At 38.5% G+C, this 72089-nt stretch overlaps 3 protein-coding genes and 2 long non-coding RNA genes across 10 annotated transcripts; 2 read left to right on the top strand and 3 right to left on the bottom strand.

Moving 5' to 3' along the window:
• Positions 1-8027: 8027 nt before the first annotated feature.
• LOC113319481 lies at positions 8028-11319 on the bottom strand. 6 transcript variants are annotated; one of them, XR_003345545.1, is made up of 6 exons: positions 10887-11319; positions 10658-10773; positions 9528-9554; positions 9177-9443; positions 8676-8817; positions 8028-8440 (listed from the first exon to the last, which is right to left on the bottom strand). It is a non-coding gene; the product is annotated as an uncharacterized LOC113319481 (long non-coding RNA). The 6 variants fall into 6 exon arrangements; XR_003345542.1 differs by having other exon boundaries at positions 9528-9559; XR_003345544.1 differs by having other exon boundaries at positions 9177-9299; positions 9390-9559.
• A 4446-nt stretch (positions 11320-15765) lies between these two features.
• On the top strand, positions 15766-17185 carry LOC113319076. The gene is made up of 2 exons (XR_003345057.1): positions 15766-16738; positions 16849-17185. It is a non-coding gene; the product is annotated as an uncharacterized LOC113319076 (long non-coding RNA).
• A 2937-nt stretch (positions 17186-20122) lies between these two features.
• LOC113316284 (peroxygenase-like) lies at positions 20123-39349 on the bottom strand. Its single transcript, XM_026564496.1, has 2 exons — positions 38881-39349; positions 20123-20313 (listed from the first exon to the last, which is right to left on the bottom strand). The coding sequence occupies exons 1-2, from the start codon at positions 39347-39349 to the stop codon at positions 20123-20125; spliced, it is 660 nt and encodes a 219-aa protein (XP_026420281.1).
• Positions 39350-61269: 21920 nt separating this feature from the next.
• LOC113316286 (extensin-like) lies at positions 61270-63121 on the top strand. The gene is made up of 3 exons (XM_026564498.1): positions 61270-61477; positions 61632-61767; positions 62701-63121. The coding sequence occupies exons 1-3, from the start codon at positions 61270-61272 to the stop codon at positions 63119-63121; spliced, it is 765 nt and encodes a 254-aa protein (XP_026420283.1).
• A 2902-nt stretch (positions 63122-66023) lies between these two features.
• Positions 66024-66995, bottom strand: LOC113316287 (cytochrome P450 76A2-like). Its single transcript, XM_026564499.1, has one exon. It carries the CDS (start codon positions 66993-66995, stop codon positions 66024-66026), a length of 972 nt encoding a protein of 323 aa, XP_026420284.1.
• Positions 66996-72089: the final 5094 nt, after the last annotated feature.

Below are 72089 nucleotides of genomic sequence, written 5' to 3' on the forward strand. Positions count from 1 at the left end.
TAACATTTTTCGCTCGCCTGATTTCTAGTTGTGCTTGTGATATCAAGTGCCCGATTCATCTCCTCTGTTTCTATTTTAAACAACAAACATTAAACAAATAATGCTAAAATAATTAACAAAACCGTAATTGAGAAATAATATGCACCAAGAATTCGAGAGTTGTATCTTTGTCCTTTATCCGGGGCCTCTCATCTACTCGTATCACTCGAGTATGCGAAATATCGAGGTACCACAATAAGTAACCCGGAATTGCTTCATCATCTGTTTTCAATCGACCATCCATAGCATATCCGTTGAACCTTCTGCCATTCCAATATGTACATGATGGTAAAGGGTCGTGAACAATGTCAATATCATTATCATATGACTTGGTTTTCTTCACATCGATTTTAAACTTATTGTGCTCCTTTGGGATTTTTTGTATGTATCCACATTGTCTTGCGACTCTCGTCGGTTTATACATTACATATCCTCTTGGATGAAACAACGACCCAAAATAATCAGTTTTCTCTTGGAACCCAACCATCTTTTCCTTTTTCTTTGGACAAACCACCCTTGTAAGGGTCAAAGATAACATCATTCATCCTCAAGTTGTCCAACTGGCGTGGCAACTTCAAATAAACCGCATCTTGGTACTTTTCCTTACTCTTGTAGATGTACATGTCTCCATAACACTTAATGTCCCATTCCTTGTTCTCAAAATCCCTTGCAGCAAATATTGGGAAGTGCAAATATATCCACGCCTACAGAAAAGTGATGTTCCCTCCGATTTGGTTCCTGTCATCCCTGGAAGCCTTTCTCAACTCGTTCAACGAGTGTGCAAGGATGGCAGTGCCTCAAGAGTACTTGTGGATCTTCTCAAATGGTTGCAACAGCTAAATAAAGTTGGCGTTCACATGGGCACCAGAAACGTTGGGAAAGATAACAGATCCCGGGACGTAGAGGACATACACATTGGCCGTGGAGAAGATACGTTCCTTGGTCACCTCTTTTCCCTTAGCACGAAGTTTCTGTGTTCCACTGAAGAGTTCCCTCAACTTCGAGAGATGGAATATCCTCTGCTTATATTTGCCTACTAGCATTTGTGACTTGGCCATATCCTCATCCCATTGGAACACTTCCTTGGTGAACACGTAAATCTTGTCCCACTCAATCTCTTGCGTGTACTCTTTGTGTTTCACGACTTTACCATCTATGATTAGCCCGGTAATGAACTTCTCATCATTTGGAGTCATTGTCATTTCGCCAAACCGAAGATGAAAAGTATCAATTTCCCCGTAATATCTCTCGGCAAAGGCGGAACAAAGAGGTTTGTCGTAACCAAGATCCAAATTCTCGACCGCAGGCAACAGCCCCGTAGATTGGATTAGATCGATTACTTCAACTTCTCTGATGGTTAATTCTATTGCTTGCAGTGGCCAGCTCTTCATCATAGTCCCTGACGTTCCTGGCTTCATACGACAAACGACATCCTTGTGATCCTATAAAACAAAAAAAATCTGATGGACAGTAATCAAAACACTACACGGATAATTAGTTTTATGTTAAATAACATAAGGTTTAGGTAGTTACTATGGTATGGCATACGACCGCGTTCCAACTCTCTGTGTACCCCCATAACACCCTTCCTCCATCACCGGGTAACCCTTTCACAGGATCATTTGGGCCGCGATGAAACATCTTCTCCGGGTCGGGCATGTGGTCCCCTTTCTTCTTCTTTGGAGTATCTTTCTTACCATCTGTGTTACCTTGTTCTTGAGCGTCTCCTCCTTGGACTTGTTGTTAAACTTCTCCTCCTTGGACTTGTTCTTCAACTTCTCATATTTCTCTATCACCTTCATCCTCACTTTCTTCTCCATCATCCTCATCCTCACTTTCTTCTCCATCATCCTCATCATCACTTTCTTCTCCATCACCTTCCTTGCCACCACTTTCTTTTCCATCACCTTCCTTGCCACCACTTTCTTCTTCATTGATCTCTTCCTCGCCACTTTCTTATTCAGCAACTTCTCTATAACCACCTCCTTCTTTCAGTAGGTGTATCAGAATCAGATTCTTCTTGTGATGGTTGCTCCGCTTGAGGTGGTGGGTCATTGTGGATCGCTTTGGCTTTACTCCCCGAGCCCCTGCGGTGGGAAGCATTTAAATTTTGACCACCCTCTCGATGAGTTATCAAACTCTAAGTAGAATCCAAATCATTTTTCCTTTTATATTTCTTTTTGGCTTGACGTTGTAGCTTTCCCTTATTTGACTTGTAAAATACGGAGATAAGCGACAAACAACAATGGAATTCAATGCATATTTTTGAATCCAAGGTATACAATCGGTTTACTCGATATAAATATAAAAACCGATTCCTAACATAACACATCTACAATTGATGTAATCCCGTTACAGAAACATTGAGCATTCTTTCTTATAACAATCGGTTTACTCGATACTGTTATAAAACCCGATTAAAACATTACAGTAAACAATCAGATTTTACATATGCAAATGAAATTCGATTATGACTAAGCAGTGGCTACACAATCGGGCTATGTGAACACATATATAATCCGATTTTAAACAAAAAAAGTTACAGAAAATACGGTTATCCCTACAGTTATACAATCGGACTATGTGGGTATTAACATTGACCGATTATGGTTCAAATTTCTCGAACCAGAAAACACATGCAGCACAATCGGGGTATATGGGAATGAACAACAACCGATTCCTAACATAATCTGTTCACAAATACAAGAACATGGTCCGATTCTGGTAAACCCAAAATATTTTGATTCTAAAATTTCTAATTTTTGAGCCATTTCATGTTACTAAAACCTAGTTTAGAGGATTGGGTTGATAGAAAAGTACCTCATTCAACCAATTTCCTCTTCTTGTGCAATCAAAGATGGTTCAACTTCCTCAACCGTTTTCTTCGTTTTGTTTCGAATTGCTTCAACGATTCCGGAATTATCCTTACTAGAAAATTTCATGTTAGTAGGATGCTTCATTCTTGTTTTTTTTCTCCATTTTATAGAAGAAGAAAACGATTAATGTTTTTGGATTGTCGATAATCAACGATGTTTTGGTTTCAAAAAAATAGAAAAACCACGATAAAAGGGAAAGCCACGAACAAAAGAGTGATGCTACACTGACCGGGGCTGGATAGTGGAAAAAAATTCCGTGACTCACAGTGCGATGCCCCACCACATAGATATATCATTTCTGAAGGAAAAAGCCAAAATAATCATTAATCCCCAAGCAGATTGGTATCCGTATTAGCCATGTTGCAATTTTTTGTGATAATATATGGCTGTGTCAAGGTTGACCACTTGACTATATCATACTCCACAAGTTTTCTTTCCCCAAGAATATATCAAGATTCGTCACCCCCTGGACGCCCTAGCTAGCCTGCTAGATAATATTGACTTGGGCTTTTTCTTGTATTCCATATAATTTCTTATCAAAAGATACTCCCTGCCCCTGGTGGATTACTGGATTTTAAACACCAATGATTTTAATATAGATCGAATACGAAGAAGTTATTACCAAAAAAATGGAAAGAGAGAAGACGTTAGAACAGGATCATATTCCCAACCTACGTTGGCCATTGGGATGAATAGAAGGTAAAATGGGGTATAAAATAGGGTTCTTGATGGCACAAATAGAAGATTTTGATTCTAACATATGAAATTATAAACTATGAGGTCTAAAATGAAAAAGAACAAAATGTAAAAGAAAAAGCGAAAAACAATCCAATGCCATCCAAGCCGAACAAAAGCGATATTCCTAGATGCATATTTCCTACCATTCACTCTGACAAAGTGATCTTTAGCTGATTATGGATGTAGTTTTGTTTAGGCATTTAGCGACTACACTTTTAAGGCATGACCATCTATCCTCAATGTAACCCCAGACAGATCGTACGTAGGTCCATACTTCAGCTGAAGGTAACTTTGGTAGGTAGCATAAAAAAATGCTTTGGTTAAGAACGCGATGCTATACTTTGGTCGGTAACTTTGCTACAGTTTACGCATGATGATATCTGGAATGCTGAGGCTGGTCGAGTCCCAGCTATAGCAGCACTTCCGAAGAAGGTAGAGTATAACACCAACTTAATCTGATAAGAAATCACCTGCTAATTACAAGCAAATTCTTAGAAACCCACGGGCCTAACTAACCTCGAAAACCGGCTTGCAAGGGTAGGATTGTGTAAGGATTATAAGCTTTACATTGTGCAGGATATGAGCGATGTGGAACTATTTCTAACAACCCCCAAACTCGAAAGAGTCGAGTTTGAATACACCCTTGACGTGAAGCATGGCAGACGGATTGTAGCACACGGATTGCAGACTGCCAACTGTGACTGCACGCGGATTGTGGCCTACGGATTGCTGCCCATGCCGAAACACTGAAACAACACGGAGTCCACACACCACCCGAGTCTGGCTCTGATACCATCTTAGAAATCCCCGGACCTAACTAACCTCGAAAACCGACTTGCAAGTGCAGGGTTGCCTAAGGATTATAAGCTTTATATTGTGGAGGATCTGGGCGATGTGGGACTATTTCTAAGACAAATAGTCGAGCATAAGGTTGAAGTGAAACTTGTTATGCAATTTTCGGAAGAGACAAACTGCAAGATCGGCCTTAACTGATCTCTTAAGGAGATTCTGTAGCTTCCCGATTATCTTAAAAACCCTTTATTTTCCCGTGAGAGTTTCTCTCAATTCAAAAGATGGAATGTCTGGGGCAGTTGCTCCATGAATCAAAAGACATCTACTTGTTTCCAATGTATCAACTGTCCCAGTTGATCCACTTAGTCTGTATCAATAATGACAGTTGATCCCTTTATGATGTATCAACTTTCACAGTTGATCCCTTTACGCTATATCAATTGTCACAGTTGATTCATTGCATCTACTTTGGTTTACTTGTTTTTCAAGTCTAGAACTTCTTTTTTTAGAGTTTCCTTATTTCTTCTTTTAGAATTTTACTATTTTTAGGTTCTTATCATGCCTATATAAACAGGTTTATTACGTTCTTGTAAGTTACATTAATATTATAAAGATTATAATTAAAACTACTCTTTCAGAGCAATCTATCCTTCTCATCTTTGAACCCTAATATTCTTTCTGATTTCTCATCCTTTTCTTCTCTTCTCAACACCAACAATCTCCGTATTGCTTTCTTCTTACACATGCTATACTAAAATCCAGGTAAGAATTTCATTCCTTGATAGTTTGGAAGGAGAATACACTCTCTGGTGATGGGATTTCAGATATAAGCGGTTCATATTTATGATTATTAAGGGAAAATAAATAAGAGAGAGAAAATGATATGATAAAGAATAAAGAATAAAGTTTAAAATAGGGTATATATGACTAAATATTCTTCTGTCTTTTTCACCTAGACCCATAGTTTGCTTGTCCATCATTCCCATACTTTATAGGTTTTGGTCATATGACCCATTTTCCGTAACAAAATTTCATACAATGTTCTGACACAGCACCTTTAACTAACAAGTCTGCAACAAAATTACTCTCCGATTATCTATGACACAAACTTTAGTATGGTACTTCTTTTGTCAAAGTAGAGGATTAACACAATGGAGTATGCAGGCATGGGAAGTCCTATTTGGTTTACAAAGTTACTAGAGAGTAGAGAGACAACTTGAGAATCCAAATTCAAACTTAATAAGTTTTTTTCTTAAATATGAAGGGACCAAGGTCAAGTCCCACAGGCATGTATTACTGAACAGGAAATACAAATTACGCTGTGTGGCTACATACAAAATCATGTCCTAGAAATTTATATTTTGATGTTGTACCTGTTCTGCGAGTCTGCCACAATCAATTTGTGATTCAAATTCTTTTCAATACAACCTCTCCCTACCAAAGTAATGTTCATCATAGGTCCTTTTGTAGGCAGTGTGTGAGGCTATGTTGTAAAAGGCACACTAAACGCAGGGCTAGCGCCTAGCAAAAAAAAGCGCTAAAGGCTCCAATTTATGTACATTTGTGGGGTTTTCCAATTTTTCATTGGGCGCCTAGGCGCGCCTTAGGCGCCAAAGGCGCTAGGCTTGGCGCCTCGCCTAGCGCCTATTACAACATATGTGTGAGGTACTTTGCTTGAAATATCAGAAACATAATATAAGAGTAACAACTAAAGCTAAACTCAGTGGTAATGGACAAACCAAAGCATGTTTATGGTGAAGTGGTTGTTATTCCTATCTCTTTAACTAATGAATGAAAATACTTCGAATTGATTCAGAAAAAAAAAATTCCAAGTCAAACAGTTGGTTCAGTATATGATCATCAGCAGAAAAATCACGCACTAGATCTCTCAAGGACACATTGCCAAACATTATTTATAAATAATGTGAATGAAATGTACCTGATTATTTTTAAAACCACTGAGAAAGGTCTCAGTTTTCATGGTTTTTCCTGCATATAACATTATTTTACATATGAAACCATTCTAAGTAACACATCAACATAGAAATTTAGCATAGTTCAAAGCTAATAGTAATTCAAAATTGTCAATCGAGTTATGCTCAGAGATATTCATTGTTCTCTAGTTTTTGTTTGTAAGAGCTGAAAATCTGAATGAAACTTAATTGGTTATATATATTTAGAGATCTCTTTTGTCCTTCTTTTCTATTGCCTGGTGACCAATGCCAGTCCCCTCGCTAAATTTTGCTCTTTCATCTAAGTCCATTAGTTTTGTATCTTCTTCTCCTAAAGCTTTCAAAGAAACAAAGGTGTTCTTGTGAGGGAATCCAAAAAATGTAACATTCTCACCAAAATTCACAAGCATTCTGGGAGATGAAGCTTCTGGAGCATAACGATAGACATTTTTCTAATGAAGCTAGAGAAGACTCTGAAGATCATAATGAAGACAAGAGGGATTCTAATGAAGAACAAGATATTGAAGAGCCCAAAGTAGACTCATGTGAAGATTCTAATGAAGAGTCTGAATACGATACTGACAGTGATGTCATGGATGTCGCAAAGGTAAAGTCAGTTGAGGAGGTATCTCAATGGAAACCAGTGACTAAAGAGTAAAATTTGGATAAACTTATGAAGTTTAGTTCATCAATTGGTCTTTCTCGTGGAGCTAAAGAAGTCGAAGTTGAGAAAATCTTTGGAAGCATCGTTGATACTTTCCATTCCTCAAAACCGATCAAAGAATTGGGTCCTAGCAATGATGATTTGGGTAGAGGGAAAAGAACCCCTATACCCAAGAAGAAACTATAGGGTTTCGATAGTCTGTGTAGGTTAGGCTTGCACTTAGGTTGTTAAGAAGGTGCTGCCATGTTGTTTTTCTTGCAGCTTGTGTGTTGGGTTGGGATTTTGCCTTCTCTTGTTGCGCTTAGGCGCCTCTCATCTTGTACTTCTTTTTCCATTTGAATAAACACTACAAGAAAACCCACCTTAAGCGACCAAAATCTTAGCAAGAGCCCAGAATTTTAGTCGCTTTAAGGGTTTAAGCATCCAAAGTTGCAACTGCCGGATAATTTGGCCGCTACAAATTTGTGTCCACTAATATTCAGCCACGACCAGATGTGTTTGCTCGCTGCATCACTTTTTCAAGGTATCTATAGCAGCTTGAAAAGTGCTCAAATAGTTATTCACTTCTAGGCACATACTCATAGCAACTAAAAAACGTATAGATTGGTACAACTGTTTGAGCAACCAAGTTTAAGCGGCCACCACCTGGTTAAAAGTGAAGTCTGCTTTTGAAGTAGGGAGTCTTTATTGGATATATTCAATGGAAACATGAAAACTCATTCAAATCAATGATTTGATTCACTATGATCAAATGCTTGAATGCACAAATTGTAAAAAAGTTAACATGAGAAATTGACTATAATTTAAACCAAACTCTTTTACAAATCCAACAACACATTATTCCAGTGAAAATCTGAAACTTTTAACATTGAGATCAACAATTTCAATATTACATTCCAAATTCTGTCATATCCTTTCCTTCTCTATTGTTGGCAACTTACCTAAGTTTCAACAGTTCAAAAGCTATTTGTTTGACGTTTTTCATGAATTACAACAGTTTGTACATAGATTCCTGTATAAACAAATTACAACAATTCTGTTTTTACTTTGAAACTCCACTGTTGGATTTTATATGTTGAAGCAGTTTAAAATTACATATTTTTTGTTATCATGAGAACACTTTAAGAAAATCATGTATTAAGATTATATCCTACTGAAAGGGGGAAAACAAATTGTTTGAGACTCTCTAAGAGGCCTGCACTGCATACTGTTTCAGTAACAGTTGATAAATTAGAAATGCAGAGTTTCGCGGAGGCCACTCTGCAAGCGTCGACTTCGGTAGCTTTGCGGGCTCCAAGATATCTTGTGTTTGTTCTTCTACATTTTCTCCCTCTCCCTTTTATTTTGTTGCACACAGAAAACATGATTGGCAGACCCTCCTGGAAACACAATTGACCAATTGAATGAGTAATACACTCTCAAATGTAAAAACATAATAACCCTGTTACTGGTGCAAAGAAACAAGTTAAATGTGCATTGCATCAACAAATTAGTTGGTGTCTTTTTGTAGTTGTGAAGTTCTCCCAAGTATAGAATATTTGCTCTTAGTATCATGACTGAAAAATCATTACAGCAGAATCTCATGTTCAAGAAAGACATTGATATTTTTCGTACCTCTCAATCGAAAACATCCAACTATACTACACTGGACCAACAACCTTTGCTTGTTCTGCTAGATGAATGAAAATGCGTCATCACGGAAAAAAATATGGGGAAATATCCTTCCTAACTTGCAAAATGTGATTGCAATATTGTCCTGCAGTTTGTCAAAATCAGCCATATCAAGGACCCCAACACACAACACTCTGAAAAACATATATAACTCAGTCATTTCTTCACACAGATTATCTGGAAAATTTCAACAAATTGCTATCAGTGACAAATGTTCCAACAGAACATGGGAATCATGACTTTTGGACCTACAAGCCTCCACGTCCCCACAAATCCTTCAATTCCTCTACTAATTGCAAATACACTTGTTTTCCTTAAACTACTGTAAAGTGTATGCTACAAAGGCGGCCATTACGAGAGTAGTAAGATAAAACAAGGAATCGAACATCATAGAGAGATAATCATATATCATTGACTTCAAGCTTTGAGTGAGAGATTATTCACCTTTGTGTCCACAGTAGCAATGAGGCAAAGCATGCACTCGCCAGAAAGTCCAGTAATTCCAGGCTTACTAATGGCACCACAGCTTCTAGTAATGAGCATTTCAATGACTTAATTAATTTTGTCCTGTAAATGCAAGCACTCCAATCCTCAGTCGGAATCACAATCAGAATATCTTGCATGGATTTTTTCTTCAAGATTAGTCCAAAGACATACGGTAGTAATTCATCCCAGCATCTTAATTCACCTCCAATTCCATCTCAACAATCCCTGCAGAAACAAACAGACTACAGATTAGAAAACCAAAAGACTTGAAAACCCCACTACATCAATCAGTTTTTGGCACAGTTAGACCATGACGCATCCTTTGGTTGGGAAGCCCTGCACTGGAATACAAAGAATGTTCTGTAGTTAGACTATATCACCACCCTTCTCAACAGTACTTGAAATTCTTGAGAAACTTAACTGTAACATATGTAAAATTCAGAACTCAAACCAAAGAATATAAATTAGAAGCTAATACATGATCCAACCATGTGCTCCCAACTAGCATAAACACCAGTACTACAACTACAAATATAATAAAGATTTACTCAAAACTGAAATGTAAAGTAGAGGCGGATAAAGGGGTGCACACTACCACTAGTATTTGATAGGCTTGAACTCCATAGATCACCATGACATGAAGGTGTAGAAATCATTTTGTATGTTACAGGTCCAAGCTTAAATGGATCGGAAAGTAAAGAAAGGCCCTATTTCGAGCAGACAAGGCGAAAAAGAATGACATTAACATCAGAAGTTTCAATTGACTAAACAATAACGCCTTGTAACCAGCATTCCAACCACACATGAAAATTCAGTAATACTCTCCTGCCAACAGTAAGGTCCAGCAACAACTTAGCCCCATAATTTCCAAACTCTAAGAATCACAATCAGACTATCTTGCATACAATCAGAATATCTTGCAGAGATAATTTCTTAGAAATTATCCCAAGTGCAAGATGGTTTGTAATACGAAAAGAAAAAATAAAAAGCTTGGACATTGCATTAAAAGGGGAATTCATTGAATGAAGTTGAAATTCATCAGAAATTCAATTAATCACATAGCCGATGTACGCGAATCTCCATCGATTTTAACTTTGGGAATGAAAATATCCTTGAACTCACTACATCACATATGACATATATTTCAGTTCGACAATGCTAGATATCTTGACATATAGTCTGTACCTTACAGCCTCTGTAAACCAAACCCTTTTCATATAGTTGAAAACACCAAACAGTCTGCATAAAATTGATACACATAGTTCTATAATCATTCTTAAAATCAATCCATATACCCATTCTTACAACAATTCTTTACCACTCAGTGACACTTCTGGTAGCCCTTGAACCATAACATAAAAAAAATACCCACAATCAAATATAAATAAAAAAACTGAAATCGATCCAATTACAAACTTCAACGAATAAAGTGATTATACCTTTTTCTCTCTGAGAAAGTTATTCATCTGAAACGTGAGCTTTCAGTAGTGGTGACTAAAATTCTCCAGTTCATCTTCTGATTCCCTTTCAAACAATCTCATTATCCAATTTCCATCTGAAACAAAAATCAACTAACCAAATCTGAGAGAAAATTCTCAGAGTAATTTTATCAAACAAATTACAAGCATATCCAAAGAACAAAGATTTGCCTCTATTTACAAAACCTACTTCAATCGGATTTCCCCTATTACACCAACACTCAGTTCAAAAGTATCAACCCTAATTACAGAAAATGAAACCCACTTTGCAGAAAATCATCACTTTTTATTTAATTCGAAGAAAAGGGCTAGGGGAAAAGGAGGATTTTATAGACGAATTGAGACAGAGAAAGAAAGGTGAGAAATCGAAGATGTGAAATTCGAGGAGTTCAATTCTAAAGAGTTAGGTTTCAAAACGAGAGCGGAGAAAGTTTGAGGGTTTCTGATTGATATTTCAATTTTAAAGTTTCTATCAGAATCTAGATTTCAATCAAAATTATTTTGGGCGGCAGATTCAAACTAACGCGTCCAAAATTCCCTCCAAATTTTCCACACAAGATGTTTTGGGCGGCAATTTGGCACCACCGTTGGATAAGCAACTGATCCGTGCGCTTTTGGTATTTTGAAAATATATTCGTAGGATGAAGTTCTCTGGTTTTCTATTGACACATAATTTATTATACGGATTGGATTTGGTGGAGAGACTCTTATGTGATCTATTGGGGGTACCATATTGATCCAACGCTCTGGATTTGTTTATGTAAAGTCTCTGGTTTTCCATTGGCCAAATTAAAATCATACAGATCCAGGTATGTGTGTTTTCTTCGTGCTTTTGTGTTTCCATTTTGAATTAGGACTAGTCACATAAGTCATGAAGTAATTTGGACTAGTCATACAGGTCATTAAGTAATTTGGACTAGTCATACAGGTCATGAAGTAGCTTTAGTACATTATCAAAATAGATAAATATGAAGCTTAATCTTGATACGAACTTCAATTGTGCTATAACGACATGCAAACTGGAAACCTGGACGAGAGTGGACTACTATAAGTCGAAAACTTCATAAGAACGATCAATTCATTCATTTTCAGGTAAGATTCCTTCGAAATATTCTCAAAAATCTTAAACAAACATTAATTTCGTCAACTTCGAGAAAGAAAGTGGCTCCGAGATCGAAACCTAACCGGGAGTGGACTACTATAAGTCGGAAACTCCATAAGAACAATGAATCAAACTATTTACAATTAAGATTCCATCAAAATATTCTCCAAAACCTTATTAAAGAGACGAAATAAGACCATAAAATGAAACAATAAGACCTCATGAAGGAAAAAAGAAGAAATAATATTAATTTCTTAAATATTCTCTGCAACCTTAAACATACCCTAATTTCGTCAACTTCAAGAAAGAAAATTTTTCCGAAATCAAAACTTGGCCTGGAGTTGACTACTATAAGTCGGAAACTCCGTAAGAACGATGAATCCAACCATTTATAAGTAAAATTCCATCAAAATATTCTCCAAAACCTTAAACAAACCTTAATTTCATCAACTTCGAGAAAGAAAGTGGCTTCGAGATCGAAACCTGGTCGGAAATGGACTACTATAAGTCGGAAACTCCGTAAGAACAATGAATCAAACAATCTATAATTAAGATTCCATCAAAATATTCTCCAAAACCTTATTAAAAAGGTGAAATTAGACCGTAAAATGAAACAATAAGACCTCAGGAAGGAAAAAAGAATAAATAAGATTAATTTATATTCTCTGAAACCTTAAACACACCCTAATTTCATCAACTTCGAGAAAGAAATTGGCTCTGAATCGAAACTTGGCATGGAGTTGACTACTATAAATAGGAAAATCCGTGAAAACAATTAATCCAACCATTTATAAGAAAAATTCCATCAAAATATTCTCCAAAACCTTTAACAAACCCTAATTTCATCAACTTCGAGAAAGAAAGTGGCTTCGAGATCGAAACCTCGCCAGGAGTGGACTACTATAAGTCAAAAACTTCGTAAGAACGATGAATCCAACCATCTACAATTAAGATTCCATCAAAATATTCTCCGAAACCTTATTAAAGAGATAAAATAAGATCATAAAATGAAACAATATGACCTCATGAAGGAAAAAAGAAGAGATAATATTAATTTCATCTAAATATTCTCCGCAACCTTAAAAAGACCCTAATTTCGTCAACTTCGAGAAAGGAATTGTCTAGGAAATGAAAATTGGCCTGGAGTTGACTACTATAAGTCGGAAACTCCGTAAGAACGATGAATTCAACCATTTATAAGTAAGATTCCATCAAAATATTATCCAAAACCTTAAAAAAAACCTAATTTCATCAACCTCAAGAAAGAAAGTGGCTTCGAGATCAAAACCTGACCGGGAATGGACCACTATAAGTCGAAAACTCCTTAAGAACAATGAATCAAACCATCTGCAATTAAGATTTCATCAAAATATTCTCCAAAACCTTATTAAAAAGGTGAAATTAGACCATAAAATGAAACAATAAGACCTCATGAAGGCAAAAGGAAGAAATTATATTAATTTCATAGAAATATTTTCTGAAACCTTAAACATACCTTAATCTCATCAACTTAGAGAAAGAAATTGGCTCCGAAATTGAAACCTGACCTAGAGTTGACTACTATAAGTCGGAAACTTTGTGAGAACGATGAATCCAACCATTTATAAGTAAGATTCCATCAAAATATTATCCAAAAATTTAAACAAACCCTAATTTCATCAACTTCGAGAAAGAAAGTGGCTCCGATATCGAAACTTGGCTAGTAGTGGACTACTATAAGTAGGAAACTCCGTAAGAACGATGAATCCAACCATCTAAAATTAAGATTCCATAAAAATATTCTCCAAAACCTAATTAAAGAGGCGAAATAAGACCATAAAATGAAGCAATAAGACCTCAGGAAGTCAAAAAGAAGAAATAAGTTTGTGAACTCGTGAGTCGTATTACATGTACTCAGTACACGTACCGGCGTAGCTATAGATCGAAATGACTTAGTGGTACGCATACCTGGTATCCATACATGTGAAATTGGATTGTTGTTGTTGCGTATAATTGAGCTGATGGAAAATTCAGTCGAACTAATTTATGTTTTGTGAAATTGTATTCTCTTTTCTTCCACTAATAAATCCTAGTTCAGTAAACTCTATTGTAGGTCAGTGTGGACTAAACTATGCCCCTTATGACTTCTAATTAGTCGGAATGTCTATATCGGAACACAAAATCTAACAATGAATACCCCAAAATCTGCTTAGTTCCATAGCTGGAATGTATATCGAATGTCAATATCTAGAAATGTGGAGCAAAATATCCCTCGTCCTATCTTTGATTGATCGGAATATCTGTATAAGGACTCTAAATCTAGCTGTATGAACTAAAATATACTTTTTTTTTGATCTCATCGAAATATCTATAGCAGAATTCTAAATCTAGCAATAAAATCTATGGAGTCCGAGAGAAATCGAGTAACAAAGACCAAAGTTGACCAAGGTCGATGGGCACTTGATCAAAATAGTGGATAACAAGAGAAACCGATGGAATTCGAGAGAAATTAAGTTACCAAACCAAATAATTGTACACACTTCTAAGACAATTTCAGGTTCAAACTTGTCTTGTTTAAACTCTTGAAATATATTCGAGCAATAGATATTCATATATATTTAGCAAACTCAGTTAAACCAATTTATTGTTCACAAATTATTTTCTTATTTATCTTTTAAAAAATATCCCAAGCAAACAACCAACTGCCTACCATCAGTATGCATATTCTTTTGATATGAGTTCGGGACTTCTTGACGATACTATACCTGGTATCCATACCCTTCTGATATGACTTCGCAAACTTCGAAGAGCACGTACGCACACATGTATGCATACCTTTTGGATCAGATTTCACAACTGCCAAAAGTAACCATACTCGGTATCATACCTGGTTGACCTATTGTTTACCATCAGTATTCATACCCTTTTGATCTGAGTTCGAGAGTTCTTGACGATACCATACCAGGTATCCACACCCTTTAAGAGAAAAGTAATAATACAAGAACAAGAAAGCTATTATGGTGTAGGCTTTTAATCTGGGATCTTTCTAATTTTTTTAAAGTGGAAAAAAAATCTTTTTCAGTTTCTTTTTCCCTTTTTAAAGTTAGGGTTTAAATAATTTGATTCCAAATTGAATGAAATTTTAGTTCTCAGTTTTAAACAAAAGAGTTGATAACTTTTTTGCATTGAAAATTCATTTGAAAACTAAGATTATCACAAACCTGTGAAAATTGGTTGATAGTTATGATTATCACATAGTTGTAAAAATGGGAGTTTTTAATAGTAGTGATAATTGCAACTTTTTCACAATGTAAGTGGTTGCAAAACGTGAAAATTACTATGTGAAAACTTAAAATTTCAAATTGATAACATCGGCTTTCGCATAACTTTTATTTTTTACCATAAAATATTTTTCATTGGAACAATTATCACAAAATCGTGAAAGTTGGAATTTCAATGACTCATAATTGCGATTATCACTCAATTATGAAAATTGCAGTTTTCAATGGTGGTGATAATTATGATTTTTCAAAACATGAAATTCAAAAATTCAATTCGATAATTACGATGAGAAAAAATATATTTTCACTTTTTAACGAGAAGTAAGAAAAGGTAAATGGAAAGAAATTTTTGAGGAAATTTTTTGGGATTATCATTTATCACATTAGTTATGTTAGGGAAGATATTTTGAGAATTTTCTTTAGTTAAACAATCGTTTATTTCTTAATTTATAGAAAAAACATTAATTTATGGATTCTCACAATTTTGGAGACGTAGACTTTTCAGAACTTTATATTTTTGCAAATTAAAAATCCGGAATTATATTTCCTAAATTAGATAAACATATTTTTTCCCATTCCAAAAATATAGAGCTGAAGTGCACGTGCAAAATATGCGTGCAATAATCTGGGCCCTAGATGTCGTTAGATATTTCTTGGGATGGAGCATCTTGTTTACTCTATAAATAAATCGTTAAGAAAGAAAAAAACCTAACCCTACCTCATTCTCTCCGTCGCCGCCTCCTTTCTCTACCTCATCTCCATTTTCTCTTCTCCTTCTCAACTAGTTCTCACAGTAAAAAATCCATAGTCTTCACATCTATCTCTATGAAGTTTGAACAAACACCAGTATCACCTGATTAATTTTTTGAATCGCTCTTTAAAATTCTTTTCCCGTCAAGTTTTCTCAATTTTTGGTAGACATTTTTACTTTGATTTAGATGGTTTAAGGTGATCTATCTTTATTTCCTGCTAAATAGTTAAACTTGTAACCGATTCCGACTCCAATGATGATTTGAGGAGTTTGGAATATTACTTAATTGAAGCTGATTTTTTCCTCCTTGTTCAGTTAGGGATTTGTTTAAAATGTTCAACCTTTACTGATTTCAACTCTAATGATTGTTGAAGAGTTGAGATTTGTGGTTATTCGACTTAGTTTATGTTTTTATTTCATTTTTTTCATGTTCAATTTTTGTTGTATGTTGAATTAATAGGTTATCGATTAAGAATTGAAATCTGGGTTTTATTTTGCATGTGAGTTCCTTTTGGGTTTGATTCATATTGTTCTTCATTTTTCTTTCATTTTGGGGGTTTTATTTATTTACATCCAAGTGATTTTATTTGTTGTTTGATGATTTTCAGAAATTAGTTTTGTTTGTTCATCAGAAATTGGCAAAGAGCCTTAATCAATTTTTCAGAAATTAGTAGTCTGTAATGATCGTAGTAATAGTGGTGTTTAGCGATTTGTTGTAATTAACATATCAAATTTACGTCTTAGACAAGAGTGTTTGAGGGTACCCTTAAATTAGGTACCAAAGGTATGGGTTTCATTGATTGGTTCTTTATGTTGCTATGGTTGTCATAGTTTTTCATTTTTCCAATGGGTCTGGACTTTTGTTTGTTTGGAATGAAAAAAAGTTTGCTCCACTAATCTAAGCTTTGAAAAAGGAACAGAAGTATCAGGTATTATTGATTGGTTTGTTGATTAGTTCTTGATCCTGTTTTTTTGCTTAAGTTTGATTTCCTTATTATGTATAGTTCTAATTTGAATTTGCTTGTTTGTATATATGCAGGACCAATTTTTGGAGGAAGGAATTAGATCCGGAACGAGAACTCTATTGACCTCAAAATCAGAGCTAAAATCTAAAAGAACAGATTGAATGATATTAAGTTGCAGAATCGATCCTTGTTTTTAAGCTTGTCCAGTGATATTTCAAAGAACTCTAATCTTCTCAAAGTTGAAGTTGAAATGGATGTATCAATCTTGTTCCTCTTCTAATTTCTTTTACCAAATAAACGGGATTTTATTTTTTCTATCTTTGTCAAGCTGATTGTAAATTTGTTGATTAATAAATGATATTGTAATTGATTAATAAAATAAATTAATTTGCATTTAATTTGGTTATCATATTTTATTTCTATATTAATTTTAATTTCATTTTTTAATCATCCGAGTAAAAACTGGCCTGAAGCTTTCAAACCAACCGGCATATTCCCTGCTGATGAATATCTAGAGCACTGCTAATGAATATCTAGAGCAACTAATGTGAGACAAGCTCAAAGTTAGGAGCAACTATTTTTAGACAAGATCAAAGTTAGAACCGACTAAAATCTCGTATTTCAGAAACCCTTGGGCAACCGATTATTGGTCGGTCAAGTCGCTCTAAACATTGATCAACTTAACCTATTGCTCAGAAGGATGGTTGAGATAAAGTTAAAGCTATGACATTGGTTAGCCGCTGCGGAAGTTGAAGCATATTTTGAGCGACTCGATTAGGGATAATTGGAATAAACTTAAAGCAGTGACATTAGTTAACCGCTGATGATAGTTGGAACGTGTTTAGAGCGACTCACATTAGGATGGTTGGAATAAATTTAAAGCAATCATATTAGTTAATCGCTGATGGTAGTTGAAATATATTTAGAGCGAGTGCCTAGCTGCTCTAGACCTATAGAGATCCCACCTTTTGCAATTCAAGAGCGAGAGCCAAATTAAGTCGCCCTAAGGGTTAGAGCGACTCAATATTGGCTTTTGCAACCAAAACTGGCTGGTTGCTTAATCCAGTTTTTCTTGTAATGAAAATTTTAACCTTTTAAGTCAAAAAAAAGAAAAAAAAAACGATAGACAATTTTCTCATCTTTATCGTAGCACAGAAGCCCACCACTCTTTGTTAATATGATCGGTTGGATTTGGATATCATTAACATAACTAAACTCAAAACACATGTTGATGATTGTTGTTCTTCTTCAAAGACCAAATCTCCCAACTTTCTCCACAGTGATAAAATGCACATAAAAAATCGCCTAAAACCTGTAGAGTAATATTAAATGAAGGAATATGACAAGCTCGTGGCAAACAAGGTAGTAATGGAAGTTCGTGAAACTCTTCATCAGACAAATCGAAGGCAAAAATGGTTCCTTCCTTGTCCATCCAATAAATAGCTCCATCCACAAACACACCGCCGTGCGGGAACCAAGGCGGCAGATCATAGTCCATGTTCCCCACATCTGTCCATCCAATGCCGCTACCAAGAGTGAATACCTCAGCAATTCCCTCACAGATTCTAACAACCTTGTACTTATTGGTTGAAGGACAGTGACCAAATCCAGTGAAGAATTATTTTCCTCCAGATTTTGGAAGCATGATGTATTCTCTTGTTATTGGGTTACAGATATAAGCGGGTCCATGAGTATCTCGTGTATTCAAACAGATTAAACCATTACTGGAACCAAGAATGTAACAATCCTCAAATGGAGGTCTTAAATTGATCTTTGTATTTCTACTAAAATGGTTTAAATTTTCATCATATTCAGCATATGAAAATTGTTTGTCAACCCATATTGTATCAAATATGAAACCCAACTTACCAGAAACATGAGTATTTAGATGATTGAAGTGCAACTTTGAGAAGCAGGGATGTCGAACAAGATTTCTCCCTAGTTTAGACACTAATTTGCATTCTAAAACAGATTCGGTTGGTAAACGAGATAATATTTCTAACGTAATCTCTTCTGGGAGCATATTGAACCTCACTGAAACCCTAAGATCAAGAGAATCCATTTGCAGAGGGTAATTTAGGGTTTCAAGGAGAAACGGGGGAGGGGTTTATAATCTAAAAGAGATGTAGTCAAGCTTAGACGACTTCGTTCAGTAAATAAATAAATAAATATAAGTGCATACTCTTTACTTATTTCTCGATCGACTTGTAAAAGTTGATGGTTCCTCGACCTTCTCCATTCTGACCTGTAACTCTAGAACATGACCCACAACGTCTATGGCATGACTGGGACTGTATTATCACTTCATAAGAGATTGTGTCACGTTGCTGCGTGAACTTAATATTACTAGACAAAAACTGAGCCTATTTGATGTACCTTCATATACAGCAACAACGGTAGAAGTACTGCCACAGCTATACACGCCAACAACCAACCGAACCTTCTCATTTGCAGCAAGCATCTGATTTTATCGTCGAGAGTTCTTCGACACCTAACATAAACATGTCAGCATATGCTATGTAAAATGCCAGCACCGTATTAACTATAAGTTTGATACTCTTCAAAATTTTATAAAGCGAAAGCTTACTTAATTTCTAAACATAAATATGTCGGCATATTTTATGAAAAATGCCTCTATCTTGTATATGAAACAATGAAATCCTTTTTTTTTCCTAGAATTTGGGTCGACCTTGGGGTTGGTTGTTGTAGTCAGTGTTACTTGATAAATACTGCCATTTGAATATAACCAAGTTTAAGTTCAATCTTATCATTCTTTAGATGTTTCTGTATGCAAGGAAATCTATCTCTTTACCCTCTGTCCTTGGGTCTCAATTTGTTGCAGTATCTACTGATTCAGATGCAACCGTTGGGCCTTCAAGAAAAAAAACTTGTGGGGACAAAGAAGAACAAGAACGTCAAAGTGGGAACAAAGTGAAGATTTTGTTTATTGAACTTTTTCATTGCTGAAATGAAGAAAAAAATAATGTTGTTACTCCCTTAAACCTGGGCCTCTCCATCCATTGCTGGTTGGGTTTTTTTTTCTCTTTTTTTCTCTAGTGGGTATAATTTCTCTGACTTTCACTTGCAAATTTTCTTTACAAAGTTATGAATCTGTTGTAATTTTATACCATGCTTTGGATTTCTTTTCTTTTCTTTTCTAATTTCTGGAACTCAGATTTATAGAGACGATGTTTTCACAGAAGCACAGTCTACGCTGCGTAGAGTTTTATGTCATTTCTGGTATTCAGGACTAACATGCGTGCAAAACGTATTAGAGCGACAGAAACGACTCCACTTACTACTACTACTACTTACATAACCCAAACCAAATACCCAACGCCCTAAACCTTAATCTGTCTTAGCACCTAGAGCTCTCTCTTTTTGGAGCATAGCACAATACTCGAACAAGCTACCATCGAAACATCTGCGAACGGCCTCCTTGGACAAAAATCCCTCCTCATCTCGTGCAAGAATGTAGAGAAGACCCCATTCCAACTTTGCTGCAATCCAGCCGAAGAAGTCGTACGCATTCCTGTTGCCTTCAGTCATGTGCCAGATCTCAAATAGGAAACAAAGCAGATCTAAGACATGACCAATACTTTGGACAAAAAATTCTTTATTGATTAACCACTCAAGATAATGAAAGTACAAGTTTTTGGATTCAAGGAAACCCTAATCCCACCTCTAAGCAAGACTACTCCTCTCCTAAAATTTCCGACCCCCCTTACATTTCCCAAGGGTCTCTATTTATAGACCATCCAATCATAATGGAATACAACTCATTTTACTTAGCCTGATCGTCACCAGGTTCTCGTGGAGGTGCTTTATACTTCGCCCATACCATTTTCCATAAAGTTTTCCCTTTCTTTCGCTGACAACTTTGGGAGTTTGTCGGGACAGCTGTCTCTTTTTTTGTTTGACAATTTACTGACTTCGCAGATTAACTTTCCAGCCAAGTAACCTTACTTCGTCCATCTGATTTCGTGGTTGTTATCTTGTTGGGTACTACAATTGTTCCTTTATGCTTTAGGTCCTGTTTATGAATTATTTCGCTTTGAGATAATCTCTCGCGTATAGACTTTCTTGCTTCGTGTTGTTTGATCGGCGACAAGGAGGTTCTGACTTTGATTTGACAAGTCACTGATTGGGATCCCGGGGAACGATGCAGTATCTTTTAGTGAGATTTGTCAGACTTATTTCGTATCATCATGTGTGACCACGTGGAAAGTGTATTTTATGTAACTACGTTTTTCCTTTTCTTATTCTGTTCGAGTCACGTGAGGACGAAATAAGAACAGTCCAAAATCCCTTGGCTGCCACGTTCTCCTGGTAACCGGCTATTATCGGTTAGGATTCCTCGAACGTGTCGACAACCTGTCTTTGCCGGTTAATTTCTTTACACTATAAATACCTCGTTTGAACTTAGTTTGGATTTCTTCTTCCTTTTCCCCTCCTTTGCTTTGCGTTCGAGTTATTACTGTTCCTGCTCCTTCTTCTTCCATTGTTGTCTTCTTCCTTCTTTCAGATTTTTCTCTTATTTTCGCCTTCATGGCCCCAAAGAAAGTTTCAACTCCCACTCCCCTCAAAATTTTTGAAGAATTCCAAGCGGATTTTCAGAAGATGGGTTTAACCTTGACCCCTGCCGTAGATTCTTCGGTAGCTCCTCCAATTTCTGCAACTCGAGACATGGAACTGAACTACAAGTGGATTTAATCCGACACTTGATCTATAGACAAGCTGATCGTCAGCGTCGGTCAATTAAGAGTCGGGTTATGTTTTCCCCTCTACGACCCCTCTAACCCTGTCTTCCTCGAGATTCTGAATAGACTCCAGTGCGGGGTTTTCCAACTTTCTGGTAATGTGATTCGTATCACCAACGAGTTCAAGATTCGCTCAGAGAATGGCACTTCGAGAGCTCCGTTAGTGGCTGAGGAGTACGATTCTCGTGACTATAATGTGGATTCTTTCGTGGCTAATTATTCTGCTAGGTTTACAAGCACGAGGAAGTATCAGGAGTGGGGTATCGAGCTCATCCGGAACACCATCTCTGCTCCATCCAAAGCTCTTCTTTTAGATGTGGATCCTCTCAAACCGGGACGAGATGACCGACTTCGCTTTTCTTGAGACGAAGACCGGATGATGTTTCCTATGGTGGTAGGGGCCCTTTTATCTGCGGTTTTGACGAGAAAGGGATTCCTCGCAAGGATCCTCTCCCCAAACATTGTTATCTCGCCGGATGCGATCCCTGAAAGCTTCGATGGTCCGTGCCAGCTGAGGTATTATCTTGCTTCTTAGACTTTTATCTTGTTTTGGGCTTTGTTTGTTCTCATATCTCTTTTATCTTTTATTTAGTACAAGATGCCTGCTGCTGGTCTTCTCAAAGATCACAAGGAAAGGGATGTTACTGTTGAATCTCCTACTCCCAAACAGGTATCCACTTCTCCCGTTATTTTATTTTTCGCGATGTAACCTTAAATTCTAACCCTTTTTTTTTCGTAGGATGATACTCTCCTTGTTAAGCAGCCTGCTTCCGAGCCAACTAAGGGACGAAAGATACGTGAACATCACTCCGCCTTCCCCTCCAAATCAGGTATCTTTACTTCGTTGAAAATTACCGCTTCGTGTGCTACAACTCTATCATCCCCTAATCGTATTGAACTTGTCATTTCGCAGACTGTGACCTCCCATGTCCGTTCTTCGGGAGATCCTAAAAGGCAACGTAAGACCTTGGACTTGGAAGGTTTAACCGCAGTTAGGAGTTTTGTCGCTCCTCCAACTCATCCCGTTCCTCCTAAGTATCAACCTTCTCGCTCTCGTACAACTACTTATCCTAAAGTTGTTGATTCTACCGTTCCTCCTCCTCCGGTTGTGCATCTTGAGGAATCCTCTGAGAAATCCTCCCCTTGTAAAAAGGGGAAGCAAAGGGTTTCGTCTGTGGTGTCTAATCCTATTTATGATCCATACATGAAGTTTCTGCAAGATATTTATCATAAGGTTCGTGAAGATCCTTCCACGAGGTCTTGTGCCCTTGAATCTCCGGTGACTTTTAGTGCTGATGACTTTCTCTCTCAAGATGCATCTGTACTGCTGAATGCCTCCATGAATTTGACTCTCCAACAACATTCTGCTTTAATGAACTTGGTGAGCCCTTTATACTTCTTCAACTGTATATTCATAGTATTTCGAGGTTCGTTTCTAAATTCCGATTCCTCGGTTCGCAGGAAGTCAATCGTCACATGGCCAGTTTAGTGGAGATTAGGCTTGTTCGCGAGAAGAGGAAGAAGGATGATGCTCAAATCAAGGCCATAACGAAGGAACTTAACGAAGAGAAAGAGTATTCCAGCAAGCAAGACAAGAAGATGAAGAAGTTCCAGAGTATGTTCTTTCTCTTGTAGATCCATTCCTTTCCTTTCTCTTTATGTCTGTTATTTTATTATTTCGTATTTCGTCAAGCTCGATGCATGATACGTCAAATGGATGCTTCCGAAGCGTCTACCTCAGTTTAAGATATTCGTGTTGAAAACCTGAATCTCTCAACTCAAAATGATTTTTATGTGACTGAAAATGATATTTTGAATGATAAGGTTGAGACCCTTTTCTCGCAAGTGGATCGTCTGTCTGTCGATTGCTCTCGTAATGAGGAATTGAATCACCATCTTCATGACGAGAATGAACATCTCAAGTTAGAGCTCCAGCGAGTCAATAACTCTCTCACCACTTTGAGGAATCTTCACTCCTCATCATTATCTTCAATTCAAAGACTGGAAGAGGATAAAGAACGCATAATTAACAGGAAGAATCAAGTTGTGGTCGATCTTCGTAAATCTCGCAGCGTGGTTACTAGTTTGAACGAGGAGATTGATTGTCTGAAGAAAAAGGTGGAATTTACTCAGGATCAACTAAAGGACTCTTCGCGCCCAAATTCCGTTAAATCTTCTTCTCAAGTCAAGTCTGTTGATCTTTGTAAGAACAAGGGTACTCTCGTCATTCATTCCGACAAAGATACTTCGAAGTCTGGTCATGGCAAAGGCTGGGACGATTTGTATCACGAGTTATACGTTCAGCTCCGAGAGAAGAATCTAGAAGTCTTCAGGCTAGATCATTTATTTGTACTCTGATATCTGATAGGCTTTGAAAAGGTCCTAAAAATTATCCCCGGCCAAAAACTTGGTGGGCCCGGAGATATGTATAAAATTAAAGCGCAAAGAAACGCGGGCCTACAGTAATACCGCAAGTGCACGGTCGTCGGTTGTAGCTCGTGCAAGTACGGATCGATCCACAGAGATTGGGAGTGTTTTGGAGTGTTCTAGCTATTTTGGGTTCTAGTTGCTATTGGGCTATGAAGCCTTTTGGCTTAGATTGGGCTTTGAGTGCTAATGGGTTTGAATGCCCTTTGAATGAATTGGGCTCTGTAATGTGAACTGATGCTTTGGGCTCAGAGTTTTTGAACTAACAGTTATAATGGACTGGGCTTGACCTTTTGTCCTAGCAGTGAACTAGGCTTTGCCTTGTACTTAGGCTTGGGCTCAGTGTAGTGGACTGAGCTTGGGATTAAACCTGGGCTTTTGGTCTTTTGGGTCTTGGGCTAACAGTGACTGTGAATTGAGAATTGGGCTCTAGCTTTTCACCTGGGCTTTGATTAAGTCCACAGTGGGCTTTTGTAATTAATCTGGGCTTCAGCAGTAACAGAAGCAATGCACAGCAGGTAGTAGCAGCAGCAGGAGCAATAGCTGCACAGCAAGGCCAAGAAAAAGAAGTAATGCAGCAGTGGTAGCAGGGTAGCTGCAAGGGAAGTGGAGTGGCAGCAACAGGGTTGCAGCAAGCCAAGGGAGGTAAACAGTAGCAGTAGGGGAATGCAGCAGTGCAAGAGATGAAGCAGACTAAAAACTAAACAGCAAAAGCAAGATGACAATACAAACCAAGGCCTAAGGCCAAGGGCAGGGATGTGGTGAAGCTAACAGAGCAAGGCTAAGGCAAAGCTAAGGCATTCATATAGAATGGGAAGAAAACTAGATTGCTATGAGCACTAGTTTCTCCCAACTACTCAATCAACACAATGCACCTAAGCATACACAAGGAATGGTAAGATAATCAGCTTGCTATGAGCACTGATTTCTTCCATTGCACAATCAAATCAAAGCTTCAAAGGCTTCTAGCCTAGCATTAACAGGAACATAACATTACATGACAGTGAATTAAACATTAACAGTGAGCATTTAAACTAACAGTGAGCAACAACAGTGAACTAACATGACAAATTAACAATGAACTAACATGACAAATTAACAGTGAACTAACATGACAACAACAAATATAAACATTAACAGTGATATGAAAATAAATGAAAATTGAACTGAACATGAAAATTAACATTAAAATTAAAATTCAACCCTAATTGGTTACTTGGTTAATCCAAGAACACCTTCTACACCATACCCATCTCTTCTATTTATACAAAAGCATTAAAATTAGGGTTTTCCCCCAAATTACAAATTAGGGTTTTCAGACTTGGGAGAAAATTACCATACTCTTCTGATTTCGTTGTCCCCTCTGCGATTAAGCTCATACCCATGCTTTATCTTCTTCTTCTGCTCCTGTCTCTTCAAGTTTTGTCCCCTTTGCGATTATGTAACCCTAGCTTCTCACTGTTCTAGCTTGTAGCACCTAGTTTGATGCTAAAAACGAGACAAGGGAGAAACTTGGGATGGGGTGGTGGTGGCAGAACTGTGGAGGTGATGGTGTTGGCGGCATGGCAGGGGCAGGAGTTGCAGTTGCAGAGCTCTGCAACTGTCGGGTGAAGGAGAAGGAAAAGAAAGAGAAGGGAAGAGGAAGAATGAGGTTGGTTCGATAGTTATAGGGTATGGGATGTTCTGGTGTGAGGCGGGTCCATCAAGAGGTGATGTTTCGTGAGATGGGCCGTGGGATGTGAAGCTGGTAGGTGGATCGGATGTTTCATCCTGAAGAGGCTGGTAGCGACCGTCAGATTTTTTGATACAACGAAGTTAACGGCTCTAGATGGGGTTAGGTGTTGTAGTGTAAGGCGGAGATATCAAACTTTGATGAACAGCAAGGGAGCGACCGTTGGATTCAACTACCATCTAATCTGAAGGCTTGGAATTTCAGCGCTGTGGTGCTTGGCAGAGACTTCAGATTTTGATGCTCTATGAAGGAGCGACCATCGGATGCTTCTGAGAACTGATCTGATGGCTGAGAACGGAGGCGTTTTTGTGTGTAGAAAATGAGGTTGTGCGCACCATTCTTCGCGGCTTCCTTGCGTGATTTCTCCCGGCTTTTCACTACTTTTCTGCTCTTTTCCGCTCCGCAAGTCATCCAGGCTTTATTTATTACCTAAAAATGCAAAATTAAGTAAGAAAAATATTTATTCTTGAAAACAATGAAAATACAGAATATGGGATAAAATGTAGAATTAATGCACAAAAGATGAGTAAATGCCAACAAAAAGGGATAAATATATACAATATTTGGCACTCATCAAATACCCCCAAACCTGAATTTTACTTGTCCTCAAGTAAAACAAAACTAAGGAAATCCTAACTATACCACTGTCGCTGGTCTCTCGAATGCATTTAGCGTATGCACTAAGCCTTTTAAACCACTAAGTGTCCCTAGTGGACGAGTTGAAGTCTCGTGAAGGTTTACCAGAGGTGTGCCTACAAAACCTAAGGACAAAATATAAGCTCAGATTCCATCAAATGTGACATGTGCAAAACAGTTTAAGCTCACAGCAAAATGGAGATGTCAATCTAGCTATCGAAGGCACAATCCTAGCACTGATAACAAAAAAAGACATGTGATAATAGTGTAAAGTGTATCTACACATGTGTAAAGAAAGATCTGAAGTTATGACTACTAATCACCAAGAGATAGTTTCTCAGGCTAAGAACTGAGGTCGAAATCTAGCTAGCTGTCCGGACTTTACGAGAATTGTGAATGAGTTGGAGGTATTTCACAATTGCTCGCGTTGTACATCAATGGCATACACCCTCCTTGCTTATTACAACGAAACACAAAAGAACTCTTTACATGACTCTTATTTACATTGACAAATCTCTTTTTATTTTTGGAACAAGAGATGATGGAATTGATAAATACTTGATTTTTTGTATTTTTCTGATATTTTTCTCTGTTTTTTTTTTTTTTTTTTTTTTTTTTTTTTTTTTTTTTTTTTTTTTTTTTTGAAAGGAAACACTTTTGATAATATACAAAAGGAAACAAAAGATTACATGACACTTTGCAAGAGGTAGCCCTTTTTGATGCACCCAGTTAAATTCGATGGTTGTCTTTCTTAATGTAACCTCCACCTTCTATCCCAACCAACCAAAGAACAAGCTAGTCAAGTTTCGTTCAGTATTCTAAAGTGATTGGCAATCGTAACTTCCTATCAAACACCTTGAAGATCGAGGCCATACATGTATTGGTAGATCGTGCGCGTGCAAATTTCTTATCACTATGTGAATTGTGCTAGAATCAGGGTGCCTAAATATCTAGACTAAGACTCCTAATAAAAATACATATTTGCACAAGAGTCAACATTTCAAGGTAAATGAGCTCCATTTTTTATGATTTTTCATTTTTTAATTTTTTTGAATTTTGATTTTTTAATTTTTTTGGAATTTTTCAATTTTTTCAAAAAGAAGAAGGAGTTCGTTTTCAATTATGGCAAATTATCATGGTATCTACTCTATACCCCCAAACCTAAACTAAACATTGTCCTCAATGTTTCAAAATATGGAAAGAATTAAAATGCAACATATGGAAAGGGACATGCTGAGTAGAGTAAAAGGAGAGAGAATACCCGATTTCGGCGAAAGCAGAATTAAAACTCCGTTATTCAAGGCAAAAATCCAACATATTTCAGCCGAGATCATATTGGATTAGCAAAATATATACAAAAGGAACAAAAGGGTTTTTAAAATTTTATCTACTGGATTATATACAAAAAATTCACCATACACCAAAATCTAAAGAGTTGAGGATCAACCCAAAAGAAAAAGTGTAGACAAAAAGTTTCAAAACACTAAAATTGGACTTAAATGGGAGTGAGAGCGAAAAACCGAATGAATACCCTAAACCTAAATTGTTCAACAGGTTTACTTTTAAGCACAAAATCTAACAATTTTAGGGTTCAGGATTCAAAAGGTCTAACTCATAATGGACTGTTTTCGGGATGGGCAAAAAATGCATTCCAACTGTGGCTCTTTAAAAGTGTTATATTTGAAGCAAAATAGTCCAAGAGGACTTGGGAAGCACACAGTTCCAATCCTAGATTAGGAATTTTCAGAAAAATCGGTTTGACAATATGGGTACAAACCAAATCTAGGTTGGGTGGAAGGCCATCAGATTGTGACTTAGGTAGAAGAATAGGCATATCATTATCAATCAAATCAAAATCTTCTAACTCATCTACACATGTCACATCATGCTCACAATCATCAATCAAATTGGCAAGATTACAATCAGAATTATCAACATCATCAACAGATTTATTCTCGTGTATCGGCACATCAGGGGAAACATCACATGGAATACTAGAAGAAATATCATGCATTAAGGTCGGGGCAGAGAAGCCTAATGTATTTGAACCCAAAGGTTCCATAACATTTTCAGTATAGACATGTTCTTCTAACATAACATCATAATCATCATCATCATGATAGGATTTTGCAATCTAGGATAATTTTCAATCCTAAGGTCGGAGCTATTACAAGAATAAAACTCTAATTCATGGGGTGACTCATATCATGTGGTGTTGTTCCTGTTTCCCTAACGGATTCCCATTGATGGGTTTTCTCTGCAATCTCGGCTAAAAATTCCATGCATCATCCACAGATTTATCAATAAACTCACCATTACACATAGACTCAACCATGGTTCGAGATTTAAAGTCTAGTCCCTCATAGAGGATGACGACAAGTCTCCACTTCTCAATTCCATGGTGCGGACATTCACTCAACAAATCATTAAAACGTTCAAAATAGTGAAAAACAGTTTCCTCATCCAATTGGACAAAACAATTGATATTTTGACGAATAGCGATGGTCCTATGGTGTGGAAAATTTTTTGGAAAAATTGATTAGTGAGTTGTTCCCAAGTGGTGATTGATTGTGGTCTCAAACCGTAAAACCATGTTTTGGCCCTTTCTTTAAAGAAAATGTAAACAAACGCAATTTCAGAGAGTCTTCGGACAAATGATCAGGTTGCATAGTCCGACAAATTTGTTCAAACTCTCTTACATGAGTATAGGGGTTCTCAGAATCGAACCCTCGAAATATAGGAAGTATTTGTATCATGCTTGCATTTATTTTAAAAGGGTTATTGGTTTGAGGTAATACAATACATGATAATGGAATTTTTATTGACGGATACATGTATTCATGGAGAGCACGAGGTTGGTCCATTTTGAAATGACACAAAGCCCACTATTTGGTTTTAATGGGTTTTCAAAAATTTGGTTTTTGATGGGTTTGGATTTTTGGGAAAATTTTGGTTTTGGTGGGATATAAAAGAAATTTGGTTTAAAATTGGGAGCAAAAGATTTTTTTTTTTTTTTTGTTTTTTGATAAAATTAGAAAATAAAATTTGGTTTTTTAAAATTGGGAAAGAATTTTTTTTTTTTTTTTTTTTTAAATTAAGAAAATAAAATTTGGTTTTTGAAATGGGAGCAAGCCCACTGTTTGTCCTCTAATGGAATGAAGGCTGCGGCCTACGAAAATCCAAGTTTTAATTTTGAAAGTTTAATTTGGCCCAGTTGGTTAAGGTCCGATGTTTGTTTTAAAACTTTGGTTTCGAGGTCCACTCTTGAGTGGAAGCAAGCCCACAATCAGTTATAAGCTCAGCTGGGTTTAAACCCAGAATACAGAATACAAGTCCAATGGAAGAATTTAAACAAGCCCACACAAAATAAATACAAGCCCACAAATTAAACAAACAAGCCCAAAAATAAATTATTACAAACCCAAAATAGAAAAATAAAAAGCCCAAAAAAATTGGGTTAATTATTACAAGCCCACAATTAAAGAAATTTGGAAGCCCACAGGTTGGGTTCTCTCAATGAATGGGTTTAGGCTTACCTTTTTAGCACAGCCCAGCTGCTCTGATATTGTTGCAAAAACCCAGTTGGGTTTTGGTTCTTTTCCTTGGTGGCGTCCCAGCAGAGGAAAAACAGGTTCAGAACAGCAGGTCCAACAGCAAATGAAGTGAAGCAGATGCAGATGCAAATGCTATGCAATGAAATGCAAAAATAGCTAAGAAAAACACAGATAAAACACAGCACCAATCCCCGGCAGCGGCGCCAAAAACTTGATAGGCTTTGAAAAGGTCCTAAAAATTATCCCCGGCCAAAAACTTGGTGGGCCCGGAGATATGTATAAAATTAAAGCGCAAAGAAACGCGGGCCTACAGTAATACCGCAAGTGCACGGTCGTCAGTTGTAGCTCGTGCAAGTACGGGTCGATCCACAGAGATTGGGAGTGTTTTGGAGTGTTCTAGCTATTTTGGGTTCTAGTTGCTATTGGGCTATGAAGCCTTTTGGCTTAGATTGGGCTTTGAGTGCTAATGGGTTTGAATGCCCTTTGAATGAATTGGGCTCTGTAATGTGAACTGATGCTTTGGGCTCAGAGTTTTTGAACTAACAGTTATAATGGACTGGGCTTGACCTTTTGTCCTAGCAGTGAACTAGGCTTTGCCTTGTACTTAGGCTTGGGCTCAGTGTAGTGGACTGAGCTTGGGATTAAACCTGGGCTTTTGGTCTTTTGGGCCTTGGGCTAACAGTGACTGTGAATTGAGAATTGGGCTCTAGCTTTTCACCTGGGATTTGATTAAGTCCACAGTGGGCTTTTGTAATTAATCTGGGCTTCAGCAGTAACAGAAGCAATGCACAGCAGGTAGTAGCAGCAGCAGGAGCAAGAGCTGCACAGCAAGGCCAAGAAAAAGAAGTAATGCAGCAGTGGTAGCAGGGTAGCTGCAAGGGAAGTGGAGTGGCAGCAACAGGGTTGCAGCAAGCCAAGGGAGGTAAACAGTAGCAGTAGGGGAATGCAGCAGTGCAAGAGATGAAGCAGACTAAAAACTAAACAGCAAAAGCAAGATGACAATACAAACCAAGGCCTAAGGCCAAGGGCAGGGATGTGGTGAAGCTAACAGAGCAAGGCTAAGGCAAAGCTAAGGCATTCATATAGAATGGGAAGAAAACTAGCTTGCTATGAGCACTAGTTTCTCCCAACTACTCAATCAACACAATGCACCTAAGCATACACAAGGAATGGTAAGATAATCAGCTTGCTATGAGCACTGATTTCTTCCATTGCACAATCAAATCAAAGTTTCAAAGGCTTCTAGCCTAGCATTAACAGGAACATAACATTACATGACAGTGAATTAAACATTAACAGTGAGCATTTAAACTAACAGTGAGCAACAACAGTGAACTAACATGACAAATTAACAATGAACTAACATGACAAATTAACAGTGAACTAACATGACAACAACAAATATAAACATTAACAGTGATATGAAAATAAATGAAAATTGAACTGAACATGAAAATTAACATTAAAATTAAAATTCAACCCTAATTGGTTACTTGGTTAATCCAAGAACACCTTCTACACCATACCCATCTCTTCTATTTATACAAAAGCATTAAAATTAGGGTTTTCCCCCAAATTACAAATTAGGGTTTTCAGACTTGGGAGAAAATTACCATACTCTTCTGATTTCGTTGTCCCCTCTGCGATTAAGCTCATACCCATGCTTTATCTTCTTCTTATGCTCCTGTCTCTTCAAGTTTTGTCCCCTTTGCGATTATGTAACCCTAGCTTCTCACTGTTCTAGCTTGTAGCACCTAGTTTGATGCTAAAAACGAGACAAGGGAGAAACTTGGGATGGGGTGGTGGTGGCAGAACTGTGGAGGTGATGGTGTTGGCGGCATGGCAGGGGCAGGAGTTGCAGTTGCAGAGCTCTGCAACTGTCGGGTGAAGGAGAAGGAAAAGAAAGAGAAGGGAAGAGGAAGAATGAGGTTGGTTCGATAGTTTTAGGGTATGGGATGTTCTGGTGTGAGGCGGGTCCATCAAGAGGTGATGTTTCGTGAGATGGGCCGTGGGATGTGAAGCTGGTAGGTGGATCGGATGGTTCATCCTGAAGAGGCTGGTAGCGACCGTCAGATTTTTTGATACAACGAAGTTAACGGCTCTAGATGGGGTTAGGTGTTGTAGTGTAAGGCGGAGATATCAAACTTTGATGAACAGCAAGGGAGCGACCGTTGGATTCAACTACCATCTAATCTGAAGGCTTGGAATTTCAGCGCTGTGGTGCTTGGCAGAGACTTCAGATTTTGATGCTCTATGAAGGAGCGACCATCGGATGCTTCTGAGAACTGATCTAATGGCTGAGAACGGAGGCGTTTTTGTGTGTAGAAAATGAGGTTGTGCGCACCATTCTTCGCGGCTTCCTTGCGTGATTTCTCCCGGCTTTTCACTACTTTTCTGCTCTTTTCCGCTCCGCAAGTCATCCAGGCTTTATTTATTACCTAAAAATGCAAAATTAAGTAAGAAAAATATTTATTCTTGAAAACAATGAAAATACAGAATATGGGATAAAATGTAGAATTAATGCACAAAAGATGAGTAAATGCCAACAAAAAGGGATAAATATATACAATATTTGGCACTCATCAATATCCAAGAGACTTTGAACGCTACTATCTTACAAATGGAAGGTAGTTTTAGGTGCTGTGCATAGTTATGGTTAGATCAAATTTCAGGTTTCTGATAAAATATTATTTTGTCTTTGCAGAATCCGAAGAGCATTACAAGAATCAAGTCCTTCACCTTTCTCGTGAAATGGATGAGTCTTGCAACGAGGCTTCTTACCTCAGAGATGATGTTAAGGATTTGAATGCTGATATCGACGATATGATGGTGGATTCCGCGAAAGTAGCGAATTTATCTCGTAAGAATACCCAGAACTACTTGATATCTCTCTTCAACAATTTCTGCGACGAGCATGGTATTCCTCGTCCCATTTTTCCTCTAGAGATATTCTATGACGATGAGCAGCCAAGCGACGACAAAATCGTCTCAGGCGAAGAAAAGAGGTTTGTTGAAGGTGACAAGGAGCAGAAGACCGAGAAGGTAAAGGTCGAAGAGGAAAATCCCAAAGATGCATTTGCTTCTACAAGTTTTCTCGGAAAACCCTCAAATCCTGATGCAGATACTGGTGCTAATCTTGGCGAGGATGGTGTTGATATCCCCGAAATAACAGTCATTGATGGCATTCCTCTTCAGCAGCAACCTTAACTTCTCTTCTTCGATACTTTAAGTTTCAATCTTAGTTATTTTGGAAACAATTTTTCTATTTGGGCGCTCCCAAGCTTGGGTGGAAGAATATCTTGGATCCTTTTATTTTATCTATTTTCGGTTGTTTTTCAAGTAGTATACTTTCGTTAAGCATATCAGTATTGCTATTTTCCAACAGAATATCACACCTCTCCTCGTCAAGTATATACTTGCCGAGGGAAGACTCAAAAGAATAACAAAATTTAAAGTATATACTTGCCTCTTATTCTTTTGTGCATTCTCAAGGCATGAAATGGGTTAGTTGATATTTGGTTTTCATGATTTTGGTGAAATAATTCTGGTTTTATTTCACGCAGGCTTTGAAATCTGTTACTTGCCCCATTGCGTATTCTTATTTTGAGTCCTCGCTCATGCCTCTCGTGTTGTCCTTGTCTTTTGCTTCTTAAACCTTCTTCCACTGTCTTATTTCTTTGACCTTGCCTCTATTACACATTTCATGATAATCTGGCTTCTAGTGTTTGTTTGTGTTTACCTCCAGATTTCCTTTAATGTTACTACGGGTTATAACAGGTAGGGTTTTCAATTCTGTTTCTTATTCATTTGTTGCTTTTCGAGGTCTTATTGCGACTCCTAATTAAGGTCTTATTCCGCCCCACCCTCTCATTAAGGGTCTTGATTCGACGAAGTATCAGGTGCTTATTATTCTTTCAAATAATAATCCATCAACCTCGTCTTAACATTCGTTTTGTACCCTGTCTCGCGACAATGTGACAGGCATAGATATTCCCATGAATGTTAGCCCCATGACATTGCCGTATTTTTTGGTCACACAACTCCCTAATCTGGAGGGTGCCATCCCTTTATATTCCCCCGGATTTCCCCTTCAAGGAGGTTAACCCTAACATGCATGTTGGTCTCTCCCATCCAATTATTACAACATTCAGTTGTTTTCGTGACTTCTTGTCCCCTTCGCCGATGTGGCTTATGGTTACGAAGTCACACCCTAGGTGGGGTTTCTTTGGGATCGGGTGCATCGTAGCCAAGACTTTCCATACGAACATGGCCGGTAACGCTCCAGACGTCTCAGGCACCCGCAGCTCACCCGAATACGTCGGCGCCTTGGTCATATTTCTGCACCCCTTACCGAAGGCCATCATAAAAAGGGACCCTCGGAGGATAGGTCTTATCATTTCCCCTAGCTTATCTTTCTAAGAGTTGTTTACGACGTGCGTTAGGACTTGCCTCTTGCACTCTCGTGCGAACTAGGGTGCACGTCGTGGATTCCTAGCCTTCCTAGGCGAAGGTTTTAAGTTTTCCTGGAAACTGTTTACTTCGTATTTCTTATTTTCCTCCTAATGCGAGGTCTTACTCTGTCTGGGATGGGGTTTACTTTGTTTTGCTTACTTCGTACGTATGAAATTCATATCCTTGATTCGATTCATCAAAATTCAAAAATATCATTGCTATCATTTTGTAAATCTGATACATTTCCAAATGATAAATTCATAATAATAATTACAATCTTTTTGTTTCTACGACCCTTCCTTGGTTATTAGTATTTTTCTTTTTATGCGAATGTGTTCAGACTGATACTTTTTCAACTCCTTCATCCTTACCTCGTTCCTGATCTTGAACAATATCGAAAATAGAGGGTTCTTTGTTGATAGCGCATAGATGAACGAGCGCACTAAATCTTCTTCTGACAACCTTCCTTTCAGCTCACCGCAAATAGTATCCCATCTCGCCATAATACTTCGAAAGCTTTCATTCTCCCTTTGTTTCAACGAGAATAACGCCGCTAATTCGGGTTTGCAAGGCTTACTTCTTGCACATTTGTTCATCATTTCGGGCTGCCCCTGCAATCCAGATGTTCTACCTGCTTCCGGGACATTGCTCGTTGTTACTTTTTTACTGGTCATCATCAATTGCTGCGTTCGATATTCCTTTTCTCTGAACTCCCTCCTGCTAATTTCTATGGTTCTTTTAAAATCTTCCCGTTCATCTCGCTCCCCTTGCCCCTCTATTTTTCGCCAATACTAATGATGCTCTTCAACTCCCAATTTCCTTCCTGAAGCATTCTCTCCTCTTTTGGTATTGTGCTCCGCTTGTTTTCCTTTCAGGTGTTTGTTCTTAATTACAAGTTTCTCGTTTTGCCTTTCTAGCCTTATTCGTTCATTTATCAGGTCTTCTTTCCTTCGCCTTTCTTGGTAGAGTTCTTCCTTTAATCGTTTCATCTCCTTATCTTCTTCACAAGCGTTTTTCTGCTTACTTATAGAACTTTGTTCTTCCTTTCCTTCGACGTTTCCCTCAGTTTCTTGTATCAATATCCTTTTGCGCTTGGTAATGTTTGCCTTTGCTCCGCCTCGTGGAATTTGTTTTTCTTTGGCGATGGGGTTTTCTTTCTCATTTTTTGTTACTTCGCTTGCCTCATCTATTTTCCCTTTCTTCGTCTTCCCACTTTGCTTTATTTCCATTCGACTTTCCTTCTTCGGTGTTATCTCACGGTCCTTTTCATTGTCAACCAACATTTTATCCACCTCTTCTATACCTTTTTGTGACATAGTCTGCTCTTCGCTTACCCCAATTGTGAATACCATCAACTGCTCCGCCCTTTTTTTCTTCGCACGCCTTCTTCTTTTGTTCTATCTTTTTTCTTATTTTCTCGTCATAGTTATGGACCTCCTTTTGGTTACATTCTCGTGCTTCCTTTAGATCTCCTCTAATTTCTCCTACCGCACTTGGCATAGGGAATCGTATTGCCTAATGATATGCTGATGCAACTCCTTTTATCCCATGTATCCACGGCCGTACTATGAGAGCGTTACAAGGCGAGTCTATATCTCTCTTTTTTTTCCCTCTTCTAATTGCTCCTTCTTCGCGAGGTTGAATATCTCATTTCCTTCGAAGTCCCTCTTATGCACTCTTTTGAGTATATTATCATGGAAATTCTGGATGTTCTTGGCTGAATGTATTATTGAATTACAATTCAATCTTTGGGTTCCCCGATCTATTTCAATTCGGTACACTTGCTGATTGTCACGCGGTGGGGGTGGTGGTGGAGGCACATAATTCTCCAGGAAATGTGCGAGTTTTCCCTGTTCTACTAGACAAAGTATAATTCTTCGGATGTTTCTACAGTCATTCGTGTGATGCCCATGAAAACGATGATACCTGCAGAACTCATGATTCCTAGTTCCCGGAGGTGGTTCTCTTCCCAAATTTGGTGGGGGTGGGATCTCCTCCATCAACACTATTGCTTCCCATACTTTTTCCACAGTTGTATTAAGTCTAGGAAGATTTACATCTTCAAAAGCTGGTGCATTTGGTCTTCGCTCTCCAAATCTTGGTCCTTGATTGTTTCTTTGCTGATATCTCGTGTTATGACTTTGTGTCTCATGATTCCTTCGTCTTGACTCCTCATATCTTTGTTGATCGATCCATTCTTGATCTCCACTTGACACATCTACAATTTTTGCAGGGACTGGAGTTGAAGGCTCCCCTTTTTCATATTTCGGATCATCCTCCACGACTTGCAATGTTCTGGGTAATAGCCTTGAATTCCCTTCCTTCGCTGGGACCGCTGTTACTTCGCTAACTTTCCCTGCTTCTCCTCCAATGCTATGTATTCCTCTTGATACTCCCTTAATTCATTCATTGTCAAGGAGTTCCGGATAATGAATATTTGGGTGTACAACAGGTCGGTCGGGATTAAGGCGTTCACAAAGGCTAGGATAAAAAATTTCTCATCGACTCTTCCTGCGAGTTTACTACATACCGTTCTTCATCTTGTTACCAGCCCTCGTAAGCTCTCCGTCGGTCTTCGCCTCAGGTTAAACAGGGTCTCAATCCCCGACCTCAGCATGTTGTTACTTATATAGGTTGTCAAGAATATCCTCTGTAAGTTTTTAAATGATGAAATCGACCTTTCTGGTAGCCCATCAAACCAATCCAACGCTTCTCCGGTTAAGATCGCAAGGAAATACTTACAGAGTACTGCATCATTTCGTCCCCATTGCATTAATGAAAGAGTGTGCTGTTTTAAGTGTTGCACCGCATTTTCTGACCCGCTGAATATGCTTGGAAATTTTGGTAGTACACAATTCTCAGGAATGTCCACATACATTATCTCGTAAGTGAACAGAGATTTAACAGCTTTTTCTATTGCCTCTGCCAGTTGCGCCCTACCACCTCTTCGAGAATTGTTTATCAATGTCCTCATATCCTGCATTTCGTTCAAGACCTCCTGATTCAGGTTTCTTCCATCTTCTTCGCGATAATTATTTCTCATCTCGCCATACTTTCCCTCCCCACGCCTTATTTCTTCCTCGTATCTCCGGTTTATTTCGTGTTGCCTTTCCTCCTTCGTTCCTCCTTTCTTATTCATATCTCCGCCTTTGATCTTCCCATCTTGTTATCTCCAACGCTCTTCTCAGATATCTTTCCTCACTGCTTTCTCTTTGTTGTCTCCTTTTTCGTTTTCCTCCGTATTTCTTGTAAGCATATCTCCTTTGTCGTAGCTCTTCTTCGCCCGACGATATCGTTCTTGCTTCCGAGTCCGTGGTGTCAGCTTCTCTTTCCTCATTGAGTTGGCTATTCTCCATTGTCAACATAGCGTTTTGACTCATCAGCCTAGTGTGTTTCTCCGCTAAGTCCCTGTCTCGCTCCCTCTCGAGGCGGAGTGTCTCCCTTAACTGATCTAGCGTCATATCTTCTTCGCCAATATTATCCTCCATCTCTCCGCGGGTCAGTTCTTCTCCTTCAATAGTATCTGTGTCAGAAGTGTGCACTGAACCCTCCCTGAAATCATATTCACTGGTCTGATCATTTCGCTGTAGATTCACGCCTTGCCTTTCTCCTGCAACCGAAGTTTCTCCCCTTTCCATTCTTCCTCTTCTTTTCTCCTCCAAACATTTGCTTCTCCTCGTTGCTATCAAGTGCCTCGCTCGATCTGGTGTCCTGGCCATCAACCAATCCTTGATTTGGTATCTCAAAATCAACCTCTGCTTCTAAATCCTAACCAACTCTTAGATGAGGATGAATCCCCAACCTAAGTTCCATGTTTCTGGACGCCAAAATGTAACTACTGGAAATCCAGTAGCACACCCAAATAGGAAACAAATCAGATCTAAGACATGACTAATACTTTGGATAAAAAATTCTTTATTGATTCACCACTCAAGATAATGAAAGTACAAGTTTTTGGATACAAGGAAACCCTAATCCCACCTCTAAGCAAGACTGCTCCTCTCCTAAAATTTCCGACCCCCCTTACATTTCCCAAGGGTCTCTATTTATAGACCATCCAATCATAATGGAATACAACTCATTTTAATTCGCCTGATCGTCGCCAGGTTCTCGTGGAGGTGCTTTATACTTCGCCCAGACCATTTTCCATAAAGTTTTTCCCTTTCTTCCACTGACAACTTTGAGAGTTTGTCGGGACAGCTATCTCTTTTCTTGTTTGACAATTTACTGACTTTGCAGATTAACTTTCCAGCCAAGTAACATTACTTCGCCCATCTGATTTCGTGGTTGTTATCTTGTTGGGTACTACAATTGTTCCTTTATGCTTTAGGTCCTCTTTGTGAATTATTTTGCTTTGGATGCTCTCTCGCGTATAGACTTTCTTACTTCGTGTCGTTTGATCCGCGACAAGGCGGTTCTGACTTTGATTTGACAAGTCACTAATTGGGATTCCGGGGAACGATGCAGTATCTTCTAGTGAGATTCGTCAGACTTATTTCGTGTCTTCTTGTGCGACCACGTGGCAAGTTTATTTTATGTACCTACATCGATGCTTGGATCTGTGAATATTGTGTATGTATATTGGGAAAAAAGGTGATGGGATCAAACTAGGCAACGTTGTATAACTCAACGCTCCGTTAATGAGAATCGCCATAACAAAGGAAGCAATGACGTTGAAACCGATGGCTCTTAGTCCTGAATAAGTTTCCCATGGATAAATGATGCCATTATCATCCCTATCGAAAAAAGCAATATGCTGCTGGAGAACACTCATGTTGTAATGCTTGTGACCCCGTGTCCCATTTGGGTGATCTGTGTTGGGAGCAGCCAAAGCACGATGCATGTAAGGCTTAGGAAGTGACTCTTCCAAATCACCACGAACCATCCGTTTCGCGGTGACTGGTGCTTGACGCGCGACAGTTTCTAAGGCTTCATTCATCTCATGATGTGGTTGCTGGTGGACTTGATGAGTTTTCGCTGCTATTCTCGCATCTCTCTTTGTTACGTCCGCCATATTTCTTCAACTCTTCTCTATATTTACTACACCTCAAAACGAAACCCTTAAAATAGTGTCACATCACACGTTTTTCCTAACGTGTAAAAGTATAATTGTTTTCCTGACCGTTTTATCAGTGTTGTTGTATCACGTTTTTCTACTTACAACTCTGAAAATCATAATCGACCACATGTAAACTTTTAGCTAGATAATTTTATCACCTGAAATGGTTCAGAACTTTTTAAAATAAGAAACGTGATTCAGCACATGAAAGGTAAAGAATGGTCAAGAAAACAAAGGCATGACCTGCATGATAAGGACCTTATCCAGATATTTTGCTTAATGCAAAGAAAATCTGAAGCTATTTTCACTTTTCTCTATGCCATTTGCTTGACAACATGATAAGGAACCAAAGCGTCTTCCTGGCGGAGCCTGACCATACAGTTGAAGGCCATTCCAAAATTATCCTCCCTTAAAAACATTAGCAAAAGAAAGAGGAGGTTTGCAAATCTAAATTTCAAACATTGTTCTGACACATCTCTTTTCGCTAGCAAGTCTGCAGAAAATTTAGTAATTTACACTCCCGTATACATGGAATATTATGCATATAAAACGCACTGTAAAAGTCCTTACGGATCTCCAAAATACCATTAACAAGGTTACCAAAAAACCGAGTGTCACAACGTTAAGAACATAAGCCAACTGCATCATACAAGATCGATCTTTCTTTGGATGTCGAATTTATTTAAACATCAAGCACAAACATATAGCTTCCAGCAACAGGTAGATGATCAAACTTGTCTACTCTCCCTTGAACAAATCGGTATCCAATTCCTTTACAAAATATTCCAGCAATTTCATATAGTATGTTGGATCAGGGACATCTTCATTCGTTTTCTCGTATTGTACAGACCACTTCACGGAGCAATTATAGCTCCCATCCGTCTGTGTTGGCGTGATGGTAAGGGTGGCATCTAAACTTGGGTAATCATTTGTGAGATCTCCTTCAAAAACCGTGAAGGTTTATCTTCTGTAATCATGAACAAATATGGCAAAGAATTAATAATTAATTAATTACGGATTTGTTAGACGAGGGGAAAACAAGTAGATGTCAGATAGTTGCGTACTTTGCATACCTTGTACATAGTCCCAAACATATATGCTTCCTACATGAACTTCACCATCTGCGGGAAGAACTTGGACACTGAGGACCATTTTAGGAAGCACAAAATTGGTTAAACCAAAATAAACATTTTCTGGGAGAAATGGACAGTTAGATTTTGATACTGTTTAAATGGATAAAAATGTAAAAATAGGCAGGATGTAACCAGTTTTATCATGCCCATTTTCAAATATTTTTTCTTATTTTTAATTTACACAGGATGTATCCAGTTTCATCCTTGCTTAGGGCTGCACAATGGGTAGGGTGGGTAGGATATGGCCTATACTCGCCACCCTACCCGTTTACTGGCGGTTAAGAAAATCTTTACCCGCCACCCTACCCGCCAAATAATGGATAGGATAGGATACGGTTAAAAAACTGACGGGTAGGGTAGGGTTGGAGAGTATGAGTAGGGTATGTGCACTCTTAGGTAGGGTGTGTAGGATATGGCCTATACCCGCCACCCAACCCGTTTACTGGCGGTTAAGAAAATTTTTACCCTCCACCCTACCCGCCAAATAGTGGATAGGGTAGGATACAGTTAAAAAATTGGCGGGTAGGGTAGGGTTGGCGGGTATGGGTAGGGTATGTGCACCCCTATCTTGCTATTTTTTAAATTTAATCTAGGATGAAACCAATTTAGGGTATGAAACCAGTTTCATCCTTACTATTTTTTTTTTTTTGCCATTTCGCTCAAACTATCTTTACTCGTACATTTGAACTGTGATTTAAAAATATTTGAACAAATAACCCATTTTCGGTTTAGGAAGGTATACTGGAATCTTGGGTGCATCACGAGTCATCATAGTGTACAACTTCTCTGCGGAGCACTTAGCTTTAAATTCAACCTCAATTTGAGGCATTGCTGTTCTCTGTTGTGAAAGTGAACAGTAGAAATTATAAATATACTCCTGTATAGCTAGATTGACTAATGATTTTGTTTTATATCTCGCTCGGAAATGAAATTTTGTTTTACATCTCGCTCGGAAATGAAAATTCTGTGTCAGGTTTATAAAGCCCAAAATTATACGCTTTTGTGAATCTATCACTAAAGAAAATCAAGATTGTATTCTGCTATAAACACCTACTTTAATGTGTGTGAAATAACGAACCATTCTGGCATATCCCTCACCAAAAACATAACCAATAACACCTTCAGTATTGTCCACCTGTTTCAAATTAACGTAACAAAACATTTATCTTTTTTCCTTTAGGGTGGGCTTAGCCAGTTTATAATATTCACATGGAGTTGATTGCTTTTTTTTTTTTTTCGGTGATCAGATGAAAGGCTTTTGGTTCAAGTTTCAAAGTTCCCAGTCTATAAACCATAGAGTATAGATGGACTCGCTGTGCAGTTGAAGGGATGGTTCTGTGGAGCCATCATATCTAAATAATGAATATTAAATGTTTACTTACCTAAAAAAAATAATAAAAAAATAAAATATTAAAAAAGTAATTTATCTTTTAAACTATACGACGAATTTTCGTAATCTTTACATCATTGGAAAACATTTTAAAACACGTATCTAATAAATATAAATATAATTATTAAATTTTATATATTTTTTATAATAATACTAATCTATTATTCCACATATTTACGATATAAGTCATCTAATCATGGAATGAGATCGTAAATGTTTATATATAATATTCATATGGATTCGTACGTTTCCTTTATTTGGTGATCAGATGAAAGGCATTTGGTTCAAGTTTCAAAGTTCCCACTCTATAAGCTATAGATGGATTCGCTGTGCAAGTTCTTTTCAACCACCAAGAGCCAGTTGAAGGGATGGGTACTGCAGAGCCATCAGATGATTAAAGCAGTGCACTTGGAGAAGCATCAAGCTTTTTCTTAAAGATAATGCTTCATATACCCCCTTAGGAAAATCCCCAAAGACATAGTCCTAGGGATCCCACAACAGAAACTAGTAAGGGGTTCATACGCTGTGTTTTCGGAAGACTTTGGTGGTGAGCTTTTCCAATGGTGGTTGTGTGTGTTTTCTAGGTGGCACCGTGGCAATGCAAATAGGATATCGTTATTCCAATTTTTCCAATTTTCCTTAAGAGATCGTTGATGAGTGCCAAATATTGTATATATTTATCCCTTTTTGTTGGCATTTTAACTCATCTTTTATGCATTAATTCTACATTTTATCCCATATTCTGTATTTTCATTGTTTTCAAGAATAAATGTTTTTATTAATTAATTTTGCATTTTTAGGTAATAAATAAAGTTCGGATGAGTCGCGGAGCGAAAAGAGCAGAAAAGTAGTGAAAAGCCGGGAGAAATTACGCAAGGAAACCGCGAAGAATGGTGCGCACAACCTCATTTTCTACACACAAAAGCGCCTCCGTTCTCAGCCATCAGATCAGTTCTCAGAAGCATCCGACGGTCGCTCCTTCATAGAGCATCAAAATCTGAAGTCTCTGCCGAGCACCACAGCGCTGAAATTCCAAGCCTTCAGATTAGATGGTAGTTGAATCCAACGGTCGCTCCCTTGCTGTGCATCAAAGTTTGATATCTCCGCCTAACACTACAACACCTAACTCCATCTGGCATCGTTGATTTCGTTGTATCAAAAAATCTGACGGTCGCTACAAGCTTCACTTCACATCACCGTCCGATATACCTACCAGCTTCGCATCCAGTGACTCGGCGTCACAGAACATCAAGATTGGATGAAGCCGCCTCACACCCTAGCGACCGAACCCATCCACCTAACCAAACACCCTTCTCTCCCAAACCATCGAACCCACTCTTCCATCACCCTCACCCCGTCTGCAACCACCATACCCTGCCGCACCACCATCACCACCACCTTCTTCCCTGTCGACACCACCCCTCCTGCAACAGCCACCAAACCACCAACTCTCTATTCTACCTAAACCCCTCACGTACCATCTCTTTAATCATCATTTACAACCTCAATTTCTCATCTCTCTGCCTGAAACCCTAGGTGAGAAATTGGTGATATAAATGATGATTAAAGCATCAATTGGAGCTGAAGAGGAACGAGAAGAAGCAGGAGAAGATTGGGTCGACGAGATGGAGCGAGTATCTCATCAACAGTAGGTAAATCAATTTTTCACCAAACCCTAGTTCTACTGACTTTGGGGAAAAATTGGGGAAAACCAAAATTATGTGTATTGGGTATAAAGGGGTGTTGGGTGAAGTGTGTAGAAGATACTATTGACCTCTCTGGACTAGCCAGTAGAGAATTTGCTAAAATTTTATGAACTTCAAATTTCAGTGTTTTTCTCAGTTAACAGTTGCAAGTTGCTTATGTGTTGAATTATCTGATATGTTGCTAGTTATGTATGAATTATCTATGTTAGTGTATGCATGTTGCCACTTCATGGTTAGCATGAGCTAATCAACTTCAGGCCAAGGCTCAGTGAAGCCTTGTGCACTGTCAAGTGTAATTGAGCTAGGATAGTTCTTCCCTGCTGTGTTTAGATTGTGCAAATGAGAGATGTCAATGTTCATAGAGCCTGTGATTGGCTGTACTGTCAAAAGACAGCCAATGCTAGGGGTAGAATAGTGAGCAAGTTGGTGTTCTTTCATTTCTAGTTGTATGCTTAGGAATGAACATAACCTAGACCATGTCACTTGATTAGGACACAAGGAGGATCATAAGCCTTGGCTTACCCACCACTTCTCTTTCAGTCAATCTTAATTTCAGTCACTTTTATTTTCAAGTCCTGTGTGTTTGCAATTTCAGTTATATTTTCTTGCTTTTTATTTTCTTGCACCTTGTAGCTACTGTGCACTGAAGTCAGTGCACAACCCTGCCTCTTGCCCTTGGCTGCCAAGCCTTGGTTGTTTGTTGCTTTTCTTAACTGCTTCTTTATTGCTTTACCCTGCATTTTTGGTTCTTTGCTTATCTTTCCCTGCTGTGGTTCTTAGCCTGTTTCTCTATTGCTTTACCTTGTGTTCTTGTTTGTATGCCTGAAACCTTGGTTGCCTTTAGCTCACTGCCATAGTGCATTGCCACTCTTGTTAGCCTAGGAAAACTTCTCATATGCTCCTCTCCCTGTGGACAAACCCTTACTCACCCTTTTATTACAAATCTTGACCTTGTATACTTGCAAGTGTATTGTGTACATTCTTAGAACCACAACAAGTTTTTGGCGCCGCTGCCGGGGAGCTGGCTGCCATCTTTTTGAAGTTTTCAAAGTGTTGCAAGTGCAAGTGTTGCTGGTGTTGTTGCTGTGCAGCTGCTGTTGTTGGCCCTGCCAAGTTGCTGCTGTTGCTGTTGCTTGTTGCCAACTGAAGCTGCCTAGCTGCTGCTGCTTCTGCTGTGCTGCTGGTGCCAACTGCTGCCAACTTGCTGCCAACTGAAGCTGCCAAGCTGCTGCCAGGCCTGCTGCCAACCTCTTCTGCTGGGCTCTGCTACACCTGCTGCTGCTGGGCTTGGACGTGAGCTGCTAGGACGATCCTAAAGCCCAACTGGGCCTTGCAACTAAAAGGGGACTAAAAGCCTATTTTTGGGCTTCCCTCCAAAAACAAGTAAGCCTAACCCATGAGTTAACCCACTTGGGCCTCATTTAAATTCAAATTTGGGCTTGTAATAATTTATTTAATTATTTATTTGGGATTGTAATAATTTTTATTTTTTCTTTTTTTTTTTTTATTTTGGGACTGTAATATTTTTTTTTTTTGTTTTCTTTTTTTTCTTTTATTTTTCTTTTTCTTTTATGGGTTTGTTTAATTATTATTATTGTTTTTATTTTCTTTTATGAGTTGTGATAATTTATGCTAGGTTTAGTTCAAAATTTTCAAACCCAAATTTTTAAACCAAAAACAAAACCCCTTCTTTAAACCAAAACCCATTCAAAACCAAATCTTCATAACCCTTGGGCCAAATTGTTTCCGATTGCTCTGTCTGACCAACATGTTAGTTAAGGTACCTACTAGGACATGATTGTGACCTACAGAGACCAGACAAACAGACTTGTTAGAATTAACCCAGACGAACCTATCGAAATTCTAAGTTCTGAGGGAGACAGTCCAGATCAACCAGAAACAATGGGAGAACCCGTACCCTCAAGGATTATATGTACCCAACTAGAGCCAGTCAACCTTCTTGTATTTTGCTACCCGAGGCTAATGGCCATTATGAGCTGAAATCAAGCACAATACAGATGCTTCCTATTTTTAGAGGTGTTGAGAATGAAAACCCGTACCACCACGTGAGAGAATTCGAGGAAATTTGTGGAACTCTGCGTTTCACTCAAATGACCGACGAAACCCTGAAGTTAAGGCTTTTTCCTTTCTCCCTGAAAGATAAGGCAAAGGCCTGGCTCTATGCTTTACAGCCTCAATCCATCATGACATGGGATGACCTCAAAGGAGTTTTTCAAAAAGTTTTTCCCGAACCACAAGACTGCGACAATTCGTCAAAGTCTGAATAGCTTTGTGCAATTAGAAGGTGAGACCTTAGCTAGATACCTGGAGAGATTCAATGAATTATTGCTCCAATGTCCCCATCATGGTTTTGAAAAATGGAGACTTGTGCAAATTTTGTATGAAGGTCTAGATGTGTCCACCCGAACAACGGTTGAGTCGATGTGTAATGGTCTATTCGTAGATAAAACTGCTGACGCGTCTTGGGACTTCTTGATTGAAGTAGCTGAAAAGACGCAACAGTGGGAATCCATCCGTGAAACCAGAAAAAGACTACATCCGAAGCAAAGGCTTTTAGGATTGAAGCGGATTTTGAGGGTAGAGCAAACATGGCATCAATAGTTAGGAGATTAGAAGAGTTAGAACTACATAAAAATTCAAAACCTTCCACCACTACTCTCCGAGAACATGTCGCTTCGTCTTTGTGCTGCTTGTAACGACCCCAACCATCAATTCCAAAATTGTCCAGATTTGCTTGCAGTCCAGGAGTCTAGGCTTGAACAGGCACATGCCATGTTTCAAAACCAGAGCATAACCCTTATTCACAGACCTACAATCCAGGATGGAGAAACCACCCTAACTTTTCATGGTCAAAAGGACCCACTCAAGGAGGACCATCTCAACCCAATCAGAGCTATCAAAACAATCAGGGATATCAGAACAATCAAGGTTATCAACACCCGAGAAACCCTCAACAACAATCAAACTCTCAACAACAATCATATCCTCACACAATACCGACAAGAGATTATCCACCCTAGAGGAAATGTTCCAGAGTTTGATGCAAAGTCAGAAAAATCTAGATCAAAAGATGGATCAAATATGTGAGAGAGAAAAGGGTAAACTTCCGAGCCAACCCCAACAAAATCCAAAGAGGATATTTCAAACAGGCACAACATCCTGCACTGAAACCTCACCTGATCAAATCCATGCCATTACCACCCTCCGAAGTGGTAAAGTCATCGAGAACAACGTAGGCGAACCTAATGATCTGATACAAATTCCACGTTGTCTCCACAACCCCAGAAAACCAAAGAATCTGAGCAAGTTGGAAAATCTGACAATTCTACTGCTGTGAATGTCCCTTTGCCAACTCATCTTCCTGTTGCTCCATTTCCTCAAAGATTGATCCAACAGAAAAGTACCCATTACAATGAGATGTTAGATCTGTTCAAGAGAGTCAACATCAACATTCCTTTTCTTGAAGCAATCAAGCAAATCCCTGCTTATGCCAAATTCCTCAAAGACTTGTGTACTCAAAAGCGCAAGCTCAATGTGCAAAAACGTGCTTTCTTAGCTGAGCAGGTGAGTTCCATCATTCTGAACAAAACTCCACCCAAGTTTAGGGATCCAGGATGTCCAACAATTTCTTGCACTATAGGAGAACACACGGTCAATAAAGCGTTATTAGACCTAGGTGCAAGTGTTAACCTACTGCCATATTCTGTTTATGAGCAGTTAGGTCTTGGGGAGTTGAAACCAACATCTATCACTCTACAACTGGCAGACCGATCTGTCAAGATTCCTCGTGGAGTGGTCGAAGATGTTTTGATCAAGGTTGACAAATTCTATTTTCCCGTAGACTTCATTGTCTTAGACACTCAACCTGTACAAAACCCAGACTGTCACATTCCTGTCATCTTAGGACGTCCTTTCTTGGCTACGTAACGCGATCATCAATTGTCGAATGGAGTGAAACTGTCTTTTGGTAACATGACCGGGAATGTGTGTTCGATATTAGTCAACAACCTGTGAATCTTGATGATGATGATGTGCATGAAGTTAATATGATTGAAGGATTAATGCAAGATTCGTTGACTAACATTCTATCCGTCGACCCCTTTCAAGCATGTATGGAGAACTTTAACCCTGATTCCTATGATGATGCATACTGTAGTGACGTCCTATCTCTGCTCGAATCTGTACCTCAAATGGGTCACTGAAAGGAAATATGAAGTGGAACCACCCCTATTCTCTGATTCCAAGCTATTCCATCCATTGTTGAGCCACCCAAGCTTGAATTGAAAACATTGCCTAGTACGTTGAAGTACGCATTCCTAGGTTCTTCTGATACTTTACCTGTCATTATTTCATCATGTTTAGACACGGAACAGGAAAGTAAGCTTTTAGAAGTACTTAAGGAACACAAAGAGGCCTTAGGATGGACCATCTCAGATCTCAAAGGAATTAGTCCCACCATTTGCATGCACCACATTAACCTTGAAGAGAATGCCAAACCATCGAGGGAAATGCAAAGGAGACTTAATCCTAACATGAGAGATGTAGTCAAAGGAGAGATCCTGAAACTACTTGATGCGGGTATCATATACCCAATTCCCGATAGCAAATGGGTTAGTCCCATTCAAGTTGTGCCTAAGAAGTCAGGCATTACTGTTGTTCAGAACGACAAGAATGAATTAGTCCCTACTCGTACAACCACAGGATGGCGAGTATGCATCGACTACAGGAAGTTGAACACAGTAACAAGGAAGGATCACTTCCCGCTCCCTTTCATTGACCAAATGCTAGAACGTGTGTCTGGACACAGTCACTACTGTTTTCTAGATGGCTTTTCCGGTTATAACCAAATTCACATTGCTCCGGAAGATCAGGAAAAAACTACATTCACGTGTCCATTTGGGACGTTTGCTTATAGACGTATGCCCTTCGGGTTGTGTAATGCACCTGCTACTTTTCAGCGTTGCATGATGAGCATTTTTTCTGACATGATAGATAGTTTTCTCGAGATCTTTATGGATGATTTCTCTGTTTTTGGTTCCTCGTTTGACGAATGTTTGAAGCATCTTGCCCTCGTGATATCCAGATGTAAAGAAAAGAACCTTGTTCTAAATTGGGAAAAATGCCATTTTATGGTGAATTCAGGAATAGTTCTAGGACACATCATCTCAGAAAGGAATTGAAGTGGATAAAGCTAAAGTTGACCTCATTCAACATCTACCACAACCTTGCTCTGTGAAGGAGATCAGATCATTTCTAGGTCATGCTGGTTTTTACCGGCGATTCATCAAAGATTTCAGCAAAATCTCCAGACCTCTGTGCAGTCTTCTCTCCAAAGATGTTGCCTTCAATTTCGATGCTGCTTGTGTGAAGGCATGGGAGGAATTAAAAACCCTTCTCACCACCGCTCCTATAGTCCGACCACCCGATTGGAAGCTTCCGTTCGAACTTATGTGTGATGCCTCTGATTATGCTGTTGGTGCTGTTTTAGGACAGCGAGTTGATAGACTACCATATGTGATATACTATGCTAGCAAAACCCTTAATGATGCCCAACTCAATTATTCAACTACCGAGAAGGAATTGCTTGCCGTCGTTTTCGCATTAGACAAGTTTAGATCTTATCTGATAGGGTCTAAGATCATCATATACACAGACCATGCGGCTTTGAAGTATCTTCTTTCCAAGAAGGATGCTAAAGCTCGCCTTATTCGATGGATACTCTTATTACAGGAATTCGATCTCGAAATCCGTGATAAGAAAGGTTGTGAGAATGTGGTTGCTGATCATTTGTCTAGATTAACTTTAGAGTCTATTGATGAATGTGAGCTGATTAGAGAATCATTCCCAGATGAACAGCTGATGTCTATCTCAGACCTTCCTTGGTTTGCTGATATTGTTAACTACCTCGCTACAGGTAGGATGCCCTCACGTTGGTCGAGACAAGACCGCTCTAAATTCCTGGCTGAAGTCAAACATTTCCTTTGGGATGACCCATATTTGTTTAAGTACTGTCCAGACCAAATCATTAGGAGATGTGTCCCCAACACTGAACAGAAAGATGTGATATCTTTCTGTCATGACCAAGCATGTGGAGGCCATTTCAGTGCCAAGAAAACCGCTGCAAAGATCTTGCAGTGTGGATTCTATTGGCCATCATTGTTCAAGGATTGCCATGATTATTGTGTTGCTTGTGAACGCTGTCAAAAGCTAGGAAGCATTTCGAGGAGAAACATGATGCCATTGAACCCCATTTTGATTGTGGAGATTTTTGATGTTTGGGGGATAGACTTCATGGGTCCATTTCCCATGTCTGACAGCAAGTTGTACATCCTAGTCGCAGTTGATTACGTTTCTAAGTGGGTAGAAGCCATAGCAACCAGAACAAATGACCACAAGGTGGTACTTTCATTTCTAAAGGAGAACATATTTCACGTTTTGGTACCCCTAGAGCTATCATCAGTGACGGCGGTTCACATTTTCGTAACAAGTACTTTGAGTCTTTAGTACGCAAGTATGGCATAACTCACAAGGTTGCTACTCCGTACCACCCTCAGACTAGTGGACAAGTGGAAGTGTCTAATAGGGAAATTAAGCACATTCTGGAGAAGACGGTCAACCCGTCCAGGAAAGATTGGTCATTGAGATTGAATGATGCTTTGTGGGCCTATAGAACAGCTTATAAGACACCAATTGGCATGTCCCCCTATCGTCTAGTGTATGGAAAGCCGTGCCATCTACCTGTGGAATTAGAACATCGTGCCTACTGGGCAATCAAAGAGCTGAACTTTTCTCTGGACGAAGCTGGAATTCAAGGAAACTTCAACTCAACGAGTTGGAAGAATTGAGAAATGAGGCTTATGACAGTGCCAAGCTGTACAAGCAGAAGATGAAGATGTTTCATGACAAGCGTATTCTGCGCAAATCCTTCACTCCTGGTCAGAAAGTCTTGCTGTATGACTCCCGATTACATCTTTTTCCAGGAAAACTGCGTTCCAGATGGAAGGGTCCGTACCTAGTACGCACAGTTTTTCCTCATGGAGCTGTAGAGCTGGAGGATGTCTCCAACAAGAACGTTTTCAAAGTCAACGGGCAGAGATTAAAGCCATTCCTTGAGCCATTTCCACCCGACATTGAAACAACCAACCTGGAGGACCCAGTCTATGTGGACTAAACTGGTCCACTCTTTCCCTAAATAACCAAAAAGTTTTCCAAATTTTCCCTAAAAACCAAAATTTTTCGTTTTCCCATCAAAACCAAATGTTCCCAACAAAACCAAATTTTTTCCAAAAAGTCCAATCCCATTAAAAACCAAATTTTCTTGTAGATAATGTGTTAGTTAAATTTCCTTTTGTATATTTTGTGCTCATCCATTGTGACTGCTAATATGATGGATTTTTGCCTTGAATAACGGAGTTTTAATCGAGCTCCACCGTACAATCGGGTATTCTCTCTCCTTTTACTCTACTCAGCATGTTCCTCTTCATATATTGTTTTATAATTCTTTCCATTTTGAAACATTGAGGACAATGTTTAGTTTAGGTTTGGGGGTATAGAGTAGATACCATGATAATGCTATAATTGAAAACGAACTCCTTCTTTTTTTGAAAAAATTGAAAAATTCCAAAAAAATTGAAAAATCAAAATTCAAAAAAATTAAAAAATGAAAAAAATCATAAAAATGGAGCTCATTTACCTTGAAATGTTGACTCTTGTGCAAATATGTTTTTATTAGGAGTCTTAGTCTAGATATTTAGGCACCCTGATTCTAGCACAATTCACATAGTGATAAGAAATTTGCACGCGCACGATCTACCAATACATGTATGGCCTCGATCTTCAAGGTGTTTGATAGGAAGTTACGATTGCCAATCACTTTAGAATACTGAACGAAACTTGACTAGCTTGTTCTTTGGTTGGTTGGGATAGAAGGTGGAGGTTACATTAAGAAAGACAACCATCGAATTTAACTGGGTGCATCAAAAAGGGCTACCTCTTGCAAAGTGTCATGTAATCTTTTGTTTTTTTGTTATGTATCAAAAGTGTTTCCTTCAAAAAAAAAAAAAAAAAAAAAAAAAAAAAAAAAAACGATGTATATATTCAAAAAAAATATCAGAAAAATACAAAAAAATCAAGTATTTATCAATTCCATCATCTCTTGTTCCAAAAATAAAAAGAGAATAGTCAATGTAAATAAGAGTCATGTAAATAGTCATTTTGTTGTTTCTTGTAATAAGCAAGGAGGGTGTATGCCATTGATGTACAACGCGAGTAATTGTGAAATACCTCCAACTCATTCACAATTCTCGTAAAGTCCGGACAGCTAGCTAGATTTCGACCTCAGTTCTTAGCCTGAGAAACTATCTCTTGGTGATTAGTAGTCATGACTTCAGATCTTTCTTTACACATGTGTAGATACACTTTACACTCTTATCACATGTCTTTTTTGTTATCAGTGCTAGGATTGTGCCTTCGATAGCTAGATTGACATCTCCATTTTGCTGTGAGCTTAACTGTTTTGCACATGTCACTTTGATGGAATATGAGCTTATATTTTGACCTAGTTTTGTAGGTACTCTTTAACTTCACGAGACTTCAACTCGTCCACTAGGGACACTTAGTGGTTTAAAAGGCTTAGTGCATACGCTAATGCATTCGAGAGACCAGGACAGTGGTATAGTTAGGATTTCCTTAGTTTTGTTTTACTTGAGGACAAGTAAAATTCAGGTTTGGGGGTATTTGATGAGTGCCAAATATTGTATATATTTATCCCTTTTTGTTGGCATTTTAACTCATCTTTTATGCATTAATTCTACATTTTATCCCATATTCTGTATTTTCATTGTTTTCAAGAATAAATATTTTTATTAATTAATTTTGCATTTTTAGGTAATAAATAAAGTTCGGATGAGTCGCGGAGCGAAAAGAGCAGAAAAGTAGTGAAAAGCCGGGAGAAATTACGCAAGGAAGCCGCGAAGAATGGTGCGCACAACCTCATTTTCTACACACAAAAGCGCCTCCGTTCTCAGCCGTCAGATCAGTTCTCAGAAGCATCCGATGGTCGCTCCTTCATAGAGCATCAAAATCTGAAGTCTCTGCCAAGCACCACAGCGCTGAAATTCCAAGCCTTCAGATTAGATGGTAGTTGAATCCAACGGTCGCTCCCTTGCTGTTCATCAAGTTTGATATCTCCGCCTTACACTACAACACCTAACCCATCTGAGCGTTATTCGTTGTATCAAAAAACTGACGGTCGCTACAAGCTTCACTTCACTCACCGTCCGATATCCTACCAGCTTCGCATCCAGGCTCAGCGTCACAGAACATCAAGATCGATACCGCCTCACACCCTAGCGACCGAACACCATCCACCTAACCAAACACCCTTCCTCCCATCGAACCATCTCCTCCATCACCCCCCCTGCAAACCACCATACCCTCCCTGCCGCACCACCATCACCACCACCTCTCCCTCACACCACCCCTCCCAACACCACCAACCCCAACTCTATTCTACCTAAACCCATCACGTACCATCTCTTTAATCATCATTTACAACCTCAATTTCTCATCTCTCTGCCTGAAACCCTAGGTGAGAAATTGGGATATAAATGATGATTAAAGCATCAATTGGAGCGAGAGGAACGAGAAGAAGCAGGAGAAGATTGGGTCGACGAGATGGAGCGAGTATCTCATCAACAGTAGGTAAATCAATTTCACCAAACCCTAGTTCTACTGACTTTGGGGAAAAATTGGGGAAAACCAAAATTATGTGTATTGGGTATAAATGGGTGTTGGTGAAGTGTGTAGAAGACACTATTACCTCTCTGGACTAGCCAGTAGAGAATTTGCTAAAATTTTATGAACTTCAAATTTCAGTGTTTTCTCAGTTAACAGTTGCAAGTTGCTTATGTGTTGAATTATCTGATATGATTGCTAGTTATGTATGAATTATCTATGTTAGTGTATGCATGTTGCACTTCATGGTTAGCATGAGCTAATCAACTTCAGGCCAAGGCTCAGTGAAGCCTTGTGCACTGTCAAGTGTAATGAGCTAGGATAGTTCTTCCCTGCTGTTTTAGATTGTGCAAATGAGAGATGTCAATGTTCATAGAGCCTGTGATTGGCTGTACTGTCAAAAGACAGCCAATGCTAGGGGTAGACTAGTGAGCAAGTTGGTGTTCTTTCATTTCTAGTTGTATGCTTAGGATGAACATAACCTAGACCATGTCACTTGATTAGGACACAAGGTGGATCATAAGCCTTGGCTTACCCACCACTTCTCTTTCAATCTTAATTTCAGTCACTTTTATTCAAGTCCTGTGTTTGCAATTTCAGTTATATTTTCTTCTTGCTTTTATTTTCTTGCACCTTGTAGCTACTGTGCACTGAAGTCAGTGCACAATCCGCCTCTTGCCCTTGGCTGCCAAGCCTTGGTTGTTTGTTGCTTTTCTTAACTGCTTCTTTATTGCTTTACCCTGCATTTTTGGTTCTTTGCTTATCTTTCCCTGCTGTGGTTCTTAGCCTGTTTCTCTATTGCTTTACCTTGTGTTCTTGTTTGTATGCCTGAAACCTTGGTTGCCTTTAGCTCACTGCCATAGTGCATTGCCACTCTTGTTAGCCTAGGAAAACTTCTCATATGCTCCTCTCCCTGTGGACAAACCCTTACTCACCCTTTTATTACAAATCTTGACCTTGTATACTTGCAAGTGTATTGTGTGCATTCTTAGAACCACAACAATCGTTCACCTCCAATGATGTTGTTTGTGACTTCTTATGGATCAAATGTAAATTTTGTTATTACTAACTTTCGTATTTTATTAGAACTAAAAATGGTTATTTAATATTTTGGAGTTAATTAGTTAAGCAAAAATTCACTAGGATAGTTTCACATTGTTAAGGGAAAAACTTGACATTCATCATCACAATGTCTAACAAAAATTAAGCCATGTCATCTTCCGATTGATGTGGATTTTATGCACGATTGTAAGGTGTTTAAACAGTAACTAGTTTCAGCTTGTTTTAGGGGAAATGATTCCAAATTGTTGTAATCCCCTTTGTTTTGTTTTGTTTGAGCTATCATGTTTGGATGGTTGTTTTGTTGGTCCTTTTAAGTTCTATCTCAGCATTTCATTACGAATGAATTTTACTTTTTCCAAAAAGAAAAAAAAAACTTCAGATTGATATAAGAAGTTAGGGCTGGAGAAGAATTTTAGGAAAAATGAATATCTATCTTATATGGACTTACACATTCCATTGGAGAATCTCTTAAAATTATTGTTTTTTGTTTGGGTCCTGGCATATGTAGCCTCTTGATGCACACCTAACGTGGCAACAGGCAACATAACAAACTCATTGTTGTATTTCTTTTTTATATATGTTCCAACTGACCTTCTTTTCTAAAGATTGTAACGGGTGGTATTTTAGATAATGAAATTATTTTTACCCGAAATAGGCTGTGAATTTCATTAACAACTAGCCGATTTTTATGGTGTTCCTCATATGTGAATAATTGTACCGTATTAGAATAATCAGAATACTATGACGACGTATGTCAACATTCTGCTGTGATTCCTATGACGACATTCTGTTGTACACACTATGACGACGTATGTCGACATTCTGCTGTCATTCCAATGATGAAATTCTGTTGTTATTTTCCTTTTCTTATCTTTGTAAACACAATTGTAATCGCGTATATATAAACTACACTGATCAATGAATTAAAATTTACATTGTTGTGAAATCAAATAACCTTGTCAACCATTTCTTTATGGTATACAAGAGCTAGCTTTATTTTATTTATTTTTGAGAATCCTAAACATCATGACTCTAGTAGAAGATCAATCAAACCCTCCTAAAGTTAATCCTGAAACAGATACTGTTTTAACTCCATCAAGTCCATATTATGTACATCCTTCTGATAATCCTACATAAGTCATCTATACTCCGTTTCTTAATAGTGAAAACTACTGCACTTGGGGAAGAGGAATGATGAAAGCACTTAGTGTGAAAGGAAAAAAAGGATACATAGATGGAACTATTGTGAAACCAACAAACCCTACAAACATCTCTCACTGGACGCGTTGCGATGATCTCGTTGGGAGTTGGATTTCCAACTCGGTCGATCCAGGGATTCGATCCAGCACACAGAACTTTCCTTCCGCACGTGAACAATGGCTGGAGATAAAGTCCCGGTTCTCACATCACAATGCATCCAAGCTTTATGCAATCAAGCAGTCGATTGCAACATTAAAACAAGAGAATCTGAATGTGGCGATGTATTATACTCAACTCAAAACTCTTTGGGATCAGCTAGATACCTTCAGGACGATCGAACCATGCATCTGCAGAGCAGGTAAAAATTATGTGGATCATCATAATCAAGATAGATCGATGGAATTTTTGCAGGGTTTACACGACAGATTTTCCTCTTTGCGAAGCCAGATTCTTTTAATGGAACCTATGCCATCTCCTGCTAAGATCTACAACCATGTTAGGCAGGAGGAAGAGAAACAAGGTATCAATTCTTCCTCTTTTCCTATGATTGAATCAGCAACTTTATATGCTTCTCGTGGTGATTATCGAACCCAAAGGTTCTCTGCACATTCGGGAGGAAACAACAACCATAGCTCGGGCAATAACAAACGACAACGCCCCTTGTGTGACCATTGCAACAAGCACAGTCATACCAAGGCCACCTGCTGGAAACTGAATGGATATCCAAAGGACTTACCAAAGCCCAGAGACTCTGATTCTCATCCTCTCGCTACTGCCACCATACCAGCGTCTGTGCCTATGCCGGCCGTTGCTGCACCGACTATCTCCGCAGCACAGTATGCCCGGCTTCTCTCGCTGTTGGATCCAGCCAATGAAGGTATCGATATTAGCCCCTCTGCATACTTGGAAGGTACTATTTTATCCTGTTCGAATCATGTTTGGATAGTAGATAGTAGTGCTACTCATCACATTTTTTCATCTCTTTCTTTCTTTACTACTTATACTTTGGTTACCAAACCAATTAGTGTGCAACTGCCGGATGGATCTCTTACCTCCGTGACACATATTGGCAATATTGATTTGTCTCCGACTCTCAAACTATTGGAAGTTTTTTATATTTCTAGTTTCAAATTCAATTTAATCTCGGTTAGTCAATTGACTAGTTCAACGAATTGTTGTCTCAAATTCTCAAAATATTATTATATCTTTCAGGACCTGTCCATGAACACGGAGATTGGATGGAGTAAACGCATCGCTGGTCTTTATCATTTCATGTTTCGTCCATTTGCTTTATCACTTTATGCAAATAAGCCTGTTGATACATGGAATTGCCGTCTCGGCCATCCTAGTATGCATTGTTTTCGTTTTTTTAGCTTCCAAATTTTCTTATATTAGCTCTCGGTTTAATCATCATGTGATGTATGCCCTATATAAAAACAAACACGATTGAAGTTTAATAAAAGTCATTCTTTGTCTTCACGACCTTTTTAATTAATTCATGCTGATATATGGGGTCTCTTTGCAACTGAATCATTCACTGGTGCGAAATATTTCCTTACCATTGTGGATGATTATACTAGGTGTACTTGGGTTTATCTCATGAAAACTAAATCCGAAACTTTAAAGTTTCTCAAATATTTTTTTTCTTTTGTGATCACTCAGTTTGGTCATTCTATTACCAGCATCTCCTCTGGTATCAATAAATTTCTCATTCCTCAATTACAGACTTTTCGTTCTGATAATGGGTCTGAGTTCAAATCCACTGAATTACAAAAGTGGTTCCATCAAAACGGTGTTTTACACCAAACCAGTTGTGTTTATACACCACAACAGAATGGTGTTGTCAAAAGAAAACATCGACATCTTCTCAATGTTGCACGTTCATTACAGTTTCAATCCAACTTGCCTCTTCGTTTTTGGGGCGAGTGTATTCTCACCGCTGCGTACTTAATAAACTTAATGCCCACACCGGTTCTGGCTCACAAAACTCCGCATGAACTGTTGTTACATAAATCTCCGGACTATATGTCTTTGCGTGTCTTCGGTTGTTTGTGTTTTGGCAGAAACACGAGAATCTCTCATAGTTTGATCAGCGTGCTAAACCAGGCATTTTCATTGGTTACCCCCATGGTCAGAAAGGGTACAAAATTTTTGATCTCGAATCAAAACATATATATGTTTCTCGGGATGTCGTTTTTCATGAGGATTGTTTCCCATTTCATGATATCAATACTCACTTCCAGATATCCCCACCTGTGCAATCTTCAGAATATATTCATTACGATTCTATTTTTAATTCACAATCTTCTACTCCTGTGCATTTGTCACAGCCTTCATTGCATGATCCTTCCATGCATGTTCCTGACAGTCATACAGGCAACTCCAATGTTACTGATTCTCTTCCGAGCGACTTGGATTCTGCAGCCACTGATCCTTTTACCAATGTACCTCCTGCTCTTCCTGTTCGCTCACATACCTTGCCGAACAACAAATCTCCCGATTCTAGCTCGCCGAACACGCCAGTTCTCTCTTCCCCAGACGCATCTGTTGTTACACGCACAGATTTTCCGTCTGTAACTGCAGTTCCTTCTACCTCTATCCCTGCAGATGATCCAGGACCTACACATGCTCCTCCATCGGCCCCTGCAATCCCTTCTGTGGACTCTTCAAATCTGCAGCAAATACCTGCAGCTCTTACAGATTCTCGATTTTCTCGTGCTAGGAATCCACCAGCTTATTTAAAAGACTATCACTGCTTTTCTACTGAATGTACTTCAACTTCAGTTCATCCTATGACTAATTATTTGTCATTCGACAAGTTTTCACCTTCTCATAAAGCTTTTCTTACTAAGGTTATTTTGTCCGCAGAACCCAAATCCTTTTCTCAAGCCACTCAATGCCCTAAATGGCGTGCAGCAATGGCAAAAGAGATAATAGCTCTCGAAGCAAATGACACTTGGATTATTGTTGATTTGCCACCAGGGAAAACAGCCATTGGATGCAAATGGGTGTATAAAATCAAATTTAAATATGATGGTACCGTGGAACGATACAAGGCTCGTCTCGTGGCAAAAGGATACACTCTGCAAGAAGGAATCGACTACTATGACACCTTTTCCCCTGTTGCCAAACTGGTAACTGTTCGCGTCCTACTGTCTATTGCGGCAATTAAAAATTGGTCTCTTCATCAACTCGATGTCAATAATGCGTTTCTTCAAGGAGATCTAGATGAAGAAATATACATGAAAATTCCTCCCGCACTAGCTAGAAAAGGTGATTCCAAAGTTTTTAAACTTAAGAAATCCATTTATGGTCTTAAACAAGCCTCTCGTCAATGGTTTTCCAAACTTTCCTCCGTTTTATTACAGGAAGGATTTCAGAAATCTCTATGTGATAATTCTCTTTTCACATATCATCAAGGCACAACATCTATTTTTGTCCTGTCTATGTAGATGATACCATCATTACTGGCACAAATAATGATTTCATTATTTCACTTAAATCACGTCTTGCCTCTCATTTTTCAATTAAAGATCTTGGTTGTCTTCAATATTTCTTAGGCATTGAAGTTTCACGATCCTCTAAAGGTATTTTTCTATGTCAACGAAAGTATATTCTTGACATTCTTAAGGATTCTGGACTTACAGGAGCTCGTGTTTCATCATTTCCGATGGATACACATCTTAAGTTATTACCTACTGATGGTAAGGCTTTACCTGATTCCAGCTCTTATCGTCGTCTTATTGGAAGACTTTTGTATCTTACTGTCACTCGTCCAATTATTACGTATACCGTAAATTATTTGGGTCAATTCATGCAGCATCCGCATACCGCTCATCTTGATGCTGCCCATCGTGTCTTACGATATCTTAAAGGTACCATTGGACATGGTATTTTTCTTTCTTCGTCCAGTAATCTTTCTTTACATGGATACTCGGATTCAGACTGGGCAGGATGTCCTATAACTAGGCGTTCTACCACAGGATATTTAGTTACAATAGGCTCCAGTCCTATTTCCTGGAAATCAAAGAAGCAGCCAACGGTTTCTCGCTCTTCGGCTGAAGCTGAATATCGTGCATTGGCCAACTTAACAGTTGAGCTACAATGGTTGCGATATCTTTTTAATGACATGCGTATTTCGTGTCCTCTTCCTATCACCATCTCCTGTGATAGTCAAGCAGCAATTCATATTGCTCAGAATCCTGTATTTCACGAACGTACTAAACATATTGAAATTGATTGTTATTTCGTACGTGAGAAGTTCATTAGTGGATTGATTTTTCCGACGTATCTTCCGTCCTCCGATCAACTAGCAGATATTTTTACAAAGCCTTTGGGTGCTCCACAGTTTGGCCGATTGGTTCACAAGTTGGGCGTTCGTTCGGGCTCTACCTCTCCAACTTGAGGGGGGGTATTAGAATAATCAGAATACTCTGACGACGTATGTCGACATTCTGCTGTCATTCCTATGACGACATTCTGTTGTACACACTATGACGACGTATGTCGACATTCTGCTGTCATTCCAATGATGACATTCTGTTGTTATTTTCCTTTTCTTATCTTTGTAAACACAATTGTAACCGCGTATATATAAACTACACTGATCAATGAATTAAAATTTACATTGTTGTGAAATCAAACAACCTTGTCAACCATTTCTTTATACCGAGCCGAACCGCGCCCTGTACAACTCTAACTGTAGGTATATGAACAACATGATTACGATATCAGCTGCGAAATGGATTATTTATCAAACACAATCGTGACCACAGAGAGCCTTGAACGTACATAAATAAGGACAATTTGAACTTTCAAAGATACACTGCGGGTATATGAACAACATGATTACAATATCAGCTGCGAAATGCACTATATTGTAAACACAATCGTTCCCAAAGTGAGCTTCGTACCTAGATAATTAAGCACAATTTTAAAATTTCAAATTCATGGATGCATGGGTTGAAATTCCAGTGTTTTAGCCGGTGTCATTGTAGTACAGTGGTAAAGTCATTGGATGATGATATCAGTGACCTGAATTCGAAACTCGCCTGCACAATTTCTTTACCGATGGAAAAAAAATGTCACAATGCCGCAAGAGCCGATGCTTTTGGTATTATTCTTAAGGGAATGGACTTTTTCATGGACGTTTCATTCATGTCGATGGATTCAGGTGTCCCTCCGTTTTCAAGGGTCCAATCGAAAGATTGGAGCAATGAGACAACCACAATGGGAATAATTTGGTTGACCAATGGGATGCCAGCACAGATACGTCTTCCAGCTCCAAACGGTAATAATCGAAAATGTTGCCCACGATATCAACAGTATTTCCTAAGAAACGACCTGGATTGAACGACAATGGATCATCCCATAATGTTGAATCCCTTCCAATTCCCCATAAATTAATCAACACTGCTGTGTCCTTAGGAATAATATTAATAGACTCGATATTATCTTATTTATCTTTAGTAGATTATCTCCATTTACTTTGGTTGTAAACACAAAGATATTATCAAGGTTTTATATATATTCTGTCCCGGGAGAACATTACTCCTCAAGGGAACCATCATCAAATCCAAGATGGTATCAACCCCCTACGATCCTATTTTCTCTAAACCATTAAAATCAATGGCGACGGAACTATTGAAGTTCACAGACATTGCTGAAGCATATAGTTCTATGCATCTACAACAACCCGATGATGCTTTCTATGTGGATACTGGTGCTACCTCGCATCTCACTGCTGATTTAGGTACTTTACATAACGTTTCCAATTCTTGTATTGTACAGTCTATCTTAGTTGCCAATGGAAATAGCATTACAGTTACCGCTAGTGGTACCAAGCTCATAAACCTCCCTTCTCGCACCCTTCAACTCAAAAATACTCTTGTTGTTCCCGATATTATCAAAAACTTAATTTTCGTTCGTAAGTTCACCACTGATAATCATGTGTCTGTTGAGTTTGATTTCGTCTGGTTTTTCTGTGAAAGATCTGAGTTCGAGGAGGATTATCCTTCGGTGCAATAGTTCCGGGGAGCTCTACCCTATCACCAACTCTGCCGTGCCAGCTCAAAAATCTTCCCAGTCTTCCCCCATATCTCTTGATGTTTGTTCGCCAGATATTTGGTATAGTCGTCTTGGTCATCCCGGCAAGGCTGTTTTAGATGTTTTTCGTACCAATAATTCTATTCATTGTAATAAAAATCTACATTCTAAACTTTGTCATTCATGTAAAGTTAGTAAACATGTTCGATTACCTTTTTATGAATCAAATTCCAATACTTTTGCTCCATTTGATATCATTCACAGTGATTTATGGACCTCTCCAGTTCATGTTGATACCGGTTTTCGTTATTATCTTATCTTGTTGGATGATTTCACCAACTATCTTTGGGTTTATCCTCTAAAATTTAAATCCCAAGTCTATGACAAATTTTTGGAATTTCGATCTCTCGTTCAAACTCAATTTGAGCATAAAATTAAAAGTTTTCAATGCGACATGGGACGTGAATTTGACAACTCTTCTTTTCACAATTTTGCTCGTACTAATGGTCTAGTTTTTCGCTTCTCTTGCCCCCAAAATTCCTCTCGAAATGACAAGGCCGAACACATGATACGCCGTGTCAATGATATCACCCGCACTCTTATGTCTCACGCTTCCGTTCCACCAAAATTTGGGTTTGTTCTCTTCTTATGGCTGTTTATCTTCACAATATTCTTCCCACAAAAATCCTAAATTTTTCTTCTCCCATTTCTATTCTCTATCAACGCCGACCAACATATGACCATCTTCGTACTTTTGGTTGCCTTTGCTATCCAAATCTCTCTTCCACAACTCCTCACAAATTTGCCCCCCCACTCAACTAAATGTGTCTTCCTTGATTTTCCTCCCAACCATCATGAATACCGCTGCCTTGATCTTGCCACCAACAAGATCATCATTTATCGTCATGTAATTTTTGACGAGCAAGTATTTCCTTTCACTGATCCTCCAACACCCTTGTCTGATAATAATTCCTCCTCTCCCTCTCCCTTACATTCTCACTACATTTTCTACAGTCCTCCTCCGACTGATCCAACTGTCAACACTTCCTCACCCAACCCACAGCCCTACACTCCACCTCACCGGCGTCTAAACACCCTCCCTACTGTCCCCACTACAGACTATCCAACTTCCTCTTCCACTGCACCGTCCACTGTCCCCACTACCAATCCTCCACAGCTCAGAAACATGCTGCCACCTCCTACTTACAGTGTGTCCTCTACAGCCAACATTCGCACTCCCTCGGGACCTCTACAGCAATCAGCTACCTCTACTTCACAGCAAACAACTCCAATGCCACCTCCTATTTCCACCGACCACTCTCCAGCACATCGTCCACCGACCGCTCTCCAGCACACCGTCCGTCCTTTTCTTACCCCACTACAATATCCCCTGACTCCACTCTCACTTCCACCACAGCAAAGCACAATGCTGTGATGCCACCTCCTGCCTCCACTACAGTTCAACATCCCACCCCATCCACTCCAATTCCAACTACCACTACAACATCACCCTCATCCACAGCACCATCGGCTCCTACTATACCTACAACTCCTACTCGACCCATCACTCGTGCCTCTCGTGGAATTTTCCGCCATATTAATCGTCTTAATATTCATGTCCAAACCTTACCTCATATCTCTCCTCTTCTTCGTTCTCACTTGTATGTTCTTAGGGACATAAACTGGAATACTTTCATGAAAGATGAGTATAATGCCATGTTGAAAACTAATACTTGGGAACTTGTATCACGACCACGTGATGCTCATGTTATTCTTTCCATGTGGTTGTCTCGTCATAAATATAATGTTGATGGATCCCTACAGCGACACAAGGCTCGTCTTGTTTCCAATGGAAAATCTCAACAGGTTGGAGTTGATTGTTTTGAAACGTTTAGTCTGGTAGTTAAACCTGCTACTATTCGTACTGTTCTCACTATTGCTACATCACGATCTTGGCCCATACATCAACTAGATGTCAAGAACGCTTTTCTTCATGGAGATCTAACCGAGACAGTCTATATGCATCAACATCCAGGATTTGTTGACCCTTCTCGCCCTGATTACGTATGCAGATTACGTAGATCTCTCTATGGCCTCAAGCAGGCTCCCAGGACGTGGTTTCAGAGATTTGTCAAGTTTATCACCAGTTGTGGTTTTCGTGGTAGTGTATGTGATCCCTCACTTTTTGTTTATCAATCAGGATCCGAAACGGCATACTTACTTTTATATGTTGATAACACTATTTTTACTGCCTCTACTGATGCTCTCCTATGCCGCTTCATTGATTTGATGAAGAGAGAGTTCGCTATGTCTGACCTTGGTCCGCTACATCATTTTTTGGGCATCACTGTTACTCGTTCATCCTCAGGATTATTTTTGTCTCAGTCATTATATGCACATGACATCATCGCGCGTGCCTCCATGACAAAATGTAATCCAGTGGCTACTCCGGTCGACACTGATTCCAAGCTCAGTGCCACCTCTGGCCAGGCATTTTCGGATCCCACTCTATACAGAAGCCTAGCAGGTGCTCTTCAGTACCTCACCTTTACTCGGCCAGATATTGCATACGCAGTTCAGCAGGTATATCTATTTATGCATGACCCCCGTGAGCCTCACATGCATGCCCTCAAGCGAATCCTTCGCTCTCTTCAGGGAACCATCAACCACGGACTGTTTCTCTCAGTCTCCTCTATCTCTGGCTTAACAGCATACTCTGATGCTGACTGGGCGGGTTGTCCCGATTCTCGACGCCCGACATCTGGTTTTTGTATCTTTCTTGGTGACAATCTCATCTCCCGGTCCTCCAAGCGTCAAGCAACAGTCTCTCGATCCAGTGCTGAAGCTGAATACCGGGGAGTAGCAAATGCGGTTGTTGAAACAACATGGCTTCGCAACCTTCTTCTAGAGATCCATCTACCTCTACGATGTGCTACTATTGTTTATTGTGACAATGTTAGTGCGATATATATGTCTGGAGATCCTGTTCAACATCAACGCACCAAACATGTGAAGATTGATATACATTTTGTTCGTGAACGAGTTCGTATTGGTGCCATTAAAGTCTTACACGTCCCCTCTGAGAATAGTATGCTGACATCTTCACCAAGGGGCATCCTCGACAGTTATTTGTTCGTTTTCGTTTTAGTCTCAGCGTTTGTTCCTCTCTCGTTTAGACTAAGGGAGTGTAATAGACTTGATATTATCTTATTTACCTTATTTAGGAGATTATCTCCATTTACTTTGGTTATAAACACAAAGATATTATTAAGGTTTTATATATATTCTGTCCCGGGAGAACATTGCTCCTCAAGGGAACTATCATCAAATCCAAGAAATATACCCCATAAATTTTGTATCTTCAACAGTAATCCGTGGTACTAGAAAAGGAGACGGTGGATGCAATCTCAATGTTTATTTAATCACCGCAGCCAGATAAGGTAAACTTTCGATATCACTTTCTGCAATCTTTCTTTTATACTCCCTGTGTTTCTGAAAGACCGTTCTCTATTCCTTTTTCGTCAGTTTCAAAATTGTGTCCAGCTTATGTTTATAGTCATACTTTTTCAATGAACTCTCTAATATACCTTTGAATTCTTTATATTCATAAATCTATTTTTAACGGGACACAATCTAAAATATTAAAGAAATTAGTATAATTGAGGAAACAAATATATCCTTCATTTCCTTTAAGGAAATATACATTTAACTCTAAAAATTAGATTCCTTATAAAGTTTATACTTTTTAAATTCAATATCTTTTAAATTCCCTTATATATTTCGTATTTATAATACTCACACCAATTTTGGATAGTCTTTAATGCTAGCATTTTTATTAAAATAAAATAGGTAAGTAACTAAGGGTAGTCAAGTAAAATAGTATGGTCTGCTTAATATTTTGAGAAAGTCAAAGCGAACTGTCTTTGTGAAACGGAGGGAGTAACCAACAACTTGGGAAATCTCATCTTTGGCCTTCCTCATCACCTCTGGATTGCGAACAACTTCTTTCATTACCCATTCGAGGGGTATCATTATTGCGTCGGTTCCTGTGACAAACATTTCCTATATAAATATGGCAAAAGTTTATTAGCATGCAACGGTATAAAAGATTGAGCAATATTGGTATGATCCACCCCCGGTTTTGGCATACCAGCCCTATGTAAACAAATTAGTTAAGCAGTGCGAGCTAGCCTCTAAATGAGGATCAAGGTCATGAGATCATCATTCTCCCATTTAGATACAGATCTTGTACTATGTTTATCACTTTCTGAAGTCTCGAAAAATTATGAGCAGATTGAGTGTAATATAATGTAAATCAAATTATGAATATCATTAAATTAATTGTTCAAGTTTATGAATTTACTCACCGTTATAAAAGAAATTATGTATCTGTCTGACAGTTTTATTGGTTCATCTTTGCCATTGCCTTCGAAGTCCATCAACAAATCCCAATAATCCTTCTCCTCGTTGTTATTGCGTACAACATGCATGCGCTTTCGCTCCTTAGCTAGGCCATCAACAATGTTTTCAAATGCATATAGTGCCTTTTTCATTCTGTTGGCCATATTCTGCGAGTCTAAATTTCGTAACCATGGAAAGAGATCAGCTACATTAAGCTTTGAAGATAACTGTACAATCTCCCCAAGCAGTTGATAGAGTTCACTCCCAGTGGCGGATTTAAGATCCATAACATATTTAGAAAAGAAGAGATTTCCCAATAAATTAACAAAAGCCACCAAAGTCAAGTGTTTTATTTCAACACTTCTACCTTCCTTCTCTTCTACCGATATCCATTGTATCATCTGATCTACAAGTTGTCTTCGTTTACCTACAGTGTTATTCATTGTCGTACGAGAGAATAAAGTTGCATATAGTCGCCTACTGATTCGCCAGATTGGTCCACCATATGGAGCCCATGCAGTCGCCTTAAATTTTTTATCATCCACTGGTTGCAGCCTTTGGACAAGATGACGATTGATAAAAGCTTGATGATGAGTTTTGAGTAACTCCATAGCAGCATCTGCGGAAGCAATAACTAGCGTATTCAGCGCGCCCATACGCATCATGAAAATTGGTCCATATTTCATTTGAATTTCAACCAATCTTTTGTGTGGCACCTTACAGTCATAACCTACATTTAAGCGGTTTCCGATCAATGGCCAACAAGGAGGACCCGGTGGTAACCGCCTTGAGTTCGTTTTGTTTTTCAAGATAAGAAAATTGTGGAGTAGTAGGAGTAACAGCAGAGCTGCCACTGCAACGGAAATGGCTGCGCAGACAAACAAATTTGTGGATACCGGATCTTTCATTCTGGAGGATTGGTTTAGTATGGACAACTAACTAAATTTGCTTCTGAGGCAGAGATATATAACGGATCGTAAACAATACATTGCATATAGAATAGATTATTACTCGAGATCCCCGCTGCTAAGATACGGTTATCCAAAATCCATTTATTTATTATTTAATACAGATGCTATGTTGTATTTGGTTGTCACAGTGCAAGTGGATATATCAATTATTTGAAATCGAATATTTTAATAATCCGACCAAATAAAGTTGAATATTACATAAAGTTACATATTATCTTAAATAATTTGCTAGTCCGAAAAAAAAAATGACCTTTTAATAAAAGAATTTTTGTGTTTGGTGTGGTTTGATTTAATGACCTAAGAGTCTAAGGATACTTACTCATGTTATGACTGAATGAAATAATCTTTTAGTCCTAATTGTGGAAAGCTAAAGAGGAGTTTTACTATATAAATATTTTCTTCTGGATAGATTGAAAAACGACGGTGTAACAGGTGAACAAAATATACATGTTCGAACCCGTGTTGTATGCAGGTATATCATCCACCAAGTCCTATAGATATTTTATTTATTTATGTGAGTTCGTTTTTGGTGAGTTTTTCTTTACGAAATTAATTCCAAAAATATTTTATTTAAGGGAGAATTCATTTTTTGTTTTGAATTGTTTTACAAGAAACAAAACGTGTTTCATAAGAAAACCTAAATCTAACTTGATTTGCAAGTAACTTTCTCCTATAAATACATAACGAATTTATATTTTGAAAACGACTCTAGGAGCGGCTACGTTTTCTGAATCTTCTTTTCTCTATCTTCTCACTTTGGTTTCCGCAACAATGGTTTTCTATTTTCCTTCATAATCCTTGCTACTGAGTTCTTAGTTGGGTATATTGTATTGTGCTTATACAATCTATATCAGGCAGTTCTATCTTGGACACATCCCCTCTGATGGGATATAGCCTCTCTCATTCTTGAGTACCTTCAGACTATTGTGTTAAAGACAATTTGCTGAGCAGGTGACGCTACCCGCGTGTGTCAAATTGAGGTTTTTCAATTCAGTTGATTATTTTCAGTATAGCTAGTTTCATCTAAGGTTTGTTGTTCCATTGTTACCGGTTCCAATAATCTTAACACGATATTATTTTTTGTAACAATGAAAAAAAATGCAGAAAAACGAGAAAATATAAGAGGATGGATTATATATATATTTGGTTAATATAAGTTATATGAATTTATACTGAAACAATTTGATGAGGGTTTGAATAATGCTGGACATGAAGCTGTTTTGGATGATTACGGTTAAGCTATATCCGGTCCTTTACTTTACTTTTTTTTCTTCTTATTTTAGGTCTCGTTTATTTATTAAACTTTTTTTTTTGATACGCGATGAAGTTGTTTTGGATGTCCTTTACTTTACTTTTTCTTTTCTTATTTTAGGTTTTGTTTCTTTATTAAAAAAAATTTGATACGCGAAAGCCGGACCCAGACCCCTACCCGAACCCAACCAGTTGGACTGGCCTAACTGCCAGACCCAACACCGCTAAACCCATTATACAACTAATCTATTATAAACCTTTACGGTGGCGGGGATTGAACCCCTGACTTCTTCCTTATTGGAGTGGATGGGATTAGAGCTGGCAAACAAGCCAAAACCCGTGGGTTTGCCCGGCCCGACCCGTGAAAAACCCGCACCCGGCTCGGCTGGTGTCTAAACAAGCCGGGTTAGGGTTGGAGAAATGCCGTCTTGTGAGTAAACGGGTTAACCCGTCCCATCCCGTAAATCCGCGGGTACAACCCGTAAACCCGTCCATATTACCTTATTAATAAGTTTTATGTAATCCTGACCGTCAGATCATCTAGGTTTCATCTTATCCCTACGTTTAAGGTATAACTGCACCAAAACCCTAGAAGACAATAATCATTTCCTTTCGTTTCTTCTTCTCCTTTCTTTTCTTTCTCTCCCCACACCCTACTGTCTTCTCCTGCGGCTGCGCCTCCTCACCATCTCCATTTTTCTTCTTCTGCTTTACTTTTTTATTCTTCATCTCTGTATCTCCTACACATAGTTGGTACTTTAACTCCATGGTGATGATGATTTAAGGAAATAAATTAACAATTTTAAAACTAGGGTTTAGTAATATACTAATATTGGTTTTGCATGATTGATTGTGCGGATTAATTTGAGGAACTTGAACTTCTGTTTTATTAATTGTTGAATCAATTTCTGAATCTGGGTCAATTTTTATTTTCTTATTTAGATTTTGTATGTATCCTATTGCCTGATTCTATAGGGAACAGTAAGTAAGAAGCAATAATGGGTTTTGTATATTACCTCCTTTTCCTTGTTTTGTTCTAATTTGGGTTTTCAAGAAAATCCTTTTCTGTTCTCATCATCATCATTTAAGTAGAATAGGAGATGAATCTGAAGCTATTATTCAATCCAACAAGACTCATGTCTCAGATTTTAAGGTTAGTTGTGAAATCTTTTCTTTCTTATTGATTTTAAGTGGTTCTTGAAAATGTTTGGATCTTTATTATTCTTGTTATTATCAATTTTCAAATGTTGATTATTAAGTATGATGAGATTGGTGATAATTAATCAGATTACAACATGGGTTTGTTCTTAATTGGCAATCTTAAGTTTCTACTTTCAATTTAAAGAAAGAAAAATGTTATGTTTTTGTTTCTGAATTTGATCCCATGGCTATTGTGTTTGTATTTTCGATTTTCCTAAGTGTATTCATGGCTACTGTGTTTGTCTTAGACTAGTGTTGATGGTAATTAATCAGATTACGACCTGGGTTTTTTTAATCTTAATTCAGAATCATACAAGAATTTAGAATTGTTAAAAATGGCAAGAAAACTCTTGTGTTCTGTGCAAGGTTAACTTAATTTTTGTATCTTGTATTATTTTACGATTTTTATTCTTGTAATTTGATTTTTATCCTTGTAATTTGACATAAATTGACGTAATCTAGTTTTAATTTTAATTTTAATCAAACAAGCCGGATAACCCGCAAACCCGCAAGCTTTATCCTTACGGGTGCGGGTTGAAGAAATGACCACCCGTGAAGAATATCAACCCGCAGGTTTTAGCCCGTGTTAACCCGAACCCGTGTAACCCGTAACAAGCCAGCCCCGGACCGCCCGTTTTCCAGCTCTAGATGGGATACCATTGAATTATGAATAAAAATGTTAGAATATGGACATCCAACTCAAAACCAATTAAAATATGAGGGGGTGAGAATTGAACGCCTGACATCAACCTTGTTCACTTCGCCAACGACCATCTGTGATGGCTTCTGTTTGTTTTTCTTTATTAATTCACTTCGAGAAACACACAAGACTCACTAAACTAAAGTGTTTTTCTTTTTTGAAAATACATAGAAGATCTTAACGCATTTCAATTATTCACGTTAAATTAAATGGCGCATCCATAACCAATCAACAAAAGTCACCACTCACCATTAACTCGGCATGTGAGGGTAAATTATCCGATGACTACGTGTCAGCATCCTAAGGGATGAATATACGATAAGATGATGGGATAGGAACACTGAATCCTAATTTAAAAAGGTGAGTTCGTCTGGAGCCTGCTACAAACACCACATGAATGACACGTGTGAGGAGTGGTCTAATCCGCTCAGACGGTCAAGTCTAAAAAGAAGGACTGCATTTAATGAAGGATAAGAACAGATGTGGATGAATCGACATCGCAATATAAGGCTCAAACAATCTATACTACGACTCAGAGGTGATATAGCACGAGGTTCCCTAGAGAAGAACTACACGATGACGAGTAGAGCGAGACGACTAGGAGGGAGAACCAAGCAAGCCATCACGAGGGATAGTATAGAACCAGTCTGAAGCAGTGAAGGCGATGTACGATAGCTCCACCAGCTCGGCAAGACCAGGCCTTCACGAGTCTAATTTGCTTATAAATACCAGTCCATGTAGAAGGAGATGGACAACTAATGTAATTTTAGATGGTCGTTTTACAGAGAATTCCTGAGAGAGATCTAGATAAGGAGAGAGTGAGAAAGCTAAGTGATATATGTAGCTCTTTCAAGAGTAAGGCCTTAATCAATAATGAAAACATCTTCTTTCCCGTGGACGTAGGTCTTCATGGCTGAACCACGTTATATGCTTGTGTTCATGTTTACATTTCATGTTCTTTACATCTTGTTTATCTATTAATCTTGAATGTTTGGGTAGTTTATATCCTTTAGATTTACCTGGGTGTAGTCATTAGAAAAGATGCAACTACATTTTGGCGCTAGAAACAGGGAGGTATGAAGATCTATTCTACCTCCCTAACTACAACTCTATATCATTTTCATAATCTTCATGAGAGAAATGTATTTCACACTATTGTGTAGGATTCTGTTAGAATTTATGAGTAGAGCTCAGACTCATTCACGATCCATGAAATTTGTGGAGTCTTAAAGACCCTCAAAATCAACAGATCTACCTATTTTTCATCGATTTTCTTTAAGATTTTTGTTCTTTTAAGATTTTTATGTCTTCCTTAAGATGTTCAGGAGAGTTGCAGATCGGAGTAAAAATGGAGTTTATACACTTCGGTGCTCAAACGATCTCCTCCATGAAGGAGATGGGAAGAAGCACTAGTCAGTAAGCTTCATAAGAGAAATATCATTCTATGAAAGTTGAAAAGACGGATTTTTTCATGATGTTCATCATCAAACTCACAGTAATCCAAGATCTTCTTCTTGGAAACCTAACTCTAAGTCAAGGGGAAGGATTAATGAGTGCATACTCATTCACCAAACCCAAAGTTTGTTCAAAATCAAAAGTTTAAAGATGATGAAAAATATCTCCTAGAATTGGAAGATATCACTAGTGGAAAATGGGTGTTTAGCGACCTACAGCAGAGACCCCCGGTAACGGTAGTTGGGCCGCGGACCCGTAAAAGCGGTCTCTGATATGACAAAAACAAGGAAAAATTCTGAGATGATTAATAGCTGTCTCAGAATAATTACTATTTTACCCTAAATCTACCGCCGATCCCCCGACCCTTCCAAACCGATGCAAATTTGATAATTTTTTATTATTTTATGGAGCATATAAATACTTCT

Source organism: Papaver somniferum, chromosome 10, assembly GCF_003573695.1.
Source record: "Papaver somniferum cultivar HN1 chromosome 10, ASM357369v1, whole genome shotgun sequence".
In the NCBI taxonomy this organism is placed as follows: Eukaryota; Viridiplantae; Streptophyta; class Magnoliopsida; order Ranunculales; family Papaveraceae; genus Papaver; species Papaver somniferum.

Excerpts from the sequence above, each read along its gene's own strand:
- LOC113316284 (XM_026564496.1), bottom strand. The coding sequence starts at position 39,349 with ATGGCGGACGTAACAAAGAGAGATGCGAGAATAGCAGCGAAAACTCAT. Across the intron at positions 20,314-38,880 it reads TCACAGATCCAAGCATCGAT|GCAACAGGAATGCGTACGAC; the intron begins GTAGGTACATAA and ends ACATGACTGAAG.
- LOC113316286 (XM_026564498.1), top strand. The coding sequence starts at position 61,270 with ATGGCGACGGAACTATTGAAGTTCACAGACATTGCTGAAGCATATAGT. Across the intron at positions 61,478-61,631 it reads CATTACAGTTACCGCTAGTG|ATCTGAGTTCGAGGAGGATT; the intron begins GTACCAAGCTCA and ends TTTCTGTGAAAG. Across the intron at positions 61,768-62,700 it reads GTTTGTTCGCCAGATATTTG|TCCTCCTCCGACTGATCCAA; the intron begins GTATAGTCGTCT and ends CATTTTCTACAG.
- LOC113316287 (XM_026564499.1), bottom strand. The coding sequence starts at position 66,995 with ATGAAAGATCCGGTATCCACAAATTTGTTTGTCTGCGCAGCCATTTCC.